General features: G+C 39.4%; 4 protein-coding genes and 1 long non-coding RNA gene across 6 annotated transcripts; 4 read left to right on the top strand and 1 right to left on the bottom strand.

Annotated features, from left to right (window-relative positions):
• Positions 17,311-18,010, top strand: LOC109227984 (premnaspirodiene oxygenase-like). Its single transcript, XM_019393172.1, has 3 exons — positions 17,311-17,682; positions 17,730-17,786; positions 17,903-18,010. The coding sequence occupies exons 1-3, from the start codon at positions 17,311-17,313 to the stop codon at positions 18,008-18,010; spliced, it is 537 nt and encodes a 178-aa protein (XP_019248717.1).
• On the top strand, positions 26,045-27,834 carry LOC109228314 (premnaspirodiene oxygenase-like). Its single transcript, XM_019393466.1, has 2 exons — positions 26,045-26,957; positions 27,077-27,834. Exons 1-2 carry the CDS (start codon positions 26,058-26,060, stop codon positions 27,689-27,691), a joined length of 1,515 nt encoding a protein of 504 aa, XP_019249011.1. The 5' UTR covers positions 26,045-26,057; the 3' UTR covers positions 27,692-27,834.
• Positions 30,359-31,199, top strand: LOC109227985. Its single transcript, XM_019393173.1, has 2 exons — positions 30,359-30,606; positions 30,695-31,199. The coding sequence occupies exons 1-2, from the start codon at positions 30,359-30,361 to the stop codon at positions 31,197-31,199; spliced, it is 753 nt and encodes a 250-aa protein (XP_019248718.1).
• Positions 36,671-37,559, top strand: LOC109227986 (uncharacterized mitochondrial protein AtMg00810-like). The gene is made up of 3 exons (XM_019393174.1): positions 36,671-36,797; positions 37,011-37,100; positions 37,195-37,559. Exons 1-3 carry the CDS (start codon positions 36,671-36,673, stop codon positions 37,557-37,559), a joined length of 582 nt encoding a protein of 193 aa, XP_019248719.1.
• LOC109228315 lies at positions 39,033-41,589 on the bottom strand. 2 transcript variants are annotated; one of them, XR_002068364.1, is made up of 4 exons: positions 40,495-41,589; positions 40,327-40,426; positions 39,818-39,941; positions 39,033-39,275 (listed from the first exon to the last, which is right to left on the bottom strand). It is a non-coding gene; the product is annotated as an uncharacterized LOC109228315 (long non-coding RNA). The 2 variants fall into 2 exon arrangements; XR_002068365.1 differs by lacking the exon at positions 39,033-39,275 and having other exon boundaries at positions 39,577-39,941; positions 41,277-41,589.

The following is a 72,089-nucleotide window of genomic DNA, read 5'->3' on the forward strand; positions in this document are numbered from 1 at the left end:
TGAGATGCGAGGTGGCGTTAACGAGAGGTTGGAGGTCTGGAGACATACCCTGGAGTCTAAGGGTTTCAAGTTATGCAGGACCAAGATAGAAGACTTGGAGTGCAAGTTCAGTGGCGTTACCCAGGAGGCGGACGGGGATATGAAACTCGATACGCAAGTTGTTTCCAAGAGAGAGTTTCAAGTATCTGGGATCTATAATTCAGAAGGATGGGGAGATAGATGAGGATGTAACACACCGTATCGGAGCAGGGTGGATGAAGTGGAGGCTCGCTTCCAGTTTCTTGTGTGATAAGAATGTGCCATTGAGACTTAAGGGTAAGTTCTACAAGGTAGTGGTTAGACCGACTATGTTGTATGGGGCAGAGTGTTGGCCGGTCAAAAACTCCCATATCCAGCAGATGAAGGTATCGAAAATAAGGATGTTGAGATGGATGTGTGAGCATACTAGGTTGGATAGAATTAGGAATGAAGTTATTCGAGATAAGGTGGGAGTGGCCCCTGTGGAGGCGAAGATGCGTGAGGCAAGGTTGAGATGGTTCGGGCATGTTAAGAGGAGAAGCGCAGATGCCCGTGTCAGGAGATGTAGGAGGTTGGACTTAGGAGGTGAGAGTAGGGGTAGAGGTAGGCAAAAGATGTCTTGGGGAGAGGTGATCAGGCGGGACATGGCGCAACTTGAGCTAACCGAGGACATGACTCTAGATAGAAGGGTGCGGAGGTTGAAGATTAGGGTAGAAGGTTAGTAGGTAGTCGTGCGTCTCCCTTTGTCTTCTCTAGCTCGATAATATTAGCGCTATATTCGCATGTCTCGTTTCGTTGTTACTTGCCATTTGTATTTCCGTAGTTTGCTAGCAGTACTTAGTTAATATTCTCATCTGCTGCCTCAGAATTAGCTTTCTAAATATGTTATCTTGCTACTACTTGTTATTAGTAACCCTTTCATATTATCTGTTGCTATCTTCGATTTAGTTTTCTAATTATTGTCTTGCTATTACTTGCTACCAGAGCTTCTCTCACCTTCTTTAGCTGAGGGTCTATCGGAAACAGTCTCTCTGCCCTTCCAGAGTAGGGGTAAGGCTGCGTACATCCTACCCTCCCCAGACCCCAATTGTGGGACTGCACTGGGTTGTTGTTGTTGTTGTTGTCGGTTTGTTAGTTATCACCTATTTTTTACTATACATGATTTAATTATTAAATACTTATATTTTGGTTCTGGACACAATATTTGAGGGCCAGTAACACCAATGTATCTTGAATTCTTATGTTCATGATGAGAAATTTTTTGTGATTTTTCACTAAACAGGTCTATTATTTTATATGTTAGCTTATTATTTTGTATGTTAGTTTTATTATTTAATATGTTAGTTTTTTTATTTTATATGTTTGTTTTTTTTCTTACTGACTTATTTTTTACTATACTAAAATTAAAAATTAATTTTCACAACTATACAAAATTTAATTATTAAATTTTCACATTTTGGTTCCGAACACAATATTTGAGGTCGATTAGCACCATGTATCCTGAATTCTTGTGTTCTTACGTTTGTTGACTATAACTGGAGATATTTGTGTTTGAACTATCAACTTTATGACGTATTTTGGGAACAAGAGATACTTAAATGATTAATTTCTATGACTACAAGGATACTATGCTAAAGGGCACTACGTTTTACTACGCTAAATGTCACGACCCAAATTCTATATTAGGCCGTGATGGCGCCCAACACCGTTGTTACGCAAGCCAACGCTAATCAACTAGTGAATTTCTGTTTAAATAATTAGCAAGTGATGACTTCTCCTTATTTGATAAAAATTTAGGAGTTTAAAATTTAAGAATAAATAACTGGAAGCAATAAATACGAATCATAGTCATGTAAGTAAACCAATCATAAGTCTACTAGTGTGTGTGCCAAGACCTGGTGTCACAGGTATGTGAGCAATCTAGTAGAATATACAAAATCATACTATCCTACTGTCCGGAAAGGAATAGACAAGAAAATAAAGATATAAGAGAGACTCGTGCTGCTGCAAAACGGCTCAAAAGATCAGCTCACCGGGAAGTCTCAAGCTAAGGAGTCGAGTCTACGTGCCGGACAGATGGCCAAATGCACCTGCCTCAAATCCTATACAATCAAGTACAGAAGTGTAGCATGAGTAAATAAAAATATGTATACAGTAAGTATCTCATCTAATCTCGAAGAAGTAGTGACGAGGGGCCAACTCCGACACTTACTAAGGCCAACAATATAATTATATGAAGTTCCAGTTCTTAAATCATAATGTGTGTAGATAACAACAAGCTCAAACAAGAATAATGACTGAAAAGCCCTTCCATCATATTTAAAAAGTCAAGGCACTTTCTTTATTTAAAACAAGTGTCCTTTCAAGCAACAAATCATACAACTATAAAGAGTTCCAATTCTATTATCACACACAAATACCACCGAGGACGTTCGGCCCGATCCAACATAAAAGGAAACTCTGCACTGCCGAGGGTCGAACGGCGCGAAGCATAGATGCATCTATTCACCCCGCTCGCGAATCATACATGCGACGCGGTCAAAATATAATCCCCGCTCGCGAATCATACGTGTGGGCGGTCAAACATAATTTTATCATTTAAATGATAACCCTATCTTGATTCTTTTTTTAAAAAAGAAATGAAGACAATTCAACTTGAATCCTTTAAATCATTGGAAATCCTCAACTTAATCCCTTTCGTTACAATAAGCACATATAATCAAATAATGGTATCCACAAAGCATGTTTTAAACCTAAAACTACCCGGACACAACAAGAATAGTATCTACGTACGGATTCTCATCACTTCGTACATACGTAGCCCCCACAAATAACCAAATATTAATTAAGTTCACCTATGGAGAATTTCCCTCTTACAAGGTTAGAAAAGAGACTTACCTTGCTTCAAAGCCTACTTCCAAACTCAAGAATGCGCTTAAACCGTCAAACCGGAGCCGAACAATCCCAAAATATTCAAATAGTATAAAGAACTATCATTATAGGTTCACAAATTCATATTCTAGCTATTAAAGTGATTACCCAACCCCAAAGGCAAGATTCCTAAAATTCATCCCCGGACCCACATGCCCGGGTTTCGGAAATGTTCGAAGGAAGTTGTTACCCATAACCTAAGGAACATAAATATATGATTATCACTAAGTTTCATGGTAATTTTAGTAATGGTAAAAATCTCATTCTTTTCAAATCCTAGGTTTTTCATCTAACCCGTGATTTCTACCATTTTTCATGTTGGAATCCACCCAAGATTTATGTATTTAACTCACAATAGGTAGGAATTACTTATCTCCAAAAGCTAGGTGGAAATCCCTCACAAAATGCTCCAATAATTGCCCAAAGAGTGAGGGAAAATGAGTGAAAATGGCTTGAGTCCCGTATTAAATGAACTCACTGCCTTCTTTGATTTCCGCAACTGCGGTGCGTTGACCGCATCTACGGTCCCGCTTCTGCGGACGTTTGTCCGCTTCTGCGGAAATGGGCTAGGCCAGCAGGGGTCGCGCCTGCGGACAGGTGACCGCTTCTGCGGAATAGGAGCCGCATCTGTGGAACCTGGGCTCCTCTCCTTGGGCCGCATCTGCGATGCTCCAACCGCACCTGCGAGCTCGCACCTGCGGCTGGCCAACCGCAGGTGCGGTTATGACAACAGTTGGAGCTTCAGCTCTTGCTCAAATTTTCAACTTAGTCCGAGCCTCGTCCGATTGATGCTTGGGGCCCCTGGGGCCCCGCCCAAACATACCAACAAGTTTGGAATCATAAAACGGACTCGCTCGAACTCTCGGAACGCCCGAAACAACATTAAAACTAAGAACCACAGCCTAAAACCAATTGAATCAAACTTATGAACTTCAAGTTCTTCAATCTACTTCCAATGTAATGTACTTATATTATTCGGAATGATACCCAATTTTGTGTGCAAGTATTAAATGACATTACGGATCTATTCCCGGTCTCGAAATTATGTTTGGACCTTGATATCACTAAAACCCTATCTAAACCAAATTTAAAGAACTTTTAAAATCCTTCAAGAACCAACTTTCACTATTAAGCGCCGAAACGCTCCCGGGTCATCCAAAACCCAATCCGGGCATACGCCCAAGTCCGAAATCATTATACGAACCTATTGGAACCGTCAAAACCCAATTCCTAGGTCGTTTACTAGAAATGTTGACCGAAGCCAAACTTGGCCTTTTAAGCCAACCTTAAGGAACCAAGTGTTCCGATTTCAACCCAAACTCTTCCAAATCCCGAACCAACCATCCTCCCAAGTCATAAATCAGTAAAAGCAAGTACGGGAAGTCTTATTTAGGGGAACGGGATTTTAGAAAGCAAAATGACCAGTCCGGTTGTTCTCTCCACCTCTTAAATAAACGTTCGTCCTCGAACGGGTTTAGATTCATACCTGAAGTGCTAAATAAGTGTGGATATATGCTCCGCATGTCCACCTCAGACTCCCAGGTCGCCTCCTCGACTGGTTGGCCCCTTCACCGAACCTTTACCATAGAAATCCTCTTAGATCTCAACTTGCGATCCTGTCTATCAACAATAGCAACTGGCTCCTCCTCATAACCCAAGCTCTCATCTAGCTGAATAGTACTGAAGTCTAACACATAAGACAAGTCGGCGTGATACCTCCGAAGCATAAACACGTAAAAAACTAGATGAACCCCGGAGAGGCTGGGAGGTAAAGCAAACTCATAAGCAACCTCCCCAACTCGCCTCAACACGTCAAATGGTCCTATAAACCTTGGGCTCAACTTGCCCTTCTTCTCGAATATCATAATACCCTTCATCGGCGAGACCTTCAAGAGAACCTTCTCGCCGACCATAAATGATACATCCCGCAGCTTCTGATCCGCATAACTCTTCTGTTTGGACTGCGCTGTGCGAAGTCGCTCCTGGATCAACTTTACCTTTTCCAAGGCATCTTTCACCAAATCTGTACCATATAACTTAGCCTCGCTGGGCTCAAACCACCCGATGGGAGAATGACATCGCGGACAATATAAAGCCTCAAATGGAGCCATCTCGATGGTAGACTGATAACTGTTATTGTAAGCAAACTCAGCCAAAGGCAAAAACTGATCCCAATGTCCTCCAAAGTCAATCACACATGCTCTCAGCATGTCCTCTAATAACTGAACTGTCCGCTCCGACTGTTCGTCGGTCTGAGGATGAAATGTTGTGCTGAGCTGTACACGGGTACCCAACTCACTCTATACGGCTATCCAGAAATGCGAAGTGAACTGAGGGCCTCTATCTGATATGATGGAAACAGGCACACCGTGCAACCGAACTATATCCTGAATATAAATCTGGGCCAACTTCTCTGAAGTATAGGTAGTTGCAACCGGAACGAAGTGTGCCGACTTGGTCAACCTGTCGACAATGATGCAAACTGCATCAAGCTTCTGCAAGGTCCGCGGCAATCCGACCACAAAATCCATAGTAATGCGCTCCCATTTCCACTCAGGTATAGGCATCTGCTGAAGTAGGCCACCTATCCTCTAGTGCTCATACTTGACCTGCAGGCAATTTAGGCACCTAGCTACATACTCCACTATGTCTTTCTTCATCCGCTGCCACTAATGATGCTCCGCGATACATCTTCATAGCACCTGGATGAATAGAATACCGTGAATTGTGTGCCTCCTCTAGAATCCTCTCCCTCAAGCCATCGAAATTAGGAACACATAGGCGACCCTGGAGTCGCAGTTAACCATCCTCACAACAGAAACCTCCTTAGCACCACCCTATAGTACCGTCTCTCTAGGAACTGCCAAATTCGGATCATCAAACTGCCGAGCCTTGATCTTCCCCAATAATGAAGACCAGGTGGCAACACACGCAAGAACTCGGCTGGGCTCTGAAATGTCCAACCTCACAAGTCCGTTAGCCGAGGACTGAATGTCCAAAGCTAGTGGCCTCTCCTCTACTGAAATGAATGCCAAGCTACCCATACTCTCTGCCTTCCTGCTTAAGGCATCCCCAACCATATTTGCCTTGCCCGGATGATAAAGAATGATGATGTCATATCCTTCAGTAACTCAAGCCATCTACGCTGCCTCAAATTGAATCTCTTTGCTTGAAGAAATGCTGTAAGCTGCGATGATCAGTGTAAACCTCACATGACACCTCATACAGATAATGCCTCCATTCTTAAGAGCATGAACAATTGCGGCTAACTCTAGATCGTGCACAGGATAATTCTTCTCATGAATCTTCAGCTGACGTGAAGCTTATGCAATAACTCGCCCCTCCTACATCAATACACAACCCAAACCAATGCAGGAAGCGTCACAATACACGGTCTATATCCCTGAACCGGAAGGCAACACTAGAATCGGTGCTACAGTCAAAGTTGTCTTGAGATTCTGAAAGCTCACCTCACAATCATCGGACCAATGGAATATAGCACCCTTCTGGGTCAATCTATTCAAAGGTGTTGCTATGGATGAAAAGCCTTGCACAAAACGGCGATAATAACCTGCTAATCCCAGGAAACTCCTTATCTCAGTCATCGAAGTGGGACGTGGCCAACTCTGAACTGCCTCAATCTTCTTGGGATCCACCTTAATACCCTCTCCTGAGACAGCATGTCCCAAGAATGACTCAGACTCTAGCCGAAACTCACACTTGGAGAACTTAGCATATAGCTTTTGTTCTCGCAATATCTGAAGCACCACTCTCAAATGTTGCTCGTGCTCCCCCAGGCTACGTGAGTAAATCATGATGTCATCAATGAAGATGATAACAAAAGAATCAATATAAGGCATGAACACCCGGTTCATCAAATCCATAAATGCCACAGGGACATTAGTCAAGCCGAAGGACATCACTAGATACTCATAATGGCCATATCTAGTACGGAAAGCGGTCTTCGGAACATCTAAGTCCCGAATCTTCAACCGATGGTACCCCCGATCTCAAGTCGATCTTAGAAACACTCTAGCACCCTGCAACTGGTCAAACAAATCATTGATACGAGGCAACGGGTACTTGTTCTTGATGGTAACTTTGTTCAACTGGCGGTAATCAATGCACATCCGCATAGTCCTATCTTTCTTCTTTACAAATAAAACTAGTGCACCCCAAGGTAATACATTTGGTCTGACAAACCCCTTTGCTAATAACTCCTCAAGTTGCTCCTTCAGCTCCTTCAGCTCTTTCGTAGCCATACTGTACGGGGATAGATATAGGCTGAGTACCTGGGGCCAAATCAATACAGAAATCAATATCACGATCTGGCGGCATGCCCGGGAGGTCAGAAGGAAACACATCGGCGAACTCCCGGATCACTGGCATCGAATCAATCGTTGAGGACTCTATGATGGTGTCCCGAACATATGCTAGATACGCCAAACAACCCTTCTCGACCAGATGCCGAGCCTTCAGGAAAGAGATAACCCGACTAGATGCACTAACGGAGGAACCCTTCCACTCCAATCTCGGTAACTCTGGCATCGCTAAAGTAACAGTCTTGGCATGACAATCAAGGATGGCGTGAAATGGGGATAACCAGTCCATGCCCAGGATGACCTCAAAGTCGATCATATAAAGGAACAGAAGGTCCGCTCTAGTCTCGTAGCGACAGAATGTAACCACACAAGACCGGTAGATTCGATCCACAACCACAATATCGCCTACAGGAGTGGACACATAAATAGGAGTACCCTAGACTGAGGAATATCAAGGAAATGAGCAAACAGAGATGACATATGAATAGGTAGACCTTGGATCAAATAATACAGAAGCATCCTTACCGCAGACAGAAATAATACCTGTGATCACGGCATCTGAGGCCACTGCATCTGGTCTGGCCGGAAAAGCATAGAATCTAGCTGGAGCGTCGGATGGCTGGCCTCCTCCTGGCTGAACAATTGCTAGCTGACCTCCCATGCCTAACCTCCACCTCTTGGACGGCCCTTACCAGCCTGTTCCCTACCTCTGGGCGGTCGGGCAGTTGGTGCTGCAATCATGGGCTGATGACCCTGCTGTACTGCCTTGCCCAGAAGTCTAGGGCAGGTCCTCTTTATATGACCCGGATCTCCACACTCGTAACATCCTCTCGGTACCATAGACCACTGACCCGATGTTTGACCCTAATGGCCTGAATACCCACTAGAAGAACCCTGATGGCTGGTGGGCGTATGAACTCTCTAGCATGGCACTAAAATAGGCACTGGAAGAACCCTGATCAACTGGTGGGCGGTAAGAACTCTCTGGCATGGCGCTGAAATAGGGTCGCGCTGGAGCACCGCGAGGAGGTGGTGGTGGTACTGGATATGTGGGCCTGCTAGGCTGACCCCTCCCAAACTGACCTCGGCCGCTAGCTGGGGCACCTCTGAACTCTCCAGAGAATTGGGTCCTCTTGGCCTGCTGCATCTGCTCTCTACCCCTCTGGCGATAGCCCTCAAACCTCCGAGCAATCTTCACCACTAGCTGATAATCAGTACCCATCTCAACCTCTTGGGCCATGCTAGCCCGAATACCAGGGTGCAACCCTGCAACCTCATAATCGATCATCGACAACTGACCCTGCTCGAGCTACTCAAACTGATACCGCAACTCTTCCCTATGAGAGGGTGGAATATACCTGTCCAATAGAAGTCGTGTAAACTGATCCCAAGTCATGGGAGGAGAACGTGATGGTCTGCCAAGAAGGTAAGACTGCCACCATCTACAGGCCCTGCCCTCTAACTTGAAAGCAGTGAAATCTACTCCATGGGACTCCAATATCCTCATGTTGTGCAGTTTGTCCCTACACCGATCAATATAGTCCTGGGGGTCCCCATGCCGCTCACCCCCGAAGATAGGAGGGTGTAGCCTAGTCCATCTGTCCAATAGCTTCTGTGGATCGCCGTCCGCAGCTAGTCTAGGCTTAGGTACTACTGCCGTAACTGGCTGGGCACCGCCCACGGGTAGTGTACCCGGAGTCTGATATATGGCAGATGCATGCCTAGGGGCCTGAGTAGTAGGGGTTTGTGCTCCCCCTCCTACCTGAGATGTGGCTGGGTCTGCTGGAATAAACCAGCCTGAGTCATAGTGTCCATGAACTGCAACATACGGCCCATGACCTCCTGAAAGCCCGGTCCCGTCATGAAATCTACCAGGGCTGGCTCCGGAATAGGCACCTCGCCCTGCTCCTCGATGACGGGTCCTCTGGATCCACTGATGGTGCTACTGGGACAGCTTTAGGATGCCCTCGTCCCCTACCTCGGGCTAGTGCCCTCCCCCGGCCTCTGCCTTAGCCTCTAGCAACAGGGGGAGAAGCTCCTCCCGGGTCTAAAACCTCCGCTGTACGCGTCCTCACCATCTGTGAGAGAATAGAAGAAGGAAATCTAGTAAACCATCAACTGCACGATAGGAGATGAATAAAGAGTAGTTTCCTAACACCCTATAGCCTCTCGAAGATAAATACAGATGTCTCCGTACCGATCCACAAGACTCTACCAGGTTTGCCCATAACTTGTGAGACTTACGTGAACCTAGTGCTTTGATACCATGTTGTCACGACCCAATTTCATATTAGGCTGTCATGGCGCCCAACACCGTTGTTAAGGAAGCCAACACTAATCAACTAGTAAATTTGTGTTTAAATAATTAGCAAGTGATGACTTCTCCTTATTTGATAAAAATTTAAGAGTTTAAAATTTAAGCATAAATTACTGGAAAAAATAAATATGTATCATAATCATGTAGTAGACCAAAATCATAAGTCTACTAGTGTGTGTGCCAAGACCTGGTGTCACTAGTATGTGAGCAATCTAGTAGAATATACAAATCCTTACTATCCTACTGCCTGGAAATGAATAGACAGGAAAATAAAGACATAAGAGACACTCCAGCTACTGCAGAATGGCTCAAAAGGGCAGCTCGCCGGGAAGTCTCAAGCTGAGGAGTCGAGTCTACACGATGGACTGATGGCCAGATACACCTGCCTCAAATCCTGTACAATCAAGCACAGAAGTGTAGCGTGAGTACATAAAAATATGTATCCAGTAAGTATCTCGTCTAACCTCAAAAAAGTAGTGACGAGGGGTCGACTCCGACACTTACTATGGCCAAGAATATAATAATATGAAGTTCCAATTCTTAAATCATAATGTGTGTAGATAACAACAAGCTCAAACAAGAATAATGACTGAAAAACCCTTCCATCATATTTAAGAAGTCAAGGCACTTTCATTATTTAAAACAAGTGGCCTTTCAAGCAACAAACCATACAACTATAAAGAGTTCAAATTCTATTATCACACACAAATATCACCGAGGAAGTTCGACCCGATCAAACATAAAAGTAAATTGTGCACTACCGAGGGTCAAACGGCGTGAAACATAGATGCATCTACTCACGCCGCTCGCGAATCATACATGCGACGCGGTCAAAACATAATCCCCGCTCGCGAATTGCACGTGCGACGCTGTCAAACATAATTTTGTCATTACCCTTTTCTTGATTATTTTTTTTTAAAGAAATGAAGATAATTCAACTTGAAGCCTTTAAATCATTGGAAATCCTCAACTTAATCCCTTTCGTTATAATTAGAACATATAATTTGGTGTCCACAAAGCATGGTGTAAACCTAAAACTACCCGGACATAACAGGAATAGTAGCTACGTACGGACTCTCGTCACTTCGTACATACGTAGCCCCCACAAATAACCACATATTAATTAAGTTCACCTATGGGGAAATTTGCCTCTTACAAGGTTAGAAAAGAGACTTACCTTGCTTCAAAACCTACTTCCAAACTCAAGAATGCGCCTAAACCCTCAAACCAGAGCCGAACAATCCAAAATTATTCAAATAGTGTAAAAACCAATCATCATAGGTTCACAAGTTCATATTCTATATATTAAAGTGATTACCCAACCCCAAAGGCAAGATTCCTAAATTTTACCCCCAGGCCCACGTGCCCGGATTCCAAAATTTTTGAAGGAAGTTGTTACACATAACCTAAGGAACATAAATATATGATTATCACTAAGTTTCATGGTAATTTTCATGGTAAAAATCTCATTCTTGTCAAACCCTAGATTTTTCATCTAACCCATGATTTCTACCACTTTTTATGTTGGAATCTAACCCAAGATTTATGTATTGAACTCACAATAGGTAGGAATTACTTACCTCCAAAAGCTAGGTGGAAATCCCTCACAAAATGCTCCAATAATCGCCCAAAGAGTGAGGGAAAATGAGTGAAAATGGCTTGATTCCCGTATTAAATGAACTCACTGCCTTATGTGATTTCTGCACCTGCGATGCGTTGACCGCATCTACGGTCCCGCTTCTGCGGAAATGGGCTAGGCCAGCTGGGGCCACACCTACGGACAAGTGATCGCTTCTGCGGAAAAGGAGCCGCATCTGCAGAACTTGGGCTCCTCTCCTTGGGCCGCATCTGCGATGCTCCAACCACACCTACAGGCTCGCACCTGCGGCTGGTCAACTGCAGGTGCGCTTATGACAGCAGCTGGAGTTTCAGCTCTTGCTCAAATTTTCAACTTAGTCTGAGCCTCATCCGATTGACACTCGGGGCCCCCGGGGCCCCGTCCGAACATACCAACAAGTTTGTAATCATAAAATGGACTCGCTCGAACCCTGGGAACGCCCGAAACAACATTAAAAGTAATAATCACACCCTAAAACCAATTAAATCAAACTTATGAACTTCATGTTCTTCAATCTACTTCCAATGTGCCGAAATGTACTTAGATTATTTGAAATGATACCAAATTTTGCGTGAAAGTCTTAAATGACATTACAGATCTATTCCCGGTCTCAAAATCCCATTTGGACCTCGAATCACCAAAACCCGCTCTAAACCAAGTTTAAAGAACTTCTAAAAACCTTCAAGAACCAACTATCACTATTAGGCGCCAAAACGCTCCCAGGTCATCCAAAACCCAATCCGTGCATACGCCCAAGTCTCAAATTATCATACGAACCTATTGGAATCCTGATTCCGAGGTCGTTTACTAAAAATGTTGACCGAAGTCAAACTTGGCCTTTTAAGCCAACCTTAAGGAACCAAGTGTTCCGATTTCAACCCAAACTCTTCCAAATCCCGAACCAACCATCCCCCACAAGTCATAAATCACTAAAAAGGTACGGGAAGTCTTATTTAGGGGAACGTGGTTTTAAAAAGCAAAACGATCAGTCGGCTCGTTACACTAAAAGGTCACTACATTACAAATACGAGCACTACATTAGGCCACAAGACACCACTATAGGGATTTAAAGTAACAATTTATCTCGTTTACTAGTCTTTAGCAAATAAATAATCTAAACCGGATAAAAATAACAAATCAATTTAATCACAAAACAAGCACGAAATTACATATACCATAGTAAAAACAAACTAATTAACATTTTTTTTAACAACTAATAACAATTTTTCTATTTTACTAATTTTTTAGACTGAAGAATACTATAGTCCGGATAAAAAACAACAAATTAGTTAAGTCACAAAACAATCACAAAATAACATAGAGCACATAAAAAAACAACTGATATATATTTTTTATACAAGTTTTAACAAAAACAAAGTCAAAATACCTCGATTTAAGGCATTTAGAAAGTTGAAGATTTGTGATTTGGAGCAGAAACAAGCAACAATGTCCGAGATAACGCCTTAGCTAGCACCTGGGACCGAGAATCTTTAGTTTTTGTGGGACGGGTGGGCTCCACTCAAGATTTTTTGGATTAAAAATGGGGGGGGGGGGGGGGGGCGCTAGATTTTTTTAATTTGGGGGGGTGGGGAGGTTCTTGAAGACGGGTCTTCTGGTTTGGTGAAGGAAGAAGACGGGTCTTTATTATATATATAGCGTCTTTTGTTAAGACGTTATATATAACGTCTTAACAAAAGACGCTACAGTTTCCCGCTTAAATTAATTCAAATATAGCGTCTTTTTAAAAGACGCTATACTTAACTAGCCAAACGGCCGTTAAAGTATAGCGTCTTTCAAAAAGGCGCTATATATATTATGGTCACTATATTTTTTTTTCACATATTTTTTTTTCTTTGAGTCCAAAAGAACCACATTTTGGTTCCGGACTCTACATAATAAATGTTATGTATAAGAGAATTTTAAATGAGACTTGCATAATAAATGAAAAAAAAATACCTCTGTATATCATATCTTTTATGGTAGAAACACCTAATTCCAAACTTATTATGCGTACGTAAGTTATATCATGCGTAAACTTCACTCTCAAAGTAAAATAAATCAACAATAAAAATAAAAGAGGAAAAAGGACAATTGAATTATTATTTGACGAGGTCACAAACAATCGGTTCAAATTAGAGCTTGATCTAATAAATTACTTGGCTAGGCTTAATAAGCAATGAACGATGATAATAACGCGATTAAAGTAGTTAAGCAAAAGAAAGAATAATCTTATTGAAAGTTATTATGAGCCATAATGTTGGAAAGTAATGATCAATTGCCCAACCTGACAAGAGCGAAATACAGTAGCTTCAAGTGATGAATAAGTAAAGCATAATTTGAATGAATCAACAACTGAGAGTACCAGAGGTATTGATAGCCCGAGCAGCCGAGCCTAACTTTCACATCCCTAGTTCCACTCTCACATGTTGCTCTGGGTAGTTGTTAGTAGCCAAAATACTCGCCGGTTGTGAGATAAGCGTCAAACATATTAGATATGAGTGAATCCCGGATATTTCGGAGACAGCTGAAGACCAAGCAAGACTTCGTCTTTAGAGAGCTTCACCGGAGAATTTCTCCCATCTCCCCGAAAACGAGCTATCGGGTCGAAGATATTTTTCGTGAGGGCAAACCTTTGATGTTCCTTCATCCCCGAGTGAAACTTATTCCAAGCGGCATTGTGTCACCGTGTGAACTACCCACGTATCAAGGCCAAATTTCACCAGTAAAATCTCCAAAATTTGCACAATCACCGTGTGAACTACCCACTCTCTCAAGGTTAAAGAAAAACCTGTAGAATGCATTAAAATTGTTTGGTCATAAGTCGAAGGTTTTTTTTTGATTTGAAGCCAACACCTTCAGGCTATAGCCTTTGGTGTGGGGGGTTAGACAAGACCTCTACCATATCTATATATAAACAAAAAGGTACAAAATAGAGGGGGGCATGGACCTTACCTCTATACTAATGAAAGAAAGGAGAACCTAGATTCCTTTCATTAATACAAACTATACAATCAGCTTACAAAAAAATTACATTTATCATATCTTCTTCTCATGGAAGGAAGTTGACATCTATCTAGTTGAAATAGTCCCTTAGCCTCTCTTGGTAACTGCTGAAAGGAGTGATAGAAGGTGCTAGTTCCACTAGAAGATGCTAACTTAGCGAGAAAATCCGCCACTTGATTTGCTTCCCTGAAGCAATGAGAGATCTGTACAGTAGCGTCTCTGAAAGCATGAACAGTATCCATGATGATGTTCTTTAACTTAAGGTTGTCGATTCCCCTGTTGAGAAGCATATTAGCAATCACCATGGAGTCCACTTCAATATGAATCATGCGTAGCCCTTGTTGAAAGCACCATTTAGTGCCAAAGTTGGTCGCCATTGCTTCAATGTGATTGTTGCTGCTAGTGTGTACACAGAGAGAAAAGGCCATCAAAAAATCTCATTCACTATCCCTGACACCTCCAATGCCAGCCTTTCTATTTTCTCTATTGAAGCTTCCATCTGTATTGAGTTTGATCATCCCCGTCATAGATTTATTCCACGTAACTTGCTTGATATTTACTGTGTGTTGGAGTCTTTCATTCATATTGCAAATGTTGGGCCATGTACCTGTTAAGTTATACCTTGGATAGGTGATTTGAATGGCTGCTTGAATGTGCCAGATGGTTTGAAATTCCATCTTTCTTTTGTAGAATTTTTTTTGCTCGCCATATTTACATGTCGTCCAGCTCTTCCAAAGTTCCCACCAGATTACCACTGGAGCTATATGTAATAGAAGTTTGTGTATAGCATTTTTTAGATTAATGTCCCACCGTTCCTTAATAACTCCATTGATCGGCAATTGTTGGTGAGTGATTCCTAAAGGAGCACCAACGTATTTCCAAATGTGCATAGTTGCCTCTCCCTCCACAAAAGTGTGATGGATAGAATCATTGTTAGGCATATTGCAACAACAACATCTGAATGTTATTGGTTGCCAAATCTAGCAAGTACTTCATCAAAGAGGAGTTTACCTAAACACAATCTCCAAGTAAGAAATGAGAATTTAAAAGGAATAGAGTTATGCCAAAGCTTACTGAAGAACATATTTGTAGGTCTCTATTTGCGGATAATATGCCAAGCAGATTTATTTGAGTATTGGCCATCTTCAGTGCTATTCTATACAACATCATTTGTATCAGTTGGTTGGCCAATGTTGATATTGCTAATGATTTCCACCATTTGATTTGTGAGGGTGTTGCAAATCTTGTTCATGTCCCAGTCACCATTGCTAATAAAATTCACTAACGTTGGTTTTATTACCAATGGAGGTAGTAATATTATTATTGCCATACGCCAAAGGACCTGTCATTGTCCAATTGTCCCATCAGAAGTTGCAGTCACCAGAGTTAACAAGCCATATGATATTGCCTTCTGCTTTATCTCTAGACCATAGCAATTGTTTCCAAGCCTGTGAGTTGCCCGAGATCCATTTCTTTTTTACAGGGTGACTCCTTGGGCAATATTTGGCTCTGAGAAAATCAGTCCATAATGAAGGTTTTGTTCTGAATCTCCACCATCTCTTGATAGTTAAGGTGGCAGAGATATCTTCAAGACTTTTAATATCAATGCCACCTTCCTCTTTAGGAAAGCATAAGTTTTTCCAGGAACTCCAACGATAGTTATTTAGTCGAAGGTTTGATAAATGACAAATTGACAATACGCAAGAGCACAACCATACGACTTTTTTAGGCTCACGATCTGCCAAGCTAGGCTCAGTGGTCTATGTGGTCTTTAAATGGCAAAAGAGGCGCATTTTTTCTTTATAAAACACACAATCGCTCTCAATATTTTCAACCGGTAACTGCCACCTAGTGATGGCAAAATGGTTAAAAGAAAACAGTTAACCATATTATCTATTAAAAAATAGGTCGGATAATGAACTTTTTAAAAACGGGTCAAATATGGATAAGAACCATATTATCCATTTAGAAAATTTCTAAATGAATAACCAATGAGTAACCAATGGATAACCAATGAGTTTAACTTTTACATTTGTAAAGCCTGAAATTGGGAGTTCCCCAAGTTTGGGTGATTAAAAATTCTCTCAAAAGTAATCATATTCAAGAAGTCATGGATAATATGGTTACCCATATTATCCGCCGGTTAACCCGTTTTTTATCCGTATTAAGTATGTGTCGGGTCGGATAATTTATCCATTTTTTCATTACCCGTTTTGACCCGAACCATATCCGACCGCCCCGCCCGTTTGCCACTCTTACTACCACCTAACAATGACGTACACATCCACACATAAATAGAGAAAGCTACCTGCGCGTGAAGACGGTTCCTTAACTACACGTTTTGTAATGGCTTATTTAGGTGTAGCTAAACAACTATAAAAGCCTGCTAAAACTTACGGAAGCAATCTACTGTACATATCTAGATCTCCATTTCCTTCGTTAAAGGTTTAAAAAATGGAGATCACTCATTTCTCTACTTTCAATTTTATTGCACTGCTCATCTTCTTTTCCTTCCTTTTTGTTCTACTCCCCCCGTTTCATATTAAATGAGGTACTTTCCTTTTTAGTCTATTTCAAAACAAATGACACATTTTTAAATTTGGAAAATAATTCAACTTTAAACTCCTCATTTTACTCATTTTATCCTTAATGAGAAGCTTTTATAATCACACAAAAGTCATGACCCCACAAAGTTTTACCCCTTAAGCTTTTAAGACCACAAATTTCAAAAGACTTTTTTTTTTCTTATACTCCGTGCCGAGTCTACTACCTCATTTAATTTGAAACGGAGGGAGCACTTGGCAAGAGAAATAAATCAAAACAACAAAAGTTGCCTCCAGGTCCATGGACACTTCCCCTTATTGGAAGTATCTATCACTTGAGAGGAGCATTTACACATCGCACTCTTGGAAAATTAGCAAGAAAGTATGGGCCTATCATGTTCGTCTCTAAAATCTCACGAACTTGCCTTCACTTCTAAACCACAACTTACATCCATAGCCATTAATACTTACAATTATAAGGACATTGCATTTGCACCCTATGGTGACAATTGGCGAGAAATGCGTAACATATGTGTTACGTAACTTCTAAGTGCCAAGATGGTTAAGTCTTTTAGTTCAATTCGGAATGATGAGATTTCAAGTCTCGCTTCATCAATTCGATCCATTAATGGTTCCGTTGTCAACATAACAAAAGAAATCCTTCAATTTACAAACTCTGTCACGTGTAGATCAACCTTCGGAAAAGTAAACCAAGATCAAGACGAGTTAATCAATTTGTTGAGGGAAGTACTGGATACAATAGGAGGATTTGTTGTGGCTGATTTGTTCCCTTCTTGGAAGTTACTTCACAAGATGAGTGGGGTGAAGTCGAGAATGTTAAAGCTGCATCAGAAGGTTGATGCAGCTCTGGAGAACATACTGAATGCGCATATTAAGAATATAATGGAGCACTCGGAACCAAGGGAAATGGTGAGTTTGGAGGTGAAGATTTGGTTGATGTACTCCTAAGAATTCAGGAGAATGGAGAATTCCAATTTCCACTCACAAATGATCACATAAAAGCAGTAATTTCGGTAAGTTTTCTCCTTAAACATTTTAAATTGTACATTATTCTCATTGAATTATCTATTACCTTATATATGTATGAATATGTTGTTCCTACTTGTGTACTTATTTTTTATTGAAGTAGGATATGTTTGCTGCTGGAACTGAAACTTCAGCGGCGACTATTACAAGGACATTATCGGAAATGATGAGGAACCCAAACATATTATGGCCAAGGCACAAAGTGAAGTGAGAGAAATGTTTAAAGGAAAGACAAGTTTTGATGAAAAAGATCTTGATAGATTGTCATACCTATTTAATAATAAAAAAGGACGAGTGAGAGAAAACAATAAGGTAACAACACGACTATACCATATGGATCGTTTCATAAAGTGACATTTTTTATCGTTACGTAACGACGGATATAACGATATCATAAAGTGACACTTTTTATCATAAAGTGACACTTTTTATCGCTCGCTCGGCTCGGCTTCGGCTTCGGATTCGGATTCGGATTCGGATTCGGATTCGGATTCGGATTCGGATTTGGATTTGGATTTGGTCAAACGATCGATTGATTGATTAACTTTTTGGACCAAATTTATTTGTTAATAGTAAAATATTAATAGAAATGTTATTACATATTTGTTTTAATAACAAAATATTAATATTAAATCCAATCCGTTTTTCTGTTTTGGTAACAGAAAAGTAACTACCCTCTTCAATTTTTCCTCTTTATTTTCCCTCTTTATTGTTGAGTAAATGGCCATTTATGTAATGGCATCTATGCTGTGGGCGTTTTGCATAAACAGCCATTCTGAAGAGTTGCACCTCTTCAGATTTCAGCGCAACTTTGGCTATAAATACAACACTATTCTGGTCAGAATTTTACTACGATTTTCTGAGTTTCTTCTCCTTCTTCTGCATACTTTTAGCATCAAACAAAGCAAAAAGTAAGTGTGATTTGCTGCCGAACTTTGTGTTCGCTGAAACGCTGGGGTTTGAAGTACCACTACACCAGTGTGTAATTCGTTCTATCCTGGGAGGAAATAATCCATAACCTTAGGTACTAGGAGGGGATTAAATTCCTTAAGGAAACACTGTGAATTCAGTGGGCTCGAATTGGTTTTATGCCATTTCTGTTTATGTTCATTTCTGTTTATATTCATTTATATTTCCAGAATTATTTTACAAATACAGTCTACTAACAAGCTTAAGGAATTTAATTTATTTTCTGTATTTGTACTTACTGTTTCTGGAAGAGTAAAACCTTTGTGGTTTTGTACTCTATTAAAATCTACGTGATTTTAACGTTTGCGTCATTCTTTTACAGAAATGACTAATGAGAATGAGAACCAAGCTGTTCCAATGGTGACTGCCAATGCCTCAACAAGCCGAACGACACACCGGCAGCATTGGCACCGGCGGAGAAACCCGGAAAATTTTCCGGGATTGATTTCAAGCACTGGCAGCAAAAGATGTTCTTCTATTTAACTACTCTAAGTCTCCTGAAGTTCATCAAGGAAGATGTTCCTGTGTTGTCCGATGAAACTCCAGAAACTAAACGCTTTCTCGTGATTGAGGCTTGGAAGCATTCAGATTTTTTGTGCAAGAATTATATTCTAAGCGGGCTGGAAGATGCTTTGTATAACATCTACAGTGGCGTAGAAACGTCAAAGGAACTGTGGACTACGCTTGAAAAGAAATACAAAACCGAAGATGCCGGGTTGAAAAAGTTTGTTGCTGCAAAGTTTTTGGACTACAAAATGGTAGATAGCAAGTCTGTTATTACCCAAGTCCAGGAATTGCAAGTGATTATTCACAATCTCCTTGCTGAAGGTATAAATCAAATTAATATTGATGTTGAAAGTAATAATCTTAGTATTTTTACTAATAGAAATTTTATTGAAGGTCTTGTCATCAATGAAGCATTTCAAGTAGCAGTAATGATTGAGAAGTTGCCTCTTTTATAGAAGGACTTCAAAAACTACTTGAAACACAAACGCAAGGAGATGTCCCTTGAAGATCTCATTGTTCGGTTGAGAATCGAAGTGGACAACAAAGCTGCTGAAAAGAGAGGCCGTGGAAACTCAACAATAATGGGAGCAAATATTGTTGAAGAGAACAAAAAGAGGAAGAAGGCTTCTGGACCGAAATACAACCCAAGCAAGAAGCGGTTCAGTGGAAACTGCTACAACTGTGGAAAAACTGGACACAAATCTACGGAGTGTCGTGCTCCAAAGAAAGACAAGAAGAAGGGTCAAACAAACATGGTTGAAAAGCATGATGATGTTGATGATTTATGTGCCATGCTTTCCGAATGCAACTTGGTGGGCAATCCTAAAGAGTGGTGGATTGATTCTGGAGCCACTCGCCATGTTTGTGCTGTTAGAGAAGCTTTTGCTTCTTATGCTCCTGTTGGACCTGATGAGACGATTTCTATGGGAAATGCTTCAAAGGCGAAGATTGAAGGATGTGGGAAGATATTTCTCAAAATGACTTCCGGCAAAGTGGTGACTTTGAACAACGTCCTTCATGTTCCCGAGATTAGGAAGAATTTAGTCTCTACTGGACTTCTTGTTAAGAATGGTTTTAAATGTGTTTTTGTTTCCGATAAGGTTGTAATAAGTAAGAATGAGATGTTTGTAGGAAAAGGTTACCTCACTGAAATGGTTTTCAAGCTGAATGTAATGGTTGTTGAAAATAATAATAAAATTTCAGCTTCGTCTTACTTACTTGAGTCAAATGAATTATGGCATATACGTTTGGGTCATGTCAATTATAAAACCTTACGGAAAATGATTAATTTGGAAGTATTGCCCAAGTTTGAATGTGACAAATCAAAATGTCAAGTATGTGTGGAATCTAAGTATGTTAAACATCCTTATAAGTCGGTTGAAAGGAATTCAAATCCTTTAGACTTAATTCACACAGATATTTGTGACATGAAGTCAATACCATCTCGCGGTGGAAAAAAGTATTTCATAACTTTTATTGACGATAGTACTCGATATTGCTATGTTTACTTACTTAATAGTAAAGATGAAGCAATAGACGCATTCAAGCAATACAAAAATGAAGTTGAAACGCAACTTAATAAGAAAATCAAAATGATAAGAAGTGATAGGGGTGGTGAATATGAATCTCCTTTTGAACAAATATGTTTAGAATATGGAATTATTCATCAAACAACGGCCCCTTACACGCCCCAATCCAATGGGATTGCAGAAAGAAAGAATCGTTCATTAAAGGAGATGATGAACGCATTATTGATAAGTTCTGGTTTGCCACAGAACTTGTGGGGGGAAGCCATTCTTACGGCTAGCCGAATACTAAATCGAGTACCCCATAGCAAAACACAATCCATTCCATATGAAAAATGGAAAGGAAGGAAGCCCAACTTGAATTATTTTAAAGTGTGGGGGTGTTTGGCAAAAGTGCAAGTTCCTAAACCCAAAAGGGTAAAAATAGGACCGAAAACCGTTGATTGTGTTTTCATAGGATATGCGACTAATAGTAAAGCATATCGATTTCTGGTTCATAAATCAGAAAATCCCGACATTCATAATAATACGGTTATAGAATCAGATAATGCTGAGTTCTTTGAAAATATATATCCGTATAAAAAGGAATGTGAGTCGATTGGTGAAGGATCTAAACGACCTCGGGAAGAAACAAAAGAAAGTACACTTAACCAAGAGGATCCAAGACGTAGTAAACGTCAAAGAACGTCTACTTCATTTGGACCAGATTTTGTGACTTTCTTATTGGAAAATGAGCCTCAAACATTTAAAGAAGCTATGTCTTCTTCGGAATCATTGTTATGGAAAGAGGCGGTCAATAGTGAAATAGAATCCATACTGAACAACCATACATGGGAATTGGTTGATCTTCCTCCTGGAAATAAACCGTTGGGTTCTAAATGGATCTTTAAGAGGAAAATGAAAGATGATGGCACTATTGACAAGTATAAGGCAAGACTTGTGGTCAAAGGGTATAGACAACGAGAAGGTCTTGACTATTTTGATACATACTCTCCAGTTACAAGAATTACATCCATACGAACGTTAGTAGCGTTAGCTGCAGTTTATGGTCTTGAAATTCATCAAATGGATGTTAAGACGGCCTTCTTAAATGGAGAGTTGGAGGAAGAAATTTACATGGAACAACCTGAAGGGTTTGTGGTTCCAGGTAAAGAAAAGAAGGTCTGTAGACTTGTTAAGTCCCTTTACGGATTAAAACAAGCACCCAAACAATGGCATGCTAAATTTGACCAAACAATGTTGTCAAATGGATTTAAGATAAATGAATGTGATAAATGTGTGTACATTAAAAATGTTCCAAATCACATAGTCATTGTTTGCTTATATGTGGATGATATGCTCATAATGAGTAATGACATTGCCAACATAAATGCTACTAAGCGTATGCTAACTAGCAAGTTTGATATGAAAGACTTGGGAGTTGCTGATTTAATTCTGGGAATTAAGATCCATAAGACTTCTCAAGGTCTAGCATTGTCACAATCTCATTATATTAAGACAGTACTTGAAAAATTCAAGCACTTGGGCTTTAAAGTTGCAAAGACTCCAATTGATGTGAATCTTGCATTAGCAAAGAACAAAGGCCAGAGCATATCACAATTGGATTATGCTCGTGTGTTGGGTTGCTTAATGTACATCATGAATTGTACACGACCAGATATAGCTTGTGCTATAAGTAAATTGAGTCGATATACGAGCAATCCAGGCCAATCTCATTGGATGGCCATGAAACGAGTTTTGGGGTATTTAGTACATACCCAGGACTTTGCTTTGCATTACAATAAATATCCTGCGGTCATTGAGGGATACTGTGATGCAAATTGGATCACCGGATCAACTGATTCCAAGTCCACAAGTGGATATGTATTCACTATTGGTGGAGGAGCGGTATCTTGGAAGTCATCCAAACAAACTTGTATTGCCCGCTCTACAATGGAGGCTGAGTTCATAGCCTTGGATAAAGCCGGTGAAGAAGCTGAATGGCTCCGGAATTTCTTGGAAGATATTCCATTTTGGCCCAAACCGTTGGCACCAATATGCATACATTGTGATAGTCAAGCGGCAATTGGAAGGGCTGGGAGCGTTATGTATAACGGTAAGTCTCGCCATATACGACGAAGACATAAAACCGTTAGACAATTACTCTCTAGAGGAATTATCACGATTGACTATGTAAAGTCAAGTGATAATGTGTCGGATCCACTTACAAAAGGCCTAACTAGAGAGGTAGTTGAGAAGTCATCAAGGGGAATGGGACTGTGGCCGAGAACAAGTCATAGTGGCGGTAACTCTACCTAGAAGACTGGAGATCCCAAGATCTAGGTTCAAGGAGATCAAACAAAGTCATTTATGACGGTTCAACATTGTCAACTAAGCTTTTGGTCCATTCTCGTGATGAGACAATGTTCAGTACCAAGGATAAAGCATTAAGGCTTTTTAATGATTTCTAAATTTGATACGGGGTATATCAAATAGTGTATCTACGGGATGACACGTTTAGGAATCACCTATGTAAGTGTGAAGTGTTAGCCGCTTCAAGGAGAACATTGTAAGGCCAGTTCTCTACGCACTTATGAAACCAGGCGGTGTTCATGGCTGAAACGAACACAACAATGAGAACCAAAGACGGTTAAGGGTTGGTTGTGTTACTTGTTTGTATAGGTATACACTAAAGTTCGACGGTTCAAAGATATCAAATCTACCGATTGATCGAGTATATCCGACATAAGTTCACTACGGAAAGTTCAAAGGGAAACCTACTTATCCAGATACAATTAATCCTTACTTGCGAATCACACAGTTTTTCATGCATACTTTCGTGATATAGCCATTCCCCATTCATGTGAGGGATTGTTGGGTTTTGGGTGTATTTAATTAATATATTAAATACTTAAAAGAGGGTGAATGGGAAATGGAGGGAAATGAAATTTTTGAGTGAAATTTTAAGTTCCCCCCTTGGCAAATGGGCATTGTCCCATATTGGAAGAGGAAGAGGTTTTTTATGGGTATATAGCAATTGCTCTTCTTCTAGCTCTTAAAGAGTTGAGAAGGCAAGCCTCGCGCCGTCGTCGTCGTCGCTACGGCTTCAGCTTCGGCTTCGGCTTCGGCTTCGGCTTCGGATTTGGATTTGGATTTGGATTTGGTCAAATGATCGATTGATTGATTAACTTTTTGGACCAAATTTATTTGTTAATAGTAAATATTAATAGAAATATTATTAAATATTTGTTTTAATAACAAAATATTAATATTAAATCCAATCCGTTTTTCTGTTTTGGTAACAGAAAAGTAACTACCCTCTTCAATTTTCCCTCTTTATTTTCCCTCTTTATTGTTGAGTAAATGGCCATTTATGTAATGGCATTTATGCTGTGGGCGTTTTGCATAAACAACCATTCTGAAGAGTTGCACCTCTTCAGATTTCAGCCCAACTTTGGCTATAAATGCAACACTATTCTGCTCAGAATTTTACTACGATTTTCTGAGTTTCTTCTCCTTCTTCTGCATACTTTTAGCATCAAACAAAGCAAAAAGTAAGTGTGATTTGCTACCGAACTTTGTATTCGCTGAAACGCTGGGGTTTGAAGTACCACTACACCAGTGTGTAATTCGTTCTATCCTGGGAGGAAATAATCCATAACCTTGGGTACTAGGAGGGGATTAAATTCCTTAAGGAAACACTGTGAATTCAGTGGGCTCGAATTGGTTTTATGTCATTTCTGTTTATGTTCATTTCTGTTTATATTCATTTATATTTCCAGAATTATTTTACAAATACAGTCTACTAACACACCATTAAGCATACCTACTACCTAGAAATGTAATTATATGTACATGTTACTAAAATACTACTCCTTCCGTTTCAATTAGACACGGATTTTAAGAAAATAAGAAAAACTTTTAAAACTTATGATATAAACATGTCATAATATTTGTTTGACTCTAAGACTTTTCAAGTCCGTGGCCTTAAACATATCATGACAAAGATAAATAAAAACTTGTTAAGGGTAAAGTTTTCCTAAAATTATTTTTTTAAATTAGAAAGTTGTCATTCCTTTCGGAATGGACTAAGAAGAAAATACTGTCACATGTAACAGCATGGAGGGAGTACTTAATAGGTGATGCTTCCGTCGTTCAAACTTGAAAATAGTTCTTCCTCCGTTCCAATTTATGTGAACGTGTTTGACTAGGCACAGAGTTTAAGAAAAAATGAAGACTTTTAGAATTTGTGGTCCTAAAGAAGTCACAAAGGGGCCCAAAGTTTTTGTGTGGTTATAAAAGCTTCTCATTAAGGGTAGAATTGTAAGTTTAAGCTAAATTGTTACCAAATTTAGAAAGGTGTCATTCTTTTTGGAACGGACAAAAAATGAAATAGGCTCACATAAACTGGAACAGGGGGAGTAACAAATTCAGTTAACAAGACGAGAAAAATCAAGTCCTTAAGCTGCACGTTTCTTGGATCAACTGCCCCAGCGGCCAGTAATAAAATCTCAAGATACTTGGTCCCCCTTTCCCATGCAATATCAATGAAGAGGGTAATCGTACTTGAGATGCAATTCCTTCGCATGGGCTTGTTTTTCTTAACCTTCAGCTGTTTGGCCTTGAGTCGTTGACCTTGGAGTTTTTAGGTGATGATTTACCCATTGGGGTAACAGACAGCAATAAAGCTTTTTGTTCAGACCATCATCCATTGCAGGAAGTAAACTACCATGTTATTTCTACTCTATTATAGAAAAATATATCAATTCTTTTACGGCAGAAACTGCTAGCTAGCTTATTCAAAACTTATGTGCATATGAATCATTTTATGCTTATTTAAAAGGAAAAGATAAACAAGCTAGAGATAAACCTATCTTCAAAAGTAAGAACTGTGAAAACTGCATTAAGTTTGTAAAGTGGTAGTAGGTTTGTCAATAGGTTAGATTCGAGATACGACAATTCGTTAGCAAGATTACAGCCATATGACCATTTAGGCTCACCAACCGCCTGTGTCTCACTAGCCATTGACAAACATTTAGTAGGAAGTATGAGTTGTGACTAATGTGGTTATAAATTGAATGTGCCTTGATAACTGCACCCGGTTCCATACCTTGGTATGGCTTCTCTTGATCATTTAAATGAACTAGTTATTACGCATTGAATCTGCCTTCCTAGCTTTTTTACGATTTCAACTGTTTGAACCATTATAAAAGACAGCAAAAATTAGCCGAAGCAATGCAATATATACATCAAATGTCCTTCCTTACTGTTGACAAAATGGAGACTTATTCCTCTACTATCAACTTTGTTGCACTCCTCATGTTCTTATCCTTCCTTTTTTTCCTATTTGGCAAATGGAGAAAATCAGAACAACAAGAGTTGCCTCCAGGTCCATGGAGACTCCCACTTATTGGAAGTATCCATCACTTAAGAGGAGCATTTCCACATCGCACTCTTAGAAAGTTAGCAAGAAAGTATGGGCCTATCATGTATTTCCAACTTGGAGAAATTCCTGCAGTAGTCATATCATCACCTAATGTGGCAAAAGAAGTTCTAAAAATTCACGAACATGCCTTTGCTGCTAAACCACAACTAACATCCATAAATATCATTACTTACAATGGTAAGGACATCGCATTTGCACCATATGGTGACAATTGGAGACAAATGCGTAACTTATGTGTTACAGAACTCCTAAGTGCCAAGATGGTTAAGTCTTTTAGTTCAATTCGGAATGATGAGATTTTGAGTCTCGTTTCATCAGTTCATTCCATGAATGGTTCTGTTGTTAACATAACAGAAAAAATTCTTCGGTTTACAAACTCTGTGACATGTAGATCAACCTTTGGAAAAGTAGACAAATATCAAGACGAGTTGATCAATTTGTTGAGGGAAGTACTGGATTCATTAGGAGGATTTGATGTGGCTGATTTGTTCCCTTCTTGGAAGTTACTTCACAAGACAAGTGGGGTGAAATCGAGATTGTTAAAGCTGCATCAGAAGGTTGATGAAGCTCTGGAGAACATCATTAATGAGCATATTATGAATAGAGCACTTGGAAGTAAGGGAAATGGTGAGTTTGGAGGTGAAGATTTGGTTGATGTTCTCCTAAGAATTAAGGAAACCGGCGAACTTCAATTTCCAATCACAAATGATCATATAAAAGCAGTAATCTCTGTATATATTCTCCTTAACCATTTTAATTTGTACACTATTCTCATTGGATTGTCTATTACTATCTTAAATATGTACGAATCTGTTGTCTTTATTTGTATTTTTTTTTTTTGTTGAAGTAGGACATGTTTGCTGCTGGAACAGAAACTTCAGCTGCCGTTATTACTTGGGTATTATCGGAAATGATGAGGAACCCAAAAATTATGGCCAAGGCACAAAGTGAAGTGAGACAAGTCTTCAAAGGAAAGACAAGTTTTGATGAAAAAGATCTTGATAAATTATCATACCTAAAGCTAGTTATCAAAGAAACGTTGAGGCTACATCCTCCAAGTCCTTTTCTGCCTAGGCAATGTATGAAACAAACATATATTGGTGGATATAAAGTACCTCCCAAGACCAGAGTACTAATCAATTCATGGGCACTTGGAAGAGATCCAGAAAGTTGGCATGACCCTGAGAGTTTTATACCCGAGAGATTTGAAAATTCTTCTGTTGACTTTATGGGAAATCACTTTCAGCTTATTCCATTTGGTGCAGGAAAAAGAATTTGCCCAGGAATGCAATTTGGTTTAGCCAATGTTAAACATCCTTTGGCTCGGCTCCTCTACCACTTTAACTGGGCGCTTCCATATGGAACTAGTCCAGAAGATCTAATTGAAAAGGATGGATTAAGTGCAGCGAAACAAAAAGATTTGTGCTTAATTGCCATAGATTACAGAAGCGATGAATTTTTTTGATGTTGCGCTTTGAATGGTGAATGTTCATACCGTATATGGTGCTTCACCTCCTTTAGTTTGGTATATATTCGTGTCTCCCATTTATCGTTGAAGTTTAAGCTGAAAATGAGCAAAGAATAAGATTCACAGTTGGTTATACAATCATGTTTTTGGTCCACATTGATATCCCAGATTTAGTTGTAAAGATCAAATCAGATCCCTTATCGATTAATATAAATTTTGAAACTGATTAAGCAATTAACATGTAACTACTTCCTATCAGATCATTCCTATCATGAGATCAATAGTAGTAATATAGTTTTAACATGAATAAAGATCTATGTATGTGCTTGATCCTCTCAGGGCCTTGTTAGTGTTGGGGCATATACTATTAACCATGCATTTGGATATAGTATATTCTAATAATTGTCATGGTTAAAAGTCTAAGTGGGAGATTGTCGGGATATATACTATTAACCATGGGTTTGGTTTAAATATAGTATTTATTATGGAATAATTATTTATTCAATTTTAATAAAGTTTTAAATAAATCATATATTAGTCTGTGTCCTTTGCTTATATAGTAGATGATTTAGTGTATAGAGTTTACTTATACACGGAAGATTGAATCATCGGTTCTTATAAGTATAAAGTTTGAGTTCACAATCTAATGATGGAATTGGACAAACCATCATGGATGATTGTAGTACAAGATTAAATATAATTTATCTTGATTATGGGAGTGGTTTAATTCCAACTTCTTGTGCTAGTACATTTTGTATGTATTGAACAGACCAAGTAGAGATAAGTATTTTATACTGACTTAATAAAATAAACTCTGTAGCCATTAAATGTACTTATACTCTTAATCTTGATATAATTACTATTAGCTATGTACATTATTGTTGTTTTGATTTATTAAAAGGCGAGATTCTTTCATGGGTCAATATGCCTGGTAAATTGGATAATAATAATGTACATTGGCGAGGTAATACTTAGTTGATGGAATCCATGTCTCGGTTTAGAGATTGATAATACACCTTTATGAAAGCTGATAAGTTTCCATGTGTAAACACGGCCGGTGGATTTTGTATCCGACACATGAAATAAGTTAAGCGAAAATCTAAAGGAAATAATCAATAAATTAAATCGTCAGTAATTTAATTTAATTGATTAGTATCTGAATCTTAACATGGGTAGTTAAATAAGATTTAATGGATGAATTTCGAAATTGAATAAGGAGTGCAATTACGAATTTTTAGTGCAATAATGCGTAAATAATTATGGCGGATATTAATTTTGAAAATTTAAAATTAATTCCATAACTATAAGCCTTGTTAATCAAATTTTATGGTCCCTGTTATGCCTAAATAATAGAAAATAAAGGAATCATTTTTCTGGTGGAAAAGAAAACCCAACAGGTTTTGGAAAAAAGGTTTTAACCCTTAGAAACTTGTGCTATAAATACATAAAGTTTTCCACCTAGAGGGATGAGAGATGGTGGCCGAAATTTTCAGCCATTTTTCCAAGAAAATTTCGTCCACACGAAATTGCTATTTTCGGATATTATTTGGGTAACACAGTAGAAGACCGTGGAACGTTCGGAGATCGTGATCGTGCGGGTGATGGGGATTTCGTCGAATTGTTGTGGAATTGGAAGCTCACGTGATAGAGGAGCTTTGTCCACGCTTCAAGAGGTAACCCGTGAAATTCCGTTTATACTAGTTGTCTAAATTACATGTAATTTTGATATTGTGATTGCTTTCACTGCATATAATGATCCATCAGTTAGGACTCTACATGATGGTGAATTATATCTAACCAAGTCAACCAAAAGTGAAAATTTATGCTTTAATTTGGCAACCCAATACCAAACTAGCAAAGTCCATTTGAAGATTATTAAGATACTTTGAACAAAATGGTAGAACTATAACTTCTTATTCAGATATGGTGGCTGTAAATTGACCTATATAAAAAATTACCAGATTGATCCAAATTTCTGCATTAAATACTTCAAGCTCCAAATTGGAGCATCAGACAAACTTGCGATTACTATTATTCCTCTATAAAAGAAAATAAATTTTGCTTGTTACCGAACAATAATTCGAAAAAGCCACACCCACATCGCCTATCCCCTGTTTTGATGAGATACAGAATGAGATGAAGGCAAAAGAACATAGGGCTCTAGCTTCTTCAGTTGATAGAGAAGAAGTGTTCGATAAAATTAAGAAAATGAGCCCTCTTCCGTTAATACCTATGTCTGTAAAAGAAAAGGAATTAAAAGGTATTGGGCCTTCAGAGCAGACCACTTCAACTCAGCCCAACAAGAATAAAGGGTCAACTCAGCCCAACAAGAATAAAGGAAGGAAGCCCAATGTTGCTTCTACATTCCCCAGCCTGATAAAAGATAGATAAGTTTATTGCCTAGTTTCTTCTAGAAATAGTACACGTGTTTATAGAGAATAATTTCTGACATTGGAATTATAAATTAGTTATAGTATAGTCAATAAGAGATAGGGCAGCTGGAGTTAGTCATTAGAGAAAGTTTCTTTCTTATTTGTATATAATAGGAACATTTGTACAGTTCTTTTACAACAAGAAAATATACAGCATACAAAATTCTCTCAGATTTCTCTAAAATCCTACATGGTATCAGAGCTTTAGGTGCTCTTTCTCTCATTTTTTTTCATGGCTCCTTCCAATGATGAACAAACACCTTTGTGCTCTTCTACTTCTGCAAATTTTGCTGTCATGGATTCATCTAATCCTTACTATCTTCACCCCTCTGATTCACCAGGAATGGTGTTAGTAAATACACTTTTTGATGGCAAGGGATATGCTGGATGGAGTAGGGTCATAGTGATTGCCCTTTCAGCCAAGAATAAACTTGGTTTTATTGATGGTTCTTTTCCAGAACCTGCTGCAGATTCAGCTCAGTATAGGGCTTGGAGCCGATGCAATGACATGGTCATATCGTGGATCCTCAACTCCCTTTCAAAGGATATAGCTGAATTTGTGCTCTAGTCGAAAACTGCAAAAAGAAATCTGGAAAGATTTAGCTACCAGATTTGGACAGTGCAATGGTGCACAGCTATACCAACTTCAAAAAGAGTTATCAAATGCAGTCCAGGGTGCTTCAGACATAGCAGGTTATTTCACAAAGGTTAAGAAGGTCTGGGATGAACTTGATGCTTTAAACACTTTTGATCACTGTACCTGTAAGTGTATCTGTGATGGTAAGTTAAAAACCATGAAATCACATCAGGATGGAAGGCTTATACAGTTTCTTATGGGGCTCAATGAAGCTTACTCAGGTGTAAAGAGCAGCATCTTAATGATGGATCCCTTGCCCTCAGTCCATCATGCCTACTCTTTGCTCATTCAAGATGAAAAACAACGAGAAGTGCATGTGACATCGCATCCCACTCAAGCAGCTTTCATGGTGTCCAACCATAAGTTCACTGGAGGACAGAAGTCTACAAACACACAAAAATTCAATGGAGGATTCAGAATAAATTCTGAGAAATAGAAAGGAGGAAAGTTCTGCACCTATTGTAAGATGACTAATCATGTTGTTGAAAATTGTTACAGGATGATTGGTTTTCCACCAGATTAAAAGTTCACCAAAACCAAAGAGGTTTCAAGCATCAGCACACAGCAATGCATCAGTTGTTGATAAGGGTGCACTGTGGGCCGGGCCCAGCCCGGGACCGGACCGGGACCGCGGGCCAAACGGGCCTATTGGGCCGGTCTCAGTGGGTCGGTCCCAAATGGTACTCCAAGCCCATAGCGGGCCAGTCTTGTACATTTAGCCCACGAGCCCGGGACCGGCAGGCGGGCCTGGGCCGGTTCAACCGGGCCTAACGGGCCTCAACGGCTATAATTTAAAAAAAAAAAATTAAAAAAAATGACCAACGGTCAGATTTTAAAATCTAGCCGTTGGCCATCAAAAAAGAGCCGTTTGGGACTTTAAAAAATAGCCATTTGGCCCCAAACTTTATTTTAACCCCAAACTTTATATAGTTACACTTTTTCCCAATTCTCAACTATAAATACCCCCTCATTCTTTTATTTTTACTCACAAATTCATCAATCTCTCTCAATCTATATCTAATTCTCTTCTATAATTGCTTGTTTTATTATTATAATTTCGTGAAAAATTGTGAAGTTGGTGAATTGAAGTATTCAAGTCTTCAACGATTTTCAATTTTCAAGAAGTTGTTCGGCAATTCGGTAAACTCGTTCCAACTCTTAAGTTTTAAGAATATATTTTTGTGTGTTTTAGTTTGCATATTAATTTTTAAGGCTAATTAATATGGCATTTTATTTGAAAAAAATATTTGGTGGTAAGGAAAAATCTAAAATTGGTGAAAGTAGTCGCCAACCTACTACCCTTCCCCCGGCTCCCTGACCCAGACCTGTTACCCGTCCTCCTGCACCTATTATTCTTGATAGTGATAACCCTTGTTTTCAATTTTCCGATAGTGAATTTTGCCATAATGTTGCACCAGGTCAACAATTAAATGATGAAGTTATGAATGCTCTTTATCCTAATGAAACTATTTTTGAAAATGATAATGAAAATGATGATGTAGATGAAACCCAACCGGATTTAGATGATACACCTACTAGTCCTATTAATAACCCAACTGATGCCCCGCCCGACCCACCTGTAGAAAATCCTACTTTTAATAGACAACCTTCTAAACGCCCCGAAACATCACTTGTTTGGAATTTTTTTACTCAATTAAGAGAACAAAATAAGGCTAAGTGTAAAACTTGTGGGAGTTTGCTGGCGCATAAATTTACTGGAGACCGTAGCGGTACGGGTAGTTTGGCTAGGAACATAAAAATACACCCTAGAGATAAAGCTAATTTTTTTCAAATGAAAGCGCAGCTAGAGGGGACAGGTGTAGATACTACGGTTAACCCTAGTACAGGTTCAAATCTAGTTCAACCAGGAATTAACACTGTGACCGGTGGTATTTTATATTACGATCCAAATAAAGATCGTGAAGAATTAGCAAAGATGGTTACCGTTATGTGCTTACCCTATAGTTTTCCTTCTAACCCTAATTTTGTGCATTATATTAGAAAAGTTTTTAATCCTACTTATAAAGGTTGGCCTCGCGCAACCATAAAGAGCGATATTTATAAATATAAACATTAGCGATATTTGTAGATATTTTTGCATTAGAGATAAAATAATGGCAATTTCTATGGATAATGCTTCTAGTAACACTAATGCTATAGGCATACTTACAACAACACTAAATCCTGCATTTAGTAATTGTTTCCATGTTAGATGTGTTTGTCATATTTACCATTTAATCGTCGGTGATGGTATGAGAATTTTAAATTTAGAAACTGAAAAGGTTAAAATGGCTCTTAATTGGCTTTTTTATTCAAACCGTAGAAGTACTTAGAGAGTATTTTAAAAAATGTGATGAATTTGGCCTTAGAGAAAGAAAGGTTCTCAAGGTGATAATTTTGATGAGACTTCACATCTAAATGAGCTTCAAGTTTATTTGTCGCAGGGACTCGAAAAGGAGAATCCAGACGGCACCTTTGATCTTTTGGAATGGTGGAAGGCAAGAGAAAAACATTTTCCGGTTCTTGCAAGGATGGCTCGGGATATTTTATGTATTCAAGCTTCAACAGTGGCATCAGAGAGCGCTTTCAGTCAAGCAAGACTTCAAATAGGTGATCAGAGAGCGTCTATAAGGGAGAGCTTGGAAAAATCAGTACTATTCAGAGATTGGATCCGCTCGGAAAGAAGAAACTTTGGACTTGCAGAATCACAACCGAAGATAGACGAAGCTTATGAAGAAATGATAGCGGAACTTGCGGAGGATGCTGCTTCGCCCGGAAGCGGTGATGAACAAGCTTCTTTTCCGCCACCAACGGAACCTCCTTCGAACCTTGAAGGATTTATGAAATTTGCTAGAGATACTATGTAGATTATGGTGTAACTTGTACTTTGGCACATCTTCTTTAGTTTTTTTTCCTTTTAATGGTGGTATTAGCACCTTGTTATGCTCATTCCATTGGGGGGAGGAAGACTAAGAAAGATATGCCATTTTTGTTAATAAAAATTATAAGACATTCCCTTGAATATCTCTTTGCAATATTTTTTTGTCTTTAACTTGCAATTCTATATAAGCTATAATATACTAACATACTATATATACTACAAGACATTACAAAAAAATTATATAAGGAAATATATATACATAATATACTATATATACTACATAATATATATATATATATATATATATATATACATATATATATATATATATATATATATATATATATACTACATATATATATAATTATATATACATACTATACATATTATATATACTATATATATTTATATAGCCATGTATAAGCAATTTATATTAGTATATACATATATGGTTTACAAGAAATTGCCTTAAATAAAAAAAAAATTAAAAAAAATAGCCCGAAAAGAAAAAGCCCGTTAGGGCCGTGTGGGCTCGTGGGCCTGACCCATTTAGCCCGGGACCATGTGGGCTTAGGCCCGTCGTGGGCCGGTTCCACCTGTTGAGCCCGTGAAGCCCGGGACCGTTAGGCCCGGCCCGTTTGGCCCATTTAGGCCCGGGCCCGGCCCAGAATACAACATTAGTTGTTGAGACTGAAGCAAACAACATACAGTCCATTCAGGAAATGGGAGCAACTTCTAATGCAAATGCCATAACTCAAGAACAGTTTTCACAGTTGTTTCAGTTACTTCAAGAGGTGAAGGTTGGCCAACAAAATGAACAGAATTCTGATGCCAATGTCTCTACCAACTGTGCTGGTATCATTACACCTCTTTTAGACCCTAATACTTTTTCACTATCTTGTCATACTAGCTCACATTCATGGATACTTGACTCTGGAGCTTCAGAACACATGACCTATGACAGAACCATTTTGAAAAATATTACACCCCTTTTAGCAGCATTGTATGTTAATTTGCCAAACTCACATAGACTAAAGGTCACTTACAAAGGCAGTGTAACAGTCCTATCTGATCTTGTTCTGCATAATGTGCTTTTTGTACCTGATTTTAGGTTCAATCTCCTCTCAGTCCACAAGTTCACTACTCAGCTGAGTTTTTTTTTATTGATTTTTGCTTCCTTTGGTGCTATATTGTAGGCCCCTTCAATGAATAGGCCAGTGGTTCTTGGTGAAGTTAAGGAAGGTGTCTATCTACTCAAGTCAGCTCCACTCAAGCCTAGCACATTATCAACCAAAATCTAGCCCAGTTCTTTTTCAGTTTCTCCTAAAGCAGTTTTTACAGATAGAATAGTGTCCAAGTCTGTTTGTAATAGCACTATTAGTAGTGGCACTTCTCAGTTTTCTTCTAGTAGTAAAACTAGTCCTAGTTCTGTTTCTCCTAATGTAAGCCTATGGCACAAAAAATTAGGGCATATGCCTTTTACTAGTATGAAGAGTATTTCAAGTTTTCATTTGCCATCTATTAGCAATTCTGATCATCATTGTGAAGCTTGTTCTAAGGCTAGACAAGCAAAACTTCCTTTTCCTCTCAGTACTATCTCTACCAAATCTATTTTTGAACTCATTCATGTAGATATTTGGGGACCCTAAAAAGCCAATACACATGATGGTTATAGATATGTTCTTAAAATTATGGATGACTTTAGTAGGGGTACATGGACCTACTAGCTTAAAACCAAAAGCAATGCATTCACCATTCTCAAATTTTTTCTAGCCATGGTAGAAAAGCAATTCAACACAAAAGTTAAGATCATTAGGTTTGATAATGCAAAGGAACTGGGATCTAGTCTGTCTCATTCAGATTTCTTAGCCACTCATGAAATCATTCACCAAACTACTTGTGTTGGTACACCACAACAGAATGGGGTCGTCGAAAAAAAAATACAAACATCTTCTAGAAACTTGTAGGGCACTTCTTTTTCAATCCCATTTGCCTTTTTGTCCTACTGGGGAGCGTGTTTGTTGACTGCTACTTATCTCATTAGTAGATTCCCTTCAAGAGTGTTCAATTTCAGATCACCTTATGAAGTTTTGTTTGGCAAGGCTCCTTCTTATGAGAATCTTACATGTTTTGGATGTTTGTGCTATGCCTCTACCCTATCTCATCTCAGAGCAAAGCTTGATCCAAGGGCAGTGAAATGTGTATTCAATGGTTACCCTTTCAATCAAAAAGGTTATAAACTGCTGGATTTGGACAGTCATAAAATTTTTGTTTCTAGGGATGTCAAGTTTCATGAAAACATTTATCCTTTCTCTACTCTTCCTGCCAATCCTACAATTTTTCCCACCTCTGACACTTTCTTGCATGATACACCTGGTGATCTACCTTCTTTTCCTCCTAGTTCACATCCATCTTCTCCTATTGCTTCTGTCTCTCCTAGCTTAAGGTCGCTTTCATCTCCTACCCCTACACCTGTTTCTTCAAGGCTCACTTCCGGCATTCATTCACCTTCTATTTCTTCACCTAGAGTGTCTAGTCCCTCTTTCACTCCTGTGTTTTCTCCAACTCCTTTGCCTGCACTTAGAAAATCAACAAGAGTCTCAAATCCCCCTCCTTATTTGGCAGATTATGTGTGCAATGCTGTTTACCTAACTGATCTTACTTCTGCTTGTTTTGCAGTTTCTCCCCCACCTCCTATATTGCCTTTTTCTGCTCTTTCTCATTCTAATCAGTCACTTCTTAGTTCTATCTTACATATACAAGAACCTACCACTTTTTCCCAAGCCTCCCTACACCCCTGTTGGCAGGAGGCTATGGCTAATGAATTTGAAGCTTTGGAGGCTAATCAAACTTGGGAAGTGGTGGAACTGCCTAAAGGACATAGAGAACTACCTTGCAAATGGGTGTAAAAATTGAAGTATAAAGCAGATGGAAGTATTGAACGGTTTAAAGCTAGACTAGTAGTTCGAGGGGATACTCAACGAGAGGGAATTGATTACACAGAAATTTTTTCCCCCGTGGTCAAGATGACCACTGTGAGGTGCCTTTTGGCAGTAGCAGTAAAGAAAGGTTGGGATTTATTTCAATTAGATGTTAATAACGATTTTCTTCATGGTGACCTACAGGAAGATGTATACATGCAATTTCCAGCAGGCATGAAGCCTCCTACCTCTCATCATGTTTGCAAATTAAAGAAGTCATTCTATGGGCTCAAGCAAGCCTCTAGGCAATAGTATGCCAAGCTCACTGCTGCTTTAAGTTTCAAAGGATTCTCTCATTCACTCAATGACTACTCTCTATTTTTTAAGAAGACACCCAAGGGAGTTTGCATTCTTGCAGTCTATGTCAATGATATTCTTTTAACAGGAGATGACTTTACAGAAATGGCATTATTAAAGGTTTTTCTTCATTCAGAGTTCAAGATTAAAGATCTAGGACATGCTCATTTTTTTCTAGGTATGGAAATTATCAGAGAATCACAAGGTTTGATTGCTACACAGAGAAAGTTTACCTTTGAACTTTTATCCGAGTTTGATTGTTTTGACAAAAGACCTGGCTTCCCCGCTTGAACCTTCCACAAAATTGCGCGCTGATGTTGGTGATTTGTTGCCGGATCCCACAATTTATAGAAGACTACTGGGGAAATTGAATTTCTTGACTCATACATGCCCAGATTTGTCCTTTGCTGTGCAGCATTTGAGCCAATATATGCAGACTCCTCGACAACCTCATCTTAATGCATCACTTCATTGTCTCCGGTATCTATTATCCAATCCGGGTCTTGGTTTATTTTTTCGGACAAACTCCTCTTTCAAGCTTTCAGCTTTTTGTGATTCAGATTGGAGTTCCTGTTCGGAAAATCGTCGCTCTGTCAGTGGATATTTCATCAGTCTTGGTGGTTCTCCTGTGTCTTGAAAATCTAAAAAACAACCTATCATTTCCCTTTCGTCCGCTAAAGCTGAATACCGCTCTATGCGTCGCGTGGTTGCCGAAAACACTTGGCTTGTTCGACTACTTTCCGATCTCATTGTTTCTCCTTCACTTCCGGTACCTCTTCACTCCGACAGTCAGGCAGCCATCTATATTGCCAAGAACCCGGTGTTTCATGAAAGAACCAAGCATGTAGAGCTTGATTGCCATTTTGTTCGCCAACAATTTCTCGCCGGACTAATTTCCCTCAACTTTATTCCTTCTGCTTCTCAAATAGCTTATGTCTTTACTAAACCCTTGGCTGGTTTTCATCATCAACAACTCATCGACAAGTTGGAGGTTGTTTCTCACCCCTCCAACTTGGGGAGGGGGGGGGTGATGAGATACAGAATGAGATGAAGGCAGAAAACATAGGGCTCTAGCTTCTTCAGTTGATAGAGAAGAAGTGTTCGATAAAATTAAGAAAATGAGCCATCTTCCGTTAATACCTATGTCTGTAAAAGAAAAGAAATTAAAAGGTATTGGGCCTTCAGAACAGACCACTTCAACTCAGCCCAACAAGAAGGGTCAACTCAGCCCAACAAGAATAAAGGGAGGAAGCCCAATGTTGCTTCTACAATCCCCAGCCTGATAAAAGATAGATAAGTATATTGCCTAGTTTCTTCTAGAAATAGTACACGTGTTTATAGAGAATAATTTCTGATATTGGAATTACAAATTAGTTATAGTATAGCCAATAAGAGATAGGATAGTTGGAGTTAGTTATTAGAGAAAGATTCTTTCTTATTTGTATATAACTAGTATACGTACCCGCGCGATGCGCAGATAATTCTAAAGAAAAAGCAATGCATTGTAAGATGTGCGAATTAAAGTAAAGAACCTAAAAGCACTTCTTATTAAACAATATTTTAGTACAACAAAATTGGTCACGATCTTTAGGAGAACAATATTTTAGTCTAACAAAATTAATATTTAGGACTCTACAATATGTGCAATAAAAGGACAACATGCCATTAGCTTGATTTTATCACACAAAAGAAAAACAAATAAAAATTACAAATTCACCAGCAAATCATTTTCACTCCAAGCTCCATCCTTCATCTTGAATAGGATTCTAAGTAGTTGCAATTGAACCACTCTTTTCAAACCAACTTACATGAACTCTTCTGCCTTGTGCTGGAAACTTCAGTCCATTAAATGAATTAATATAATCATCAAAGTCCAAGGTTGCATCATATTATAAACTAATTTTGTATAAACTTGTTTACATTATCAGCCTTCCTCAACCAGATTGCTACATCACTTTATGCTTCATAAATTATCAACGTGTTGCAAACACCTAATCCTCATATTTTTCAACTAAGACTAATTTCTAAACGCATACGACATAATACAAATACACATAAAATAAGAAAGGATACATTGTCAAATTTGACGCTAAAGACGAAAGAGGATAAATGGACAAATTATGTACGTTTATTTTAAAAACAATATGGGTGACTACATATACCTTCAGAGCCTTATTTTCGTTTCAGGATGCAATTAGCTCGCTAACTTGTCGTATGAATCATACAACCACTATTTACTAAGTGTCTATGGGATGAGTAGATAATACAAAAGGAAATTAACTATTCATCCTAAGTTTTTCCCACTAATGATAGATGCGTATTCACCCTTTGTACTGTTCAAGACTATCCAAACCTGCATAAAAATTTATAAGATGCAGATCTATAAGAAAATATTTATACTTCAATTGAAAGGCGACCGTAGTATCATTTTAACCACCAATTCACAAATTAAAATTATTTCATGTATCATAATAATCCATCTCATTAAATGTGTAAACATTGGAGACAAACACAAAGAACAGTCATCACATGGAGTAACAATAATTATCCATATGACCAAGTAAATTATAACAAAATTTCATACATAAACTCAATTATAATACATTTTACATAAAGAAACTCAATTTTAATATATTTTAAATAAAGCACACCATTCTCGACAAAAATTTATAACAGAAACTCAATTATAATACATTTTACAAATTCTAAACTTACAGGTCTTGTTAGAGCAGCTGCATACAAATCACCAGATTTGGCAGAATTGTAAACAATACAGGTATATCTATAAAGGATGATAAGTGATTATTGCGAAAAAAGAGTAGTCTATTAATCAAAACTTTAAGATATTCCACACACATAATTAACAAAATTCAACAACTGTAGCGACATAGAAACCTTGAGTAATAGCTCTCATGATCAGTGGATTCCACAGAGTATTCCTTATCGACAAAGTTTTTTGTTTTCGCCTGCTTGTTTTGCTCAAGTACGTCCTGCTGGGGTAAATGCAACACCCCATTTTCTGCATATTTGAATTTCATAACTTGCTAAGTTACTGTAAATAGTATTATACGACATAGAAACCTTTAAAAATGTATATTAATTTTGAACTTACCAGATTATTCTAAAAACAATATGAGTTTTGAAACTGAAATTTTGCATTAAACGCATATTATGCAAAGAAAAAACTGAAAGAAATCTTGACAGACCGTATTCAATACCATCAATAGTAACAGTAGCAACGACAATAGATGGAAACAAAGGCAAATAGCGCACAGTACTTTTGAGAACTGATGAGATTTCAACTTTCAAATTTATTTTCTCTAATCTCTCAACAAAAGCGAAAGAAGATAATTACAATTAAAATAATAATTTATGATGCAATTCTAATTATAACTTGGGCATACCAGAAGAAGAGAAAAAATTGTCCCCCGAAGTTCCTGTGATCCAATAGATTTTTGCTCCGGCTTCGATGAATCCCAAAAAGGGAAAACCCCAATATAACGCCTGCTATGGAACAATTAAAAATAGGAATTTCATACAAAGATACATGATGTAAACATGAAACTTTATACCTTCAAATCTTTCTCACGGACAGTAAAACTTCTTCTCCTTTGTTAATTTTTTCTCTGTCTTGAGTACCAGTGCAGTTGGAACTTGAGGCGTTTGGAATTGAAAATTATGTGTTTGGTTGAAACGGCAGGTGAAATGTGAAGGCTTTTTGGCTTGAAAGGGTACTTAAAAAGATTGTAACTGTTAGCCTTATATATCTCCTTATTATTAGGACTTATAACTGTAATTAAATGTAAACTTTTAAAATTTGATAATAATTATTTGATTATTCTTAACGAAAAACGTCTTAGTTTCCAACTCTAGTGAATAAATGAAATAACTGCCGAACATGGAAGGCAATTCGTATTCCTTTTTTTTGTGAATGATGACTGTTTTTTTTGTGTGTCTATTTTATAGTTCTAGTTCAAATTTTAAATTTCAAACTAACTCCAACTTTATTGGAGATGTGTCTTAAAAAATGACAGTTGTTGAATTGTAGTTATGCCACTTGGCATCATTACATTCTTTTGCTTCTCCTTTTATATATATATATATAGATATAGATAGGAACATTTGTATAATTCTGTTACAACAAAAAAATATACAACATACAAAATTCTCGCAGATTTCTCTAAAATCCTACATGTTTATTATAGATCGACAATATAAAAATTCAAGCAGATATGCGGACCAGTGACCCAGAATAGGCATTGGTGAAATTTTCATCAATTCGACACAGAAACAACACTAGATCTGAGAAATATCAATAATTAACGACGAATTTCTGCAGGAAACCTAAGATTACCTGGTGATGATGAGGGAGAGAGGCTTGCTCTATTCTGCGGCGGTAGAGGGAATATTTTGCCGGGATTTAAATTCGAGGGAGAATAAATTCTCGAAATAAATTGGAAGGAAAATTTTAATTCCCTTTACCGACTTTTATTGACCATTTAATGACCAATGCTTTGATTCAGTAAGAGGAGCATTCTTTCCTGCAACTTCTTAAATGCCGTCAATAATTTGTGTGCTGCAATTGGTTTTATTGCCATTAAACAAATTTTATGTTTAAAATGGTTTTAAGAAGATAGAAAAGAACATTTAAAGAACAACCTCATAATTTTTTTTTGTACAAACATAATCATTACATTTTAAAAAAAAAATAACTTCCTATAAAATCGTTGTTTATTTTCAAAAGTAAATCCTAGTAATGTATCATAAATAAAATTTTCGCATGCAGCGCAACAGGAGCAGCTTGAAAGGAGAAAAAAGATGGGGCCCAGTTAACAGAGATCTGTCCCTTTCATTTTCTTTGAATATTCAGAAGTAGCCACCAGAGGAAGTGTCGATATAATTTTCTTTGTTGATGGAATTGCCAAACTTAATTTAACAAATACTTCTTTCATCATCAGTGTAAGTGTCCATATAATTTTCTTTGTATGTGGAGTTGCCAATTTGAATTTAACAAATGTACATCACCATCAGTGAAAGTGTCCATATCATTTGCAACTTGATGTTAATCTTTTTTTATTGTTGTTAAAATTTAAATACGAACAGGCTAGGCGAGAGAGAGGAAGGCTCATGACTTGGACCAAGTGAAGTGCATCAAATACCAAGAAGGTAAAGTACTGTTGGAGGAGGCACATATTAAAATAAGATGGCAGACATACTTTCATAAACTTTTGAATGAAGAGGGAGACATGACTATTGCGCTAGGTGATTTGGAGCACTCCGAGAGCCAACGTGACTTTGGGTATTGCAGGCATATTAAGGTCAAGAAGGTGGAGGAGGCTATGCGCAAGATGGGCAGGGGAAAACCAACCGGACCGGACGAGATTCTGGTGGAGTTTAGGAAAAGCGCGTGTAGGGCAGGTTTGGAGTGGTTGACCAGATTGTTTCATGTCATTTTTAGTACGAAAATGATGCCCGAAGAACAGAGGTGGAGTATGATGGTCCCGTTATACAAGAACAAGGTTGATATTCAAAATCGTAACAACTATAGGGGCATAAAACTGCTAGGCCATACTATGGAGGTTTGGGAGAGGGTGGTGGAAACCCGGGTGAGAGGAGTGTGTCCATTTCCGAGAACTAATTCAAATTCATGCCGCGGTGATCGACCACGGACGCCATTCATCTGTTGAGGAGATTAGGGGATCAATATAGGGAGAGGAAGAAGGATTTGCAGTTTATTGACCTAGAAAAAATATACGACAAAGTCCCTAGGGAGGTTTTATGGAAATGTTTGGAGGCGAAAAGTGTACTTCTAGCATACATTAGGGCGATTAAGAACATGTACAATGGAGCCAAGACCCAGGTTAGTACAGTAGGAGGTGACTCAGGACACTTTCCTATCGTGATGGGGTTACACTAGGATTCAGCTCTTAGTCCGTTTCTATTTGCCTTGGTGATGGATGTATTGACGCGCCACATCTAAGGGGAGGTGCCGTGGCGCATGCTATTTGCATATGATATAGTATTGATTGACAAGACGCGAGGCGAGGTCAACACTGGGATGGAGGTTTGGAGACATACCTTGGAGTCTAAAGGTTTCAAGTTGAGCAGGATTAAGTGTCACGCCCCGAACCTGGGGAGGCGTGGCGGGCACCCGGTCCCATATTTGGCCCGAGCGTACCACTCTGTAACTGTGAACTCTGGAGGGATAGCCCTCAACTTAGGCCGATGAGGCCATACTCTCAATTATCTGAAAATATCATCTCTCTCATAAAAATACCCAAAAATAAATATATATATATATATATATATATATATATTATATATATATATATATATATATATAAATATATATATAACTGTACAAAATATACAGGACTTGTCTACAAGCCTCTAGCGATAGTTGAACAGTCGGGACAGGGCCTCGACCTACTAAGCAAACCTGCATATATAAAATGGACTCCAAGGTCTAGACCTGGTAACCCCGAGGAAGTGGAGCTTACCAACCAAGTTGATGTTTGACTCTGTCTACTATGAAGGTCAATCCAACTATCTATCAGGACATGCAGGCATGAAATGTAGCGTCCCCGGCAAAAGGGACGTCAATACAAAATTATGTACCGAGTATGTCAGGCAGCCGAATGACTGAAATCTGAAACTGAACTGATAATATAATAATTGAAAGTAACCAGGAGTCAAAGATAATATGAAGATATGCTTACCTGCTGATACTGACTCAACTCTCTCAATATAGCATGTAAAATAGTTGTTCGTCCCTATAAGGCTCGTTATGTGTAACTGCTCTGCCGTAGTAGACTCCCTCAAAGGCGCTCGACCATACTAAGGTCTGTATCTCGTCCATTCTGGGCTCGCTCATAGGCGCTCGGCCACAGTAGGCTTGGTATATAACTTTCCATCTGATCAGAAGTTACCCAATAGGGGCCTGCCCATCGATTATAGCTCGATGGTGGTGAAAATACTTTAACACTATATATATATAACCTACTACATAGTTGTAGTAGGTTAGCATTGTATGCACATTTGATATCTCTAAAATGTCCTTATTATTTGCTACCACCATATTAAGTTTAAGGACTTTTTTGTCCTTTTACAAAATTTCACATTTCATCTCTACATTTCCCAAAAGTAAACCCACCTTATGAGAATTCTTTCCAGTCAATTACCCTTCACCTCTCCCCTCTCTCGTCCTACCTGCAATTGAAGCACAAATCACAAAGATGAAATTGAAGAAATCTGAGCTTCCTCTTCTACTTTCAACATAATTTGGTAAAGCTTAATCTAAATCTTCCATGAATTTCACCTAAATTCTCCCATCTTCTTGTTCCTTTCAACTGAATGAAGTTTTTCATTTTGTAGATCTCTATGAATGTTCATCTCGTGTTCTTAGATTTTTAATACTATACAAGTAGAAAAACTTTTTAACAGTCTTGTTATTCAGTGATCGAAGAATAACTAAAGCTGAATCTAAAATTAGTTGAAACAATAATGGTGGGTTCTATCGAATAAAATCAAATTGAATAATTGCTGTATTTAAACAAATCTACAAAAAGCTTACACCATGATTCTGACACCGAAATAAGAGAATTTGAATATTAAACTCCTACCTTCATAACAATAAAACCCCTTTTAGAATTTGAGAAGAACAATGGCGGGAGAAGAAAAATAGAGGGGAAAATATTTCTCGCTAGCTGGAGTGTGGGAAATGTAGAGATGACTGTGAAATTCTATAAAAGGAAAAAAATATCCTTAAATATAATATGGTGGTAGCAAATAATAAGGGCATTTTGGAAATATCGAATGTGCAATACAATGCTAACTTACTACAACTATTTAGTAGGTTAGCAAAAACCTATATATATATATATATATATATATATATATATATATATATATATATATATATTCTCTACACTATTGGCTGAAAGAAGACAAAACTAAACTGAATACGAATGCCCGATAATGGAAAATGCTGTAACTTATGAGACAGGGACAATGTACATGAATTTAGGAATATGAACTTCTCTTTATGTCTCGTTACCAAACACATGTAGTTACTGGATCATGCCAAAATGAAGGAAAGGTTTAGCCTTAACATGCCTCAATTCGTCAATTCAATTCAACAACAAGCTTACGACAACTAGCGCGCCAACCCTATAACAAAGAAACACATGTACAACTTAGATGGCGCTAGTATATCCCGTATCTCAAATGATAACTCGATTCTAAAATAAAACGGGCAGCATTTCCCCTGATTTTACTGCTCCCTCAAGCCTACTATAGGCGAGACAACAACACAATACAACCAGCAACTCAAAAGCAACCTAACTACAATTTGGGACCTTTAATACAATAAAAAACCCAAACATACCATAACACACCCAATCAACAAGTTATCAATTAACCTGAAATTGCAACAATGAGCGACCAGCCCACTACCCTAACACATGTGGCGTTTCTCCATGCACTTTATCCTTCCAAACTCCATATATCAGCAACACAATAGTCCAACACGAGTGGACTACAAAACACTCCACTAAAAGTGTTGAACTCATGGCTTCCGATCACCGTACTGTGAGTTTTAAATATTAGAAAACGAGTTTATCAACCTTCCTTGATAATTAAAAGCTTAAATACAGAAAGTAGGCATTTTTTTAACTATGAAGTAACTTCCAAAACTCAAACAATAAAGAAAAAGAGTGGCGATATAGCGATACTTACGTCGTAGGGATCGTTCTAATGCTATCGTTTCTTGATTTCGTACCCAGGATGCTAATCTTCTTTGAAACCCTTGTAGAGAGCTTAAAGGTAAGCTTAGGGTCTTATTTTGGTCGTGGTCTGTGGAAAATGAAGAAAGAGACGACATAAGGGATATATATATCCACTTTTGAAAAGTCAAAGAAGTGCTAGCTTGGCACCCAAGCATTGGCCCTTCTTTTGACGCTTATATCTTTTTATCCGGATGTCGCATGAATGAACGGTTAAGAGATTTGGAAACTAAATTCTAAGAAATTCAATTTGGTGTGTAATATGTCCCAAAAAAGACCTCATATAGCACACAAAATATATTGCTCAAAAGCTTCAGTGGCACACCTACTTGTCACCTATATAGTCTGCGCAATCTTGCGAAACTGCAAATATCTCTCTACTCTGATGTTGTATCTACAAATGGTTAATGCGTTAGAAACTACACTCGAATATCTTCAATTTGATATGTGGATAATCCCGTAATTCCAAGTATATTGGGAGAAAAGCTCTGCTACATTTAATTTTCAGCATATTATGAATGTAACTTGTGATAACCTTTGTCAACTTTTGTTCCACAACTCGCTTGACTTCAAAACGTAGCACACAAATATGATACGACTGAAATAACTCATAGCATAACCTCCTTATTATGTTAATCACCCTAGTCTCACCCTAAAGTGCATATTATAACATTCCAAACTTATCGACGTTTGACGAAACTTATTTTTCGTTTAGCTTCTAAGCTTTCCAACCCTCTTGTCACTTGTTATTCATGATCTTATAGATTTTTAACCTCTAAGGTAACTAAAAAGTAGGGATTTTAACCTATTATTTGCTCTCTTTCACTTGTGTTTTGGGCCAAAAATGCGTAAAGGTATTCCCGGAAACTAATGTAATATGCTTGCTTGCAAGAATTGTTAAAAATGAGCCAAAGGAGTCATAATCAACTCATAAAGGAGTCAAAACTTTAACAAAAACCAAGGCTGGGCCAAGATATCTGAATCGCAGACCGCACAAATATTGTGCGGCCGCGGAAGCCACAACACGACCGCGATCAGAAATACGCGGTCCGCGAAAGGGAGATTCAGAGAGTTGCATTTTCAGGCCAAATGATAAGCGAGGACCGCACTAGAAGTGTGCGGCCACCATTACCGGGAAGTTAAACGGTTTTAGCTATATATTTAAGTATTTGCGTGTTTTGTTTATCTTTCCTTCCGTCTTTCTAATTTGTTGTGTCAATTGCTTTTAGGTACCAAATGGCTCTTAACAACGATGCCCTCGGAAATTTGCCAGTGGGGAGGAGGTAGATGATGATAACGTGGATGAGATTCAACCCGAACCTCAAGTACAAAGGAGAGGCTTCCCGCCTAATGACAACATCCCATGCCCTCCCCCACCTCCTCCAAGGGCAGCACATCGGGTGTTACCCAATGAAGGCTATGCAAGTGCAATAGTCCCGCCCCGGATTAGGGCGAGCAAATTTCAAATAACCAATGTCATGCTTACACTGTTGGAATAGAGGGGGTTTCTTCACCGAAGCTCCACACCAAAATGCTTATAAGCATCTCAAAGGTTTTGTTGACACGTGCTGGGGGAGCAAGCAAACTATTGTCTCCGATGATGCATTGAGATTAAGGATTTTCCTATTTTCTCTAAGGGGGAAGGCTTTGGATTGGCTTGAGAGGTTGCCCAACCATTCCATACACACTTGGGATGAGTTGGCCGAGAAGTTCATCTCAAAGTTCTTTTCTCCGGGACATATGGTGACGCTAAGAGATTAGATCCCTGCTTTTAAACAAGAGCCAAATGAACTGCTCATGAGATTTGGGAAAGGTATCGGACGATGGTTAAAGAATGTTCGAATAATGATATGACTGAAGCCATGATCCAACAAACATTCTACCGGGGAATCAACATAACAAACCAATGTGTGGTTAACCAACTCGCCGTGGGGAACTTAATGAACACGCCATACGCCGAAGCATGTGAAATACTTGATGAGATGGCGGAGACCTCTTCGGCGTGGCAAAGTAGAGCTAATGTGCCATAGGGTGACCCTAATGTTATTCACTTACACAAGGAGCTACATGACCACGACCAAGCTATAGGCGAGTTGACTACTACCATGAACCAATTGGCCAAAGCTCAGTTACAACAAGTTCAAGGGCCAAAACAAGTGAATTCCATGGAAGGGGTCAATATAATGGTCAATAAGAGAAGGCAACGAGGTCAACAAGTTCAAAACATCCGGATCAAATTTGAGCAAAGTGGTAGTGGGTACAATCAAGATGATTCATAAGATGATCAAAGTGAAGAGGTTCAATATGTCAACAATTATCAAGGTCAACGGGGCAATGCTCCAAATCAACAACGGTGGAGATCATAGGGAAACCAAGGAAATTGGGGTAATCAAGGTCAACAAGGAAATTGGAATAGTGGCAACAACAACAACCAAGGCAATTGGGGGAACGACAACAATCAAAATTGGGGTAATCAAGGAAAAAAAGGCAATTGGGGAGGCAACAATAATAGTAATTGGAGAGGCAATAACAATCAAGGGGATTAGAACAACAATAATCAAGGAAATCGGAGGTTGGGCTTTCAAAGGCCCCCGATGTATCAACAACCGAACAACCCGCCTCCATTTCCGTCACAAGGTCCTAGCTCTTCCAACAATGAGATGGGACGTATTGAATCCACGTTCGAGCAAATGATAAAGAAAAATGCCGACTCCGATGCCCAATTAGCCTCCCACAACACTTCTATCCGCAACTTGGAAGTCTAACTTGGCCAAATTTCTCAAGCTTTTAATACTCGCTCTAAGGGGGCACTACCAAGTGGTATGGTAGTAAACCCGAAGGGTGGGAAAAATACGGGCCATGCAATGGCGGTGATTACAAGAAGTGGTAGTGGTGGAGTTGCTAGTACCTCTAATCCAAGAAAGGTTGTGAGTATTGATGTGTTGGTGCAAGATGATGATGAGCCAAGCAATGATGTGCAAGTAAATAATGAGAAGGTGAATGATGAAGTGAGGATAGACATTGATGACAACATGGAGGAAACACAAAATGAGGTGAACCCGTCTAGGGAAAATGTGATAGACATACCAGAAACGGTAGTGCCCAAAGCCAAGGCTCCTTTTCCAAGGCCTCCTCCACCATATCCTCAAAGGCTCGCAAAACAAAACAATGAGAACCAATTCAGGAAATTCATTGATATGATGAAAAGTTTGTCCATAAAAGTGCCTTTGGTTGAAGCTATAGAACAAATGTCGGGATATGCCAAGTTCATGAAGGACTTGGTAACAAAGAAGAGATCAATGAACTGTGAAACAATCAAAATGACACATCAAGTGAGTGCCATTGTGCATTCCATGGCTCCAAAGCTAGACGACCCCGGTGCCTTTACAATCCCATGCACTATTGGTAGTGCCGATTTCGCCAAAGCTTTGTGTGACTTGGGGGCAAGCATTAACTTGATGCCATATTCTGTGTTCAATACATTAGGGATTGGGCAACCAAGACCCACATCCATGAGGTTGCAAATGGCGGACAGGACAATCAAGAGGCCATTGGGGATAATTGATGATGTGCTAGTTCGGGTCGACAAGTTCATACTTCCCGCAGACTTTGTGATACTTGATTGTGAGGTTGACTACAAGGTGCCAATAATATTGGGGAGACCTTTCCTAGCTACAGGGAAGTCCTTAGTTGATGTGGAAGCTGGGGAGGTCACCTTCCGGTTGGGCGATGAAAAAGTTGTGTTCCATGTTTGCAAGTCATTGAGGCAGCCTAATAGCAACGAAGTGTATTCGTTTGTGGATCTTGTGACCAAAGTAATTGTTGAAGACACAAGTGATGTGATTAATATAGAAGACCCATTGAAAGCTGTGTTATTGAATCATGATGTGGATGAGAAGGAAGGCTTAGTGGAATATGTCAATGCTTTGCAAGGAATGGGTTCGTATACATATGAGCCCCAAAAACTTTCCTTGGATCTTAAGCCCTCAATCGAGGAGCCTCCCGTATTGGAGTTGAAACCCTTGCCTTCACACATCAGGTATGAGTTTTTAGGCCCTTGTTCCACTTTACCTGTTATTCATTCCTCGTGCTTAACTAACGTGCAGGTAGATGCCACCCTTGCGGTGCTCCAAAGGAAGAAGAAGGCAATAGGTTGGACATTGGCGGATATTCGGGGTATAAGCCCCGCCTTCTGCATGCACAAAATCATATTGGAAGAGGATGCCAAACCCTCCATGGAACATCAAAGAAGGTTGAATGAGGCCATGCAATAGGTAGTCAAGAAGGAGATCATCAAATGGTTGGATGCTGGGGTTGTCTACCCCATATCTGATAGTTCATGGACTTCACCGGTGCAATGTGTCCCAAAAAGGGGGGCATGACTGTGATTACAAATGACAACAATGAGCTAATCCCCACAAGAAGTGTCGTTGGTTCGAGAGTATGCATGGATTATAGGAAGCTCAACAAAGTGACTCGGAAAGACCTTTTTCCGCTTCCATTTCTTGATCAAATGTTTGATAGGCTAGCCGGACGTGCTTATTATTGCTTCTTGGATGGGTATTCCGGATATAAACAGATTCTTATTGCACCTGAAGACCAAGAGAAGACCACCTTCACTTGTCCGTACGACACATTTGCATTCTCAAGGATGCCATTTGGTTTATATAATGCATCGACTACTTTTCAGCGGTGTATGATGGCAATATTCAGGGATATGGTGGAGGACTTCCTCGAGGTTTTCATGGATAATTGCTCTGTTGTGGGGGATTCTTTTGAAGAGTGTTTGGATAATCTTGATAAGGTATTGGCACGTTGTGAAGAAACTAACTTGGTGCTCAATAGGGAGAAGTGCCACTTTATGGTTGAGAAGGGCATTGTCCTCGACGATAAGATCTCCAAGAATGGTATTGAAGTGGATAAAGCAAGAATTGAAGTGATATCAAAACTCCCTCCTCCTACTTCCGTCAAAGGAGTGAGGAACTTTCTAGGTCACCATCGGTTCATCAAGGATTTCTCAAAGGTGGTGAACCCCTTGTACAAGTTGTTGGAAAAAGATGTAAAATTTGTGTTCAGTGATGACTGTATGAAGGCATTTGAGCTACTCAAGTATAAGTTGACTACCACTCCCATCATTACCGCACCAAATTGGAGCTTACCATTTGAGCTCATTTGTGATGCTAGCGATGTGGCGGTAGGAGCGGTATTGGGGAAAAGAATCAACAAGATATTCCATCCAGTCTACTATGCTAGTAAGACCATGACGACGCCCAAGTCAACTATACGATGATCGAGAAAGAACTCTTAGCCATTGCCTTTGCTATGGAAAAGTTCCGTCCGTGCCTCATGGGTACCAAAGTGATTGTTCACACTGATCACGTGGCACTTCATTATTTGATGAGTAAAAATGACTCAAAAGCTAGATTGATGAGGTAGGTTCTTCTTCTACAAGAGTTCGATCTTGAAATCATAGACCGAAAAGGGAGTGAGAATCAATTGGTGGACCACTCCCATTTGGAAGAGGAGGGGCGGCCCCATGATGGCCTTGAGATCAATGATTCGTTTCCGGATGAACAACTCCTTTCCATGTCTTTGACCGGGATGCCTTGGTTCGCCGATGTGGCTAACTATCTTGTGAGCGGAATTGTCCCGAATGAGTTCTCTTCAAACCATAGGAAGAAGCTCAAACAGGACTGCTTGGACTACTATTGGGACGAGCCATATCTTTTCAAAATTTGCATGGATGGTGTTATCCGGAGATGTGTTCCAGAACATGAGCAATTGGGTATTCTTGAAGCTTTTCATTCTTTGCCTTATGGTGGTAACCATGGTGGGGCGAGAACTGCTACAAAGGTCCTAAGCTGTGGATTCTATTGTCCTACCTTTTACAAAGACACTAGCGAGCTTGTTAAGCGGTGTGATGATTGCCAAAGGGCCAGTGGGATTTCCAAGAAGAATGAGATGCCTCTCACCACCATCCTTGAGATTGATATTTTCGATGTGTGGGGCATTGAATTTATGGGTCCATTTGTGAGTTTGTGTGGGAACACCTATATTCTTATTGCTGTGGTTTACGTTTCCAAATGGGTTGAAGCTGTGGCTTTGCCCAACAATGAAGCACGGAGTGTGGTGGCTTTCTTGAAGAAAAACATATTCACAAGGTTCAGCACCCCAAGGGCCATCATTAGTGATGGGGGTTCTCATTTTTGCAACAAAGCATTTGACACTTTACTCTCCAATTATGGTGTCACTCACAAGGTGTCAACCCCCTATCACCCCTAGGCAAGTGGATAGGTTGAAGTCTCCAATAGGGAGATCAAGAGTATTCTGTGTAAGACTATCAATGCAAATCGGACTAATTGATCAAGGAAACTTGATGATGCTTTATGGGCCTATAGAACAGCTTACAAGACTCCAATTGGTATGTCTCCGTATCGGTTGATGTTTGGGAAAGCATGTCACCTCCCGGTGGAATTAGAGAATAAGGCCACGTGGGCGTTGAAGAAGTTGAACCTTGAGTGGGATGCAGTTGCCAATCTTCGGGTGGAGCAATTGAATGAACTTGATGAGTTCCGGTTTCATGCTTACTCCAGTTCGTCCTGGTATAAGGACAAGATCAAGTACCTACATGATAAGTATATCCGAAACAAAGAATTCAAAGAAGGTGACCTTGTTCTTTTATTCAACTCTCAGTTACGGATGTTTCCGGGAAAGCTAAAGTCAAAATGGACCGGTCCCTTTGAAGTGGTGCATGTGACTCCTTTTGGTGCTCTAGATTTGAAAAACAAGAATGGTGAGATCTTTAGAGTCAATGGGCACCGGGTGAAGCAATACCTTGGAAAGATTGATGATAGCCACGTTGTGGCATTGATCCATTACAAGTGAATGATGGTAACATGTGTCGTGTCGCGACGTTAAATCAGGCGCTTCTTGGGAGGCAACCCATGTGTTTTTCTTTCTTTTGATTTTCTTCTTAGATTAAGCATTGTTTCGGACTAACTAGTTGTAAAGTGTGTGTAGGAATTGGTTGTGCAGTGTAGGAAATTCACAAGGAAAAAGTTGGCTAAGTGGTGAAATCTCACGGACCGCGCCCAAAATTATGCGGACTGCGCAAGCACTTCGCGGCCGCATAAATCTGTGTGCGGTCCCGTAGCTGAATGATGGAAATTGCCAAGTCTCTGAAGTTGGCCTATTGAAACTCCTTAAGACTTCACGGCATCGTTCATAATTTCGCGGTCCGCACAATTGGTGCGACCGCTGCCAATTCTTCGCGGACCGCGTCCAACTGAGCTACAAATAGGTAAAAAGTGCGGACCGCGACAAAATTTTGCGGCCGCACTCAGGTAAGTTAGTGGGGTCACTGGGTTCAGAGTATAAATATGACTTCTTGGAACTATTCAAACTTTACAAACCCTGACCTCTCACACACGCCTAAAAGCACTGTGCACTTGTTCTTGCTTTCAATCTCATCCCGTTTTCATCAAGTGTTCATTTCCTACTACTTTTCACAACTGGTATGGTTCATTTCAAAGATTTAATTTCTTATTTTCCTTTTCTTTTCTCTTTTTTTAGTTTTCTTTTTATCTAGGGTTAAATTCATGCCAAAATGTCGAATGGATGCTTAAATTTTGCTTAGAATCATATGGGTAGTGTTAAAATTCATAATGGGGGCTGGGGTTAATAGCTTTGCATGGTTTATTTCCATAAATTTTGCCTAATTTGTGAAAACCCTAGTTTTGATCGTACCTCAGTGACGATGTGATTTGAACTTCGCGGCTGCGCACATTTTTGTGCGGTCCGCGATAGGGTATGCGGCCGCGTATATAATTATGCGGTCCGCGATACAGTAGTTCAGAGGCATTGACATTTGCTAGATTTCGCTACCGATGTCACTTTTGTGCGGTCCGCGATTGATCTTTCGCGGCCGCACTCAATTTTATGCGGTCCGCACATGTGAACTTCAGAGACTCATAGATTTGTTTTCATAGCCGCACCCAAAATTGTGCGGTCCGCGATGGGTCGTTCGAGGCCGCATCCACAATTGACCAACTTCAGAGAGCCAGTAGTCTGAGCCTGGTCTCTTCGCGGCCGCGTTCACTTTTATGCGGTCCGCGATGGGCAGTTCGCGGCCGCACTCACTTTTGTATGGTCCGCGCTGCCCAGTTCAGAGAAGCACTTTCTTTCATTTCATCTGTGATGCTTTAACACTTCTTGAACCCCAATTCTAACTGACTTTCACTACTTGTATGTTGCAGACAATGGTGCGTTCCCGAGGTAGAGGTGATACTTCAAAAGGGAGGGCAGAACCCTCCCGAGGCCGGGGTCGAGGCAAACCCAACATACCTCTATCAGTTCAGAAGGTAATCAGCATGAACGAAACCGCCAAAGAGACCTAGACACTTTCGAGACTAGTAAGTATGTCCCATCCGGGGAGGCTTCTAAAGGTAACTCCGGGCAAGCACAGCCGGAAGTCCAGTCCCAACAAATCTAGGGGTGATTGCATTTGGTTGATGAGTCCTCCTCCTCTGAGGGTTCGTTTGGGGGGTCGGAAGGGGGTAGTGAAGATTCTGAACCCTCTTCTGCACATGCTCCCTCAATACCAATCAATTTAGATGATGATGACGAAGTTCCGGATGATGGGAGAGGGGGTGATATAGTTGTGGGAGGCCTAGCTAGATCAAGGAACTCGGAGGTATGGGCTGATAGGTTTGTCAGTGAAAAGGCTTATGCAAAATTTTGGGAAAGGTGGACCCAAAGGTCGCTCACTCTTAAGCATCAATTCATAACCAAAGACTTGAGCCAGCACAATCCAAATGTTCTAAAGAAATTCTCGGAGAGACAAGGATGGAAATGGTTCTCCGGCCGTCCGCATGATGCCAATGAATACCTCGTAAAGGAGTTTTATGCCAATGTTGCTCACATCAAAAAGGGTACAAAAGTGACGAAGGTACGGAACTTGAAAATCCGGTTTGATGGAGGGTTTTAGGAGGTTTAGGCGGTGCAATACCTGGAGAAGTTAGCTTTGGGTGATGTAGTTCGCCCATGGCTAGCTGAGTTTCTTGCTATTCCGGGGACGACACCTGTATGGCTCATAGCAGGAGTGCCAATCGTCAAAAATACCCTTAACTTTGAAGCTAAAGGGTGGCAAACATTCGTGTGCAGCTGTCTTGATCCTTGCCAGCATGAAAATGTCCTTCCACTTTCCCGAGCAGTGTTGGTAGCTTCCATCATGGCAGGATATCCAATTAATGTAGTGAACTTGATGTCCTACATATCTCCAACGTAGTCACGAAAGAAGAAAGATCTTATCCCTACCCCAACCTCCTCACTGAGTACTTCAAAGACCAAGGAGTTGAGCCGAGACATTTTGATGTGGAGGTGAAGGCTAAAAAACCTTTCTCATGGTATCACCTCCAGGGACAGGACAACCCTAAATTCAAGGGTAAAGCCACTACCTCCACTGGACAGTCTGAAGAGCCAGGGGTAGTGGCCACTGGATCAGTTGCCGAGCCCTCCACAGCAACCGATACTTCTATCGGAGCAGCAGCCATGCCTCATCCATCTTCAGTGCCACTGTGAGTGCCTTCATCTTCTACATACCCTCAGACTGCACTGAGGGTTTCCTAACACTAGCAAGTCTCAACAACTGGATGAAGGCAGCTAACACAAAGCTGTCCGCCATATCCAGTACAGTGACAGCACAGTCTTCAGTCCCAGTAGAGCTTCAGGTACCTCCATCAGTGGAGAATTCATTGAAGAAGATTCTGGACAACCAGAAGAAGATTCTGGACGACCAGAAGAAGATCAAGGAGACTCTTGATGCACATGGGAAGGTAATCAAGGATTTGGGGAAGCAGGTGAAAAAGCTGAGAAAGATTCACAAGGAGTCGGTCGGGAAGTTGGCTAAGGAGGTTGAAAAGATTGCGCATGCGGGAGATTTGCCTATGGACCTTCTCATGGAGGAGACAGTCCCAGCAGCACATGCAGTAGAGCCTGAGGCACCAGGGGCAGCAGCCGGCCAGTTTGAGGAGCCAGCTGCAGCATCACACACTGCTGAGGAGCTGATTCAGATGATATCCCTAGTCAACCCCTTTGAGCCGAAGCCCTTTTTCTTTCAATAACCACGTTACAAGCCTTTATCCGTTCTATAATGACCCTCTCTTGGCACCTGATCTTTCCTTGGCATTCTTGTTAGACAATTGGCAAAGCATAAGTTTGGGGGAGAGACAAGGAATGTGAAAGTGATAAAATGTACAAAGAACAAAAAGAAATGAAGAAAAGGGAAGGGAAAGAAAAGAAAGAAAGGCCAAAAAGAAAATGAAAATTGAAGGGATTCAAAGAAAGCAATGATGAAAGGCATGGAATGATTAGAAAAGGAGAAAAATGATTGTCATGAGCAAGAAAGAGTGACAGTGTGTCTCACTAGTCCCCCTAAGGAAAAAGAAAATGACTCAAAGAGTCAAGAATATATGAGCCGAAATGAGAAAATGGAGTGCTTAAGGGAAGATGAAACCATCATATGCCGCTAAGTCCTACCTTGATCCAAAAGCCTTCATTACATCCCCACAAAAGCCCTATATGATTTTGAGTTGAGTGAGCTTACATTAGTGGTGATTTACATAAAGGGGCAAGCTTATAGTACTTAGAGCCGGACTTGTGACATTCTTTTGAGAGAGATGAGCGTACTTCTTCAAAATCCTTGTTTTGAGTGTTACAATCTAAAGTGAGATTTGTTTATGGAGAGTAGAGGAGGAGGAGTTTGGGTTCCACAATGACCTACGTAATAGAGTGAGCTTCCTTGGTGAGTTAAGTCAACTCTTTGATGCTCTAGTATCACATTAGAGCTATGGTGCTCAAAAAGTCAAAGCATGGTGTTGTTGATAATTCATTTGTGTTGAGGCTAATTGTTAGTCCCTATTGATGCATGATTGATTCACATTAGGGCAGCTGAAATATCCTTCTGTTTTAGTAGAGGTGAGAATTACCTTATTTGCTTGAGGACAAGCAAACGCTTAAGTCTGGGGTAGTTGATAAGTAGGGATTTTAACCTATTATTTGCTCTCTTTTACTTGTGTTTTAGGCCAAAAATTCATAAAGGTATTCTCGGAAACTAGTGTAGTATGATTGCTTGCAGGAATTGTTCAAAGTGAGCCAAAAGAGTCATAATCAACTCATAAAGGAGTCAAAACTTTAACAAAAACCAAGACATGGCCAAGAGATCTGAAACACAGACCGCACAAATATTGTGGGGCCGCGGAAGCAACAACGCAGCCGCGATCAGAAATACGCCATCTGTGAAAGGGAGATTCAGAGAGTTGCATTTTCAGGCCAAATGATAAGTGAGGATTGCGCCAGAAATGTGCGGCCGCTAAAGTCTCACCGCGGCCGCGATGGAAATTAGGCAGACCACAGTGCATGAAGTTTAGAGAGCTCACAACTTGAGCAAAAGAAAGAAGTGCGGTCCAGGTCAGAATTGTGCAGCCGCAGATGTCCCCTACGTGGCCGCTATTGAAATTATGCGGTCCGCGAGACTCAGCTCAACCCAGATCCAGGTTTGAAGAATGCGGACGACCGCACATAGAATTACGCGGCCGCACAACCTCCGTAAGGGTATTTTTGTACGGAAATTTCAGCCTAGTATAAATAGAACTTTTTGTCATTTTTAGGTTATGTTATGTATTAGAGGACCACCTGAGACGACTGACTTTACTTGATGTTCTAAACGTCAATACCACACAAGAGGGGGGGTGATTTGTGTGGTACCCAATTTTCGCTCTAGAAGAACCTGGTTCTTTAAGGTATACTAACTACTGCTGTTTGCGGAATAATAAATACAAAAATAAAGAACACAGATATTTTTACGTGGAAAACACCTGGCTCAAAAGGTGAAAAAACCACGACCTACTACTCAGTAGGATTTTCCCAAACTTCCACTAAAATCACTGAGCCAAAACAGCATTTACAGAACTCTTTGTAAACCTAAGGATTAACTCTAATCCCGTTGTAGCAACCAGCCTCTAACTGCTGTGACAACGTCAAGTTAACTCTAACTTGAATACTCAAAATACCTATTACAATTGCTTCTAGATAAAGCTGAAAGGTACAATATGAAACACCTACTACAATTGAACTAGAAATAAAGAAAGACACATAAAACTCTTTATGGAGCTGGTTCTTCAATCTGGTTCATGTAGCTTCTGGTTTGCACACTTGAATCACACACGAACTGCTTGAAAAAAGTCTTGCTATTTTGCTCCCAGTTCATGTTTAACTTCTGCGTTTTTGTGCAACACTTTAATGTGAGAACATCCTGCAATTTATAGAGTTAGTAGATGAAGAAATAACTAGAGTTCTGATGCAACTCTTCCTTGGTGGAAGAGTTCTAGTTAATTTCAACTTCTAACTCCTTCCCTATCTTAAATTGTGTTCTCTTTGATTAAGGACTCCTTCTCCTTATCAATTATGCAACCTTTTCGATCAGGAGATATTAAATACACCAAGTTAAGCTTATCTCCTTCACGTGCAACCCACATGCTCGGATCTGCCCGTTTCTGTGCACCTGAGTGATGGACCCGGTTCATCCTGAGTTCCTTTGTTAGTCTTCAAAACTAACCTTTTCTTGGGCCAACAAATTCTCCCTTTTTGATGATGACAAACTCTGTGCTTTTTATAAGCTTGGGCCCTGTTTCAACTCAGCTCACCATCAACACAATGTTAGAAATATTTTTCCTTTTTATCACTTATCATTAAGGACCAGGTACATTAGGTTATAAACATCATTGTTCAAAGTGTAAACATCATTTGTTTAAAGCACAACCTTTTCCCCCTTTTGGCATCGTCGAAAAGTTGCATAAAAATGTGAGATGACCAGATTTTAAAACTTACTCATGGCCACTGGGGCTACTTCAAATGCAATCATGGATTAATCATCATAGATCAAGCTAAGAATTTTAACCACCAAAGAAATATGAACAAACAGTTAGAGCAAAAACAGTGAATTTCATTGATGATTGATAAGATTCTACCACAAAGCATAAGAAGAAATAAAAATACTGAAAACATGAGCAAAAGAAACAAAACGTCCCGAACTGGGTCACTGGTTGATCTACACTAGGCTAGGATTTAATGCTTGGAAGATGTAGGGGCTGGGTTATTTGCTTGGAGAAGTTTCAGCATGTCTTGAAGAATTCCATCATTCTTCTCCTTTTCCCTTGCTAGTTCAGTTCTGAGAATATCTCTCTCAGATTCTACCTCAACCAATCATGTCTTCAGCCTTGCTATCTCAATATCCTTTGCCTCACTCTCCTGTACCAAGACTCTGACTTTGCTATTGATAGGTGTCTTTTTAGATGAACCAGGTTCATTAAGAATGACATTGACTTCATAATCACAAGCAAGCAGAGTATTAACCCCGAAATGATCCTAGCTTGTACCTTGAAATGTCCAAGCACAGTTGTGAGAATGAAACCATAGGGAATGACATGAGTTTTGGTGCCATTGATAATCCTATCAGTAGGTCCAAGAGGGTTTCCTATTCAGATGGAACAGGTTCATCTATATTTTTCCCAAGTTGAAACAACCCCTCAGCAGCTTTGCCAGACCCACTTCCCCCTGTTTTGCTCACACTCTCTTCTATTTCAGTAAATTCCTCTCCCCAAACAACCATTGCACCAGTTTCTTTTGTTAGACCAACATGAGTGGGTGAAGAATCAACCACTCTTGTACCCTTTTCCCTCACAGTACTCCTAGCACCCTTGCTCTCTTTTTCTTTTCCCTTTTTATTTTTACCACCAACTTCTCCAGATTCTGTAGTCTCAACACCTGCTATAGATCCCACCAGCACAAATCTATTCTCTAAATTTTCAACAACTTCAGAAATTGTCTCAGGAGTAACTTTCGAATCAGAAGATACCTGTTCAGTTTCAGAAGACCTACTTTCTTCCCCCTTCGTAGCACACTTAAATGAATCTTCAGATTTCTGGAATTCTTCTTCCCTACCTGCTTTCAATTGCTAGTTTATTTTCTTGATCTGCTCTCCTTCAGCGACAATCTTACGAGCCATCATCTTTACTCTACTTTTCTTAGAGATTGGTGTTGTAGAAAGTGTGGAAGTGGTTTCTTGTGGTGGTGATGAAGGATTTCCAGAGGTGTTCGACATATCTGGGCTAGGGTATGGAAGAGAAGAGAATTAGATTGTGTTTGGAAGATGAAAGAAGAATGAGAGTTTTTAACCGTTTGAGAGAGATGATGTTAGGGATACACTAAAGCTGATCAATATACAGGGGAATAATTTATGGGGTAACTACAGCTTTTTAGACTCTTCGAAGTTTAATTAAACTAAAATTCAGTTTTGAAGAGACGTTGGAGTGTATCTCTAGAATATAGATACTTCCATTCGTTGGAACTCTTTTGAATAGGACTGGTTCAATTTTAACGGATAAGTCCAAAAGGAGTTTGGTATTTGGTAGGACTCTGCTCATGATCCAAATATAGTTATTTCAAATTATGCAGAGTGTAGCAAACATACCGTGTTATCTTAATGAACCAGGTTCTTCACTGATAATTCTCTTGTGTAAGTCTAAATTTGCCAAAATAGAGAAAATATCATCAGATATTAATGAGTCATTTTACCACATGGCACGAGAGTATACTATGGAAAGTATGAGACTGAGCAAGATTTAATTTAATTATACACAATTTACAGACTTTCTAACCAAATTTTTTTTCATTCATTTTTTTCCGTTTAACCTTGAACTGGTCCTTTTAGGTGATCTTAATCATCCCTAATTCTACCCTGTTCCTCTCAAAGTGATCTCTACCTAAAACTCCACAGTGATCAAGCCTTTCTCATAGTTGTCCCTCAAAAAATGGTGTCTAACATCTATGTGCTTAGTTCTCTTATGATGAACCGGATTCTTAGTCATACTAATAGCACTAGTGTTATCACAGAAAATAGGGATGCAACCAACTTCAATACCAAAATCCATCAACTGCTGCTTGATCCACAACAATTGAGCACAATCATGAAGCAGCAGCAGCATACTTAGCTTCAGCAGTAGATAAGGCCACTGAATTTTGCTTTTTAGTAGCCCATGACACAAGACATGAACAAGGAAGTGTGCCATACCTGAGGTGCTCTTCTAATCCACTAGGAAACCTGCATAATCAGTGTCAGCATATCCCACTAGATTAAAATTACTACCTTTTGGATACCAAAGGCAAAGGTCAGTGGTGCCTTTCATGTATCTCAATATTCTCTTTACATTAGTCAAGTGGGACTCCTTTGAATTTGTCTGAAATCGAGCACAAAGACCTACACTGCACACAATGTTAGGTCTGCTAGTAGTGAGATATAAAAGAGAACCAATCATTCCCCTATGCAACTTCTGATCAACAGATGAACCAGGTTCATCTATATCCAATTTCGTGGATGTTGCAATAGGAGTGTCAATTTCTTTGGATGTTCCTTCCTGGTTTTGTTACTCAGGAATAGGTTCATGGGCAGGTTCCCTCGAGGTTAAAGGATCAGTTCCTCTCTAGTCAGTTCCCCCTGTCATGTTGCCCTGGGTAGAGGGACTTGTTCCATCACATGTTCCTTCCTGTGATGCTTCTTCAGGCTAGAATATGGTTTCACCATTTGAATTTCTTATCAGCCCAATCTCTTCATTATCTTGTTCCTGCTTTTCAGAAAGAATGTTAGTTTTAAATAACATATACATTTTTTTCTACACACATAGTTCTTTTACTGTATATCTTATAAGCTTTACTATGTGAAGAATATCCCAAGAATACTCCCTCATCACTTCTGGGATCATACTTACCTAGGGAGTCTTTGCCATTATTGTGCACAAGGCACTTGCATATAAATCCCTAAGATAGGATATATTTAGCTTTCTCCCTTTAAGTGACTCATAGGGTATCTTCTTAACAAGAGGTCTAGTCATGCAACTATTTATGATGTAGCATGCAAAAATTCAGAAAACTTAGGATTTTCAAATTTAGTTCCATGATCAGACCTAATTGATGCAAGTTGATTACCTAGTTGTTTCTGAGTTCTTCTAACAAAAGAAGTAAACATGTCAAATGTTTCATCTTTAGATGTTAAAAACAATGTCCAAGTAAACCTAGAGTAATCATCAACAAGCACCATCACATGTCTTTTACCACCTCTGCTTAATATTCTCATTGGACCACAGAGATCCATATGGACCAGTTCCATCGTTCTGGTGGTGCTTACCACTTTCTTGCATTTAAAAGAGGATCTTACCTGCTTTCCCCTTGCACAAGCCTCACAAACTTTGTCTTCCTTGAACTTGATGTTAGGCAGCCCTATCACCAGGTCTTTGGAGACTAATTTGTTGAGTTGACTCAGACTTGCATGTCCAAGTCTCTTGTGCCAAAGGAGGGGATCATTGTCCAAGACACTTAAGCAAGTTAGTTCATTTTCTGAGAGAGTAGACAAATCTACAATGCATGTATTATTTACTCTTTTTCCCTGCAAAACAATCTTGTCAATGGTAAGATTAATCACAAAATATTTGGTAGTGGTGAATGCTACCAAGTTACCTTTATCACATAATTGTGATACACTGATTAGACTGTACTTTAGGCCACTATCAAGTAGACAATCTCAATAGAGTAAGAATCAGTCTTACCTACCTTTCCAACCCCAATGATCTCACCTTTCTTCCCATTTCCAAAGGAGACATTACCTCCTTTGAGGTCCTCAAGTGAAAGGAACTGGTTCTTGCTTCCTGTCATATGCTTTGAGCAGCCACTATCCATGTACCATATTTGGCTGCTCTCTTTCACTTGGACCCATAAAAGGAAATCAGGGGTTAGTCTTAGGAACCCAAACTAGTTTGGGTCCCTTTCTATAGGCAAGAGGGTGAATCAGATTCTTTTTAGCCCAACCCGGCAGCCTATTTTTCCCTTGAACAAATTCTTTATTCTTTTGACTAGCCTTTTCTTTTGCAATACATTAACATTTATAGTGACCAGTTTTACCACAATGTGTGCAAATTTTATTCTCAGGAAGTGTGAGGTACTTGCTTTTAGGATCCCACTTAGGTGCAGGATCCCATAGCCAAGTCCTCTCTTATTGCTACTATGATGCTCATGCAACCATGAAAGTGCATCGGAGGACCTATTCCATTTACAGGTTCTATCTAGCTCGTGCTTAACCTTGTTTAGATCCTCCTTAAGGACTCTTATCTGCTCATCTCTTTTGTACAACTCATCTTTCATTTTTCCTACATTTTCTTCTAAAGTAAGTTGTGTGTGATCAGATTTCTTTTTACCAGTTCCTAATTTCAATTTTAGATTTTCATATCTAAGCTCTAGGACAGTGGTGTCAAGTTCAAGAACCTGGTTCTTCAACTCAGCATTTTTACTATCACTTTCACTAGCCCTAAGTTCCAGATTTTTGCACTTAGCTTTCAAAATCACACACTTCTTAGACAGCTGTTCCTTTTCATTGTTTAGATCCTCAGATTCATCAATGAAATCCAGGAGTAACTCAGATAGACTTTCTTTAGATAAAAATTTAATCTTGTTTTTGAGATGAATTATACTTACCTCAGATTCTTCATTGGATTTTCCAATTGCCATAAGTGCTTGTTCATCTTCATCTTCATCCTCTGAGTCCTCATCTGAGCTTTCTCCCCAGGCAACAACCATAGCCTTTGTTGATCCTTCGTTCTTCTTGGGTTGAACCTGTTCCTTCTTCCTGTTCCTTCGTTCAGCTCTTTCCTTCTTCCATTCAATTTCCCATTGAGGGCAGTTTTTGATGTGGTGATCAGTCTTCCCCCACTTGTAACACCCCTCATTGGTTTGTTTTTCAGGAACCCTTGGTTTGATGTAGCTTCCACTTCTTGAAGGACCATTTTCTCTCATTAGGTACTTCTTGAAATCCTTTGTGATCATGGTCATTTCATCCTCCTCTAGATCAGCACCTTCAGTGATTCTGAATGTCATGCTCCTTTCCTTCTTGGGTGCATCCATCTTCATGGTTTGCCTTCTAAGTTCATAGGCAGTGAGATTTCCAATTAGCTCATCCAACTTAAGAGTGGCAATGTTCTTTGATTCCTGAATAGCTGTGATTTTGCTTTCCCAAGAGATTGGCAGTACCCTTGTCAAAATCTTCTCAACTTTGTCTTCTTCAAGAATAACCCTTCCAAGAGACTTATGTTCATTTGTCAGTGTGGTGAACCTTGTATACATTTCTTGGATGGTTTCCCCTTCCTTCATGGTGAAATTCTCATATTGAGAATACAACAGTGTTCCTCTGGACCTCTTCACTTGAGGTGTTCCTTCATGAGCCACTTGCAAAGTGTCCCAAAATTCCTTAGCAGTGGTACAGCTTTGAATTCTACTGTACTCATCTGGACCAAGTCCACACACAAGCCATTTCTTGGCCTTTGCATTCTTTTCCCACTTCCTCAAGTCCTCAGCATTGCAGTCAGCTCTTATTTTTGGCACATCTACTCCTTCAGCATTTTTCTTCGTCGTAGCCAGGGGACCATCAGTGACAATATCCCATAGTTGATAGTCTTCTCCGATGATGTGATCTCTCATCCTGTTTTTCCACCAAGAGTAGTAGTGGCCATTAAAGAGTGGAGGCCTATCAGTGGATTGCCCTTCCTAGTTTCCAGGTGGTGCGCTCATCTTGATCTGTTCCTAAGGTGTTAGCCTCTTCAAGGATAACCTGCTCTGATACCAATTGATGTTTTATACGTCAATACCACACAAGAGGGGGAGTGATTTGTGTGGTACCCAATTTTGCGCTCTAGAAGAACCTGGTTCTTCTAGGTGTACTTTCTACTACTGTTTGCGGAATTAAAAGTACATAAAATAAAGAACACAGAGATATTTACGTGGAAAACACCTGGCTCAAAAGGTGAAAAAACCACGACCTACTACTCAGTAGGATTTTCCCAAACTTCCACTAAAATCACTGAGCCAAAACAGCATTTACAAAACTCTTTGTAAACCTAAGGATTAACTCTAATCCCGTTGTAGGAACAAGCCTCTAACTGCTGCGACAACTTCAAGTTAACTCTAACTTGAATACTCAAAATACCTATTACAATTGCTTCTAGATAAAGCTGAAAGGTACAATATGAAGCACCTACTACAATTGAACTAGAAATAAAGAAAGACACATAAAACTCTTTATGGAGCTGGTTCTTCAATCTGGTTCATGTAGCTTCTGGTTTGCACACTTGAATCACACACGAACTGCTTGCAAAAAGCCTTGCTATTTTGCTCCTAATTCACGTTTAACTTCTGCGTTTTTGTGCAACACTTTAATGTGAGAACATCCTGCAATTTATAGAGTTAGTAGATGAAGAAATAACTAGAGTTCTGATGCAACTCTTCCTTGGTGGAAGAGTTCTAGTTGATTTCAACTTCTAACTCCTTCCCTATCTTGAATTGTGTTCTTTTTGATTAAGGACTCCTTCTCCTTATCAATTATGCAACCTTTTCGACCAGGAAATATTAAATACACCAAGTTAAGCTTATCTCCTTCACGTGAAACCCACATGCTCGAATCTGCCCGTTTCTGTGCACCTGAGTGATGGACCTGGTTCATCCTGAGTTCCTTTGTCAGTCTTCAAAACTAACCTTTACTTGGGCCAACATTACTGCTTTTGGAAATTTTGTGCTAGATTCATCTTTTAACATTAGATTTTTATCTTTTAATCTAGTATTATGAATTTTATCTTCTTTTTATCTTTAATTTCTGTTATTTCCATGAGTAGCTAAACCCATAGCTAGGGTTGTGACCCAACCCTCGTGTGGGTATTTGATGGGTACCAAATTTTAGGGCTTGTATGTGTATAGGTTAGTGATATTTAGCCTAGTTCTTGCTAGAACTATAGAATTAGTGGTTGCAAACACTGATTCATGCCTTTATGACTTAGTCTCTACTTGAGAAAGAGGGACTAAGTCTAGGAAAACTAGCTAACAAGGAATTGGGGTGAACTCAAGAAATTGATAGCCCCAATTAAACCCAGAGATAGTAATACCCGACTTGAGCTAATATCACTTGAATTGCATGAATACCCATTTGGACTTGAGAAAGCCAAATTGGGCAAAATCACTCAAACTACCGAGAGGTATAGAGTGAGTACCCGGGTGTGATAGCTATATTACGACCCCAACTAATCACATGATTGACCTAGATTCTTGCTACCCGTTAGATATCCACCTAGGTAAAAGTAACTACCCTAGTCCCTTTTAACCCTTGAAAATCAACAACAAAAATATTATACTTAGTTTCAAATATTGCATATAATAGAATAGAATTAGAAGTAGAATCAAACCAAACATTTGTGGAAGTGTAATTAAGAGCAAAACTCGCATCTAGACTTAGATATAAATCTAATTCCAAACAAATTATCTCCCTATGGATTCGATCCCGACCTAGTTGGGTAAAACTGCATCGACCACCCTCGCTACTCAATAGTAGTGCCGGCTTGACCCGATCAAAACAGTAACATAATTAACTTACTTTATGTACTTTCAAAGACGATCTCACTTTTGAGCTTACATCAATTGACTTACGAATACACTCACGTACGAAAATATAGGGTGTAACATCATTCCCCCCCTCCCCCTTGGAATATTCATCCTCGAATGTTGAATGATGTGCCTACTAGTATCATAACCTATAGCTTTTATTTCAATTTAATACTGTCCTTGCCATCTAGGCAACTGTTCTGTAAATAAATCTAAAGGCCAGGGCATTCCCCCCTTTAGGCCTCTCTCTCACACCACGACTTGTAGTCGGAGTTATTCCAATCTCGTAACTGTTGCCACCTTACGTCATGCAGCCTGTACGACTTTGTCCTCGTTTGTTTGCCTATGTCAATCTTCTCTCCTTTTTCCTCCAGCTTTTAGCCAATCTCTAGGCCTCACGTTGTGAAGATATATAGAACTATGACAAGCTGTCCCCATGGGTATCTATATGTGTACTGAAGTTCTTCGCTTGGTACTTTTTCAAACTTATGACTGTTGCTATACCTTGTTTCGTAGCCTTTTATATCCATACTTATGGGTTTACAACATCTAGGTAGGTCATACTATACCATAACGCTTACTTCGATTTATGGTTAACGAGTTTTTCTACCCAACTCCAGGTTACTCTCTCACTGCTTATCCTATATGTATAAATCTAAGTCCTTTAGTTCTCTTATGAATGACATCCTAATCTCATCTCATACTTTGGAATTTTTATGCGCTTAATATGGATTCACCTTAATGTTGATCTATAATCTACCATTGATAACTTGAAACCTCGTACGTAATACATTGTCGTTAGGGCTCACGTCTCATTGGGGAACATCTGATTATTTGCCCGATCCACCTAGGGATAATACAATACTTCATTAACCGTATTTCATAGTATCCTAACGTGGTTCATCTTATGGAGGTATTCTAATCTTGTGCAATTCATGAAATCTTTTTTTCTCTAAATCATCACTCAATTGAAGGCCTAAATGTCATCCATTTATCACTTATCACAATTACACCCTTATTCTACTACAAGGACAACACTCCATCTCTTCTAAATGCTCCTAGTCTTAAACTCCTCTGAGTTTATTTAGGCTATGCTGATCTTTTTATAACTTACGGAAACCATTAGCTCTCTTATTGTGATGGGTTTAATTTCGTGGACGTATCTATTTTCGTCACCTTCCCACTCACCTTTTCTTATCCTTATCCATGTCTACCTAAAACATTGTTTCTCTACCATACTTTAACTTGCGACCTACACATGTCTATTTATACTACTCGCAAACTTCATTTAACTTGCTAGCACCATAGATTTCCTTATGTTATTCTGGAACCTCAAGCGAGACATCATATCGTCTCTAACTCTTCTTTACTTTCTTAACTAGACCTCTCTGTACCTTGAAACCGTAGACTGGAAGATATGTCACTGACGACACCACTATTATTTCTTGATACAGAATTACGACGCATCCAGCCCTCTATCTGATATCTGGACTATTCGTAACCTTCTGTACTTGGGCATCTCGTACCTTCTTCACCTGTACCTTACTAACCTTTAAATCTTGCATCGTATCTTCTACCTCTTTCATACCCTCCCTTCCATATAGGTGGAATTCATATGCACACATTAAAGCTCTACTATAATACTTACACCTGAGGTGCATATACAATCCGGCGGAAGCTTCATACTGACTTCTTATGAGGTTGGTACTCTTCTAAGTGGCTTTATCGTAGAGCCATTATAGACTATGGCTATTGTACTATCTCTCTTGTACCTATGATATTAAGAGTGATTCTGCAATGTTCTGAATCACGATTTCTATACTTATCGGGGTCTATTAATGAGACTCCTGATTGACTTAGCTGATGTAACTCTTTAGTTTCCTCGTCTATCTCAGCCTTTAAGTAGGCTTAAGCTATCTTCTGATCTACGACTCAGGGTATTAGTTATTACTTTAGCCCCTTGTGGACGCTATGGAACATCCATGATATAACCTTCTAGCAATTCAAGCTTTTGTCTGTGATGTGGACTTTCTTTTTTAACTTATACCAGAGTCTCCTATAGCTGGAGGACTGTCAACATATATAATTCATAGATAATACTCCGAAATTTTAAGTATGTTCATAATGTAACTAACTCTGGGTCATTGATCAAATAATTCCTTTTGTGCCTTCTCAACTTTCTTTAAAAGTAAGCAATTACTTTTCCTAGTCGTTCTGCCACTTGTTGCATGAGTAATTGGCTTATCTTAGTGCCCACACCTATTTGAATTTCGTACAACTCATATGATCTAGAATATTACTTCTTTTTTCCCGTTCATTAGCCACGATAGGTGCCACTTTCTGATGGAGTGCATACAATGTTGTAGTGAGACTGTTGTTATAAGATCATTTCCTCTTTAGGTCACTATGCTTAGCTTGAAGCCTTCCTCCTTATTTTCTCAGCTAGTCTTCCATTGTAGTACTTAGAGAAGACCCCCTGACTCTTGTAAAGTTGTGAGCTTATTACCTTGTATATCCAACAGAATTTTTGATGTTCTTACTCGCCTATAATTATCCTTAGTTACCTATCTCCGCGCCCTTGTGCTTGTAGGGTTACTTCGGAACCAAAATTTTGATTTTCTCCCCATTGCCTCTCTCTTTTATTTCTGTAACACTTATACGGTACCTTTAACTACCCCAACTCCTATCTGAATATTTCTAAGGATTATGATGTCGTATCTGCGAGACTAAATTTCCTATGCTGGGTTTCACCATGTTTATCTTGCATGATCTACTGATTTATCTGAGACCTCTTGTCTAGCTATAACTAAGCTCTTCCTGAATCAACTACTAACTACTCGTCAGTCCATGCTCATATTCATATTCTGTGTAACCTCTCTTGGGTTATGTCCTTTGTCTTAACTTACCTTTTGCACTGGCTCCTAATGTATCAAGTGTTCATTCGTACTTATTTATCAATAACATCTGGTGTGGGAACCCTGACTGCCTCTCCCCAGCGTCGTGCTTGCATAATGTTCTGGAGTCATAACATATCTATACGATTTGGGTAAATGCAATCTCATTCCTTTCGCCTTTTTGCCACATTCTTCCTTTACTATTCCATAGTCACCTGAACCACTTAACTCCGACTTAATACCATATCACAGCATCTTTCCCCCTTTAGGGGAGTATGAGCATTTAATGCTCTGAAATTTTACATGCAGGCTTTTTTACCTCTTCATCTTCGGCGTCTTTCCATATTTTTTCTATGACCCTTACTCGCCTTGCAATAACTCTTCTTGTACCATGGATAACTTAATTTCTCGCGCGCGAGGGTGACACCTAGTGTAACTAGCACACTTAGTCCCTTAAGCTTAACTTTTCTCATAGTGCTTGTTTTAGGGAAACGTCTTCCCGATTGACCTTTATAAGAATTCTTCTATCGTCCATTCTATTATTGCCGGAACGCGGTTTCTGAAATTCCCACGATGTCGACTGTTATCAAATCCTCTAGTCCCTAATTCATGTTTGGTATTATCTTGTTTACGAGCCCATGCTGATCCTTATTACTCCAGGGGCCTAAGTTAGCCTTCTAGTAATCACGTTGTAGTCACAACTCATTTCTCGAAGTGAGGATATGACTTTATGGCTTATACAGTTTTATTTTCTCAAGGTTCGTCACCTCTTATCTTTTCCTTCACTTGACTATAGACTCTATCACCCTGTCATATTTTAATTTACTGTTATCACCCATTTATCACTTCTTACTCATAATGTTTCATTTACTCTCTTCTTATTCTCCTACTAACACTTCTATCTATCATTTTATTCTGAAAACTACAACAAAACATTCTTTCCCTTTTTTTTGGCTCCCCTTGCTCCATCCACTCGCTCTTCGGGTCGCCTGATATCCTTATTTTACAAGGAACGGGAGCCATACTAAGGTAAATATTTATCTCTTCTAGGATTCCAGTGCATATCTTCTAAATTTTCCGAACATTCCAGTATTCATATCTGACTGTACTACTCAGATTGCACCACCTGGGTGTCTCACAAGGAGAAGTATTATCACGTTTACAATATCCTTCGGAAATGTCATCTAACGCTAAGAATTCATCCACCATTTTGGGTTACTCTAACCCCAGCTGCATCATGATATCCCATCCTTCTCTTAAACTATATCTGTTAGCTCCCATAGGGCATAGCTGAGATAGGTGTGACCAATTGTACATACCTCTGTTACTATTGAAGGAAACTTAGAATGCTTATATTTCTCTGCCTGAATTGTAAATACTGATAATCTCCACTAACTGGGTACCTCGTACCCTACTTCACCTTGCTTCTGTTACCTGTTGAAAACTCACACTTTTACGTTATGATACTCCCAAGGCTTTCTATTCATGAGGTGTGTTTGATATTACCATCTTAGGGTCTTAAGCTAGAAATTTGCACATCTAGTATGCACGATCTGATAGGGCCTCAAATAGGGCCACGTCGTGAAGAATTCTCTCTCTACTAGTACCCTTACCTGTTGCTGTATTAGCCTTCTGGCTAGCTATAATTTTTCTAATTGTAATCATCTCTATATCATTAGCAAACATAAGACTTGGCTCAAAATCTTATGACTCAGCTCTATAGCACGATTTGGATTTGAAAGAAGGGTAACAGACACCTATATGCCTTGTAGTTTCCTGTTTATAAGGCTCTACTAGACACGTCTTGTAGATTCCCTAGGATAAAACTGCTCTGATCCCAAGTTTGTCACGCCCCGAACCTGGGGAGACGTGGCCGACACCAGGTGCCATATTTGGCCCGAGCGTACCACTCTGTAACTGTGAACTCTGGAGGGATAACACTTAACTTAGGCCGATGAGGCCATACTCTGAATCATCTAAAAATATCATCTCTATCATCTAAGGGGTAAACATACCCAAAAGCTCATGTCTACAAGAACATCTACTAATATACAAAATATACATGACTTGTCTACAAGCCTCTAGCGATAGCTGAACTGTATCATGGTCGGGACAGGGCCTCGACCTACCAATCAAACTTGTATATATAAAATGGACTCCATGATTTAGACCTGGTAACCCCAAGAAAGTATATCTTATCAACCAAACTGATGTTTCACTCTGTCTACTATGAAGGTATATCCAACTGTCTATCAGGACATACAAGCATGAAATGCAGCATCCCCGGCAAAAAGGACGTCAGTACGAAATAATGTACCGTGTATGAAAGGCAACGGAATGGCTGAAATCAGAAACTGAACTGATAATATAATAACTGAAAGTAATTGGGAGTCAAAGATAATCTGAAGATATGCTTACTTGCTGATACTGACTCAACTCTCTCAATATAGTATGTAAAATAGTTGTCTGGCCCTATAAGGCTCGGTATGTGTACTGCTCTGCCGTAGTAGGCTCACTCATAGGCGCTCGGCCATACTAGGCTCTGTATGTCAGCCATTCTAGGTTCGCTCATAGGCGCTCGGCCACAGTATGCTCGATATATAACTTACCATCTGATCAGAGGTTGCCCAATAGGGGCCTGCACATCGATTATAGCTCGATGGTGGTGAAAATACTTTAATACTATATATATATATATATATATATATATATATATATATATATATTGCCTGAAAGAAGACAAAATTAAACTAGATATGAAGGTCCGATAAGGGAAAATGCTGTAACTTATGAGACTAGGACAATGTACATAAATTCAGGAATATGAACATCTCTATATGTCTCGTTATCAAACACATGTAGTTACTGGATCATGCCAAAATGAAGGAAATATTTAGCCTTAACATACCTCAAGTCGTCAATGCAGCTCAACAACAAGCTTATGACAACTAGCGCGCCAACCCTATA

The sequence above is a fragment of the Nicotiana attenuata genome, chromosome 6, assembly GCF_001879085.1.
Source record: "Nicotiana attenuata strain UT chromosome 6, NIATTr2, whole genome shotgun sequence".
In the NCBI taxonomy this organism is placed as follows: domain Eukaryota; kingdom Viridiplantae; phylum Streptophyta; class Magnoliopsida; order Solanales; family Solanaceae; genus Nicotiana; species Nicotiana attenuata.

Bases quoted from the DNA above. Each gene is read 5' to 3' on its own strand.
- LOC109227984 (XM_019393172.1), top strand. From the start codon at position 17,311: ATGGTTAAGTCTTTTAGTTCAATTCGGAATGATGAGATTTCAAGTCTC. The intron at 17,683-17,729 runs GTGAGTTTGGAG...CTAAGAATTCAG, and splicing joins ACTCGGAACCAAGGGAAATG to GAGAATGGAGAATTCCAATT. The intron at 17,787-17,902 runs GTAAGTTTTCTC...TTATTGAAGTAG, and splicing joins ACATAAAAGCAGTAATTTCG to GATATGTTTGCTGCTGGAAC.
- LOC109228314 (XM_019393466.1), top strand. From the start codon at position 26,058: ATGGAGACTTATTCCTCTACTATCAACTTTGTTGCACTCCTCATGTTC. The intron at 26,958-27,076 runs GTATATATTCTC...TTGTTGAAGTAG, and splicing joins ATATAAAAGCAGTAATCTCT to GACATGTTTGCTGCTGGAAC.
- LOC109227985 (XM_019393173.1), top strand. From the start codon at position 30,359: ATGGCTCCTTCCAATGATGAACAAACACCTTTGTGCTCTTCTACTTCT. The intron at 30,607-30,694 runs GTATAGGGCTTG...TTTGTGCTCTAG, and splicing joins CCTGCTGCAGATTCAGCTCA to TCGAAAACTGCAAAAAGAAA.
- LOC109227986 (XM_019393174.1), top strand. From the start codon at position 36,671: ATGACCACTGTGAGGTGCCTTTTGGCAGTAGCAGTAAAGAAAGGTTGG. The intron at 36,798-37,010 runs GCATGAAGCCTC...TTCTTTTAACAG, and splicing joins ATACATGCAATTTCCAGCAG to GAGATGACTTTACAGAAATG. The intron at 37,101-37,194 runs GTATGGAAATTA...TTTTGACAAAAG, and splicing joins ACATGCTCATTTTTTTCTAG to ACCTGGCTTCCCCGCTTGAA.